At 46.1% G+C, this 72,089-nt stretch overlaps 1 protein-coding gene across 1 annotated transcript; it reads left to right on the forward strand.

The window, feature by feature from the left end:
* Positions 1-765: 765 nt before the first annotated feature.
* Positions 766-60,154, forward strand: LOC115799872 (phenylalanine--tRNA ligase, mitochondrial-like). Its single transcript, XM_030757173.1, has 4 exons — positions 766-1,081; positions 4,278-4,438; positions 10,974-11,131; positions 58,087-60,154. Exons 1-4 carry the CDS (start codon positions 766-768, stop codon positions 58,223-58,225), a joined length of 774 nt encoding a protein of 257 aa, XP_030613033.1. The 3' UTR covers positions 58,226-60,154.
* Positions 60,155-72,089: the final 11,935 nt, after the last annotated feature.

The following is a 72,089-nucleotide window of genomic DNA, read 5'->3' on the forward strand; positions in this document are numbered from 1 at the left end:
CAGGCCGAAAACGCCAGAAATCCTTGGATTTACCCATAATCCTTTATTCCACCGAGCATTTGCGCCCTTTGCTTTGACCCGCCTCGAAGCAGCTGAAGACTTTTGTTCTGAAAGGAGAAATGGGCCGTTTGAAAAGCACAGTGATGGACAGGAAGCAGCGCGCTGACAGTGTGCAGAGAGATGAGGTGTCTGTGCTGCTGGAGCCTTTTTACTGCAGGGATCTGACCAATCATATGGCTGCTGTGCAGTTAATTGTATTAAAGGACCATCCAAGGAGGCGGAGCTCCAGTTTGGGTGAGTCAGAGTCTAGGATTGTGTTTGGATGAGCACTGCACCCGCTGTGGTCCACCTCTGACGCTCAGACACCAAATGAGGGAATATTTTTGGAGGAACGACGTTCATTTCTCCAGCAGAGCTTCACAGACTCGGAGCAGCAATGCTCAAGAGCACTAAGGCTGATCTGGCTGGCAGAGTGCGGTCCTGCAGCACTCAGTTTCCACCCCCCGCCTACTACTTTACAATTCATGGAAACTTCATTTCACTTACAATTATTGCTTACAGCAATCATGGAAGCCAGACGATGAAGGAAAAGCAATTATTTCTCTGAATTTGTTTCTGCTCTCTTTTTCCTCCTCTAAAGCCCCGACACTCACGCCCACCACGACGGAGCAGGCTCAGCTCCAGCTGCCTTTGATTAGCAAGAACAGTAAAGCCCACGCAGTTTAAAGAGGCTCACGACAAACTGTAAGGTTCAGAGAGTGCACGATGTCTCAGAGGTCGACTCGTCGTGCGAATATTACCAACCAAAGCGATGATGGCTGTAACCGCTGCCGTAACACCGAGTCGCTCAATCGGGCACTGATTTCAGCATCCACGCCCGCCCCCGCAGCGCCACGACCGCCCGACACACCAGGAGCCGACGGGGTCAGGCAGCTGTACTCTACACACTGCTCAGTTTACACCCAGGTCACACCTGCTGGAGTGCTGCAGAGCAACAAACAGCAACTTCAGTCCATCCGGCTGCCCTCAAGGAATCACATAGAGGCAGGAGAGAGCTTTCCATCAATACCTGAGGAGGAGAGTGTGTGTGTCTGTGTGTGTGTGTGTGTGTGTGTGTGTGGGTGTGTGTGTGTGTGGGGGGGGGGGGGGGGTCTCATCAGGTTGTAAAGATTTATTGACAACATTAAGTTGAAGTCCTGAATAATAGAGAGGAGTCGACTGAAGTAACACACACACACACACACACACACACACATGCCTTCCTGTTAAGGTGAGGACTGGATCAGATGTCCCCACAGAGCAGGACTGTGGTCTTTATAAAGGGAAAGTGGACCGGAGTGTTTTCACTCAGGAGGATCCCAGCTGAGCTCGGCCACTGAGGATGAAAACGGGGCAGGAAGGCTGCAGCCACGCAGGCCTAGGACCTCCTCACAAACAGGTCGCTGGGATAAAACGCATTTTCCCCGACAGGCTGGCGAGCGGAGGTTGGAGAGAGTGTCTGGTTGGAAAGAAGGTGCTGCACCAGAAGCGTCACAGAAGCCTGTGGTGCTTTGGTCTCTAGCAGACTGCAGGGGTCACCCATAATGCCGACCTTTCTGCACACACTCTCCAACCACTTTTCAATCGTACTAAACTTGAAAACGTTCCTCTTCAGAATAAAAGCTGTGCCGCTTTTACTCTGAAGGTGAACGGTCTCTGTTTTCAGTGGTGCTCCTCACAGTTTAACTGGTGCCGCACTCTGTCTGTGAATGATTTCACCTGGCAACAGCCGGCAACCTCCAGCAACCTCCAGCAACCAGGGGTCATCGCCTGGTCTGCGGTCCTGTGACTGAGGCCTTATTTCCTAAAACAAAGCCAAATAAGTTCCAGCATCACGTTCTTTGATTTGAAGGCACAAAGTTAAAGTCAGTGAGACGTGTTATTGATCAAATGTTCCAGTTTTAGAGCCTCAGGATGGTTTTGGCTGCTCAAACGCCTTCTAAACATCCGCTCAGTGCTGAGCTCTGTTCTTTGGGTAAATTGATCCCGATGTGCACAGACCTTCATTTGTTTCTCACACTCACAGGTAGTGAAACCTGCACCACCCCGATCACATACCTGCTGCGCCGTGTTTGATTGAATGCAGAATGCTAACCCCTGCAGGGCTTTAAGTGGGATAGTGGAAGTGACTTATCACCAGTGTATGACCCAGAGGTGGTGTAGATGGGGTCAGTGTGCCCTCAGTGTGGATGGATGCTGCTGACCGCTGCACCAGCTGCTTCTCTGTGCTGTTAAAGTGGTGTGAAGCTGTTTATCACCTTTAGCCTGGAAAAAGAGTTTGTTGCTCTATAAAAAAGCCCTCCGTAAAGCTAGGACATCTTACTACTCATCATTAATTGAAGAAAATAAGAACAACCCCAGGTTTGTTTTCAGCACTGTAGCCAGGCTGACAAAGAGTCAGAGCTCTGTAGAGCTGAGTATTCCTTTCACGTTAACTAGTAGTGACTTCATGGATTTCTTTACAAATAAAATTTTAGACATTAGAGAAAAAATTATTCATAACCATCTCAAAGATTATTCTTCATGTTCGGCTGCTTTCAGCACTGCTGGTAATTGTTTAGACTCTTTTGCTCCAGTTGATCTTTCAGAGTTAACTTCAATAGTTACTTCCTCCAAACCAGCAACATGTTTATTAGATCCCATTCCTACTAGACTGTTCAAAGAAGTCTTTCCAATTATTGATGCTTCAATCTTAAAAATGATCAATCAGTCTTTATTAGTTGGCTGTGTACCACAGACCTTCAAGGTGGCTGTAATTAAACCTCTGCTTAAAAAGCCATCAGTGACCCAGCTGTCTTAGCTAATTATAGGCCAATCTCCAACCTTCCTTTTCTCTCAAAGATTCTTGAAAGAGTAGTTGTAAAACAGCTAACTGATCATCTGCAGAGGAACGGTTTATTTGAAGAGTTTCAGTCAGGTTTCAGAATTCATCACAGTACAGAAACAGCATTAGTGAAGGTTACCAATGATCTTCTTAGAGCCTCTGACAGTGGACTCATCTCTGTTCTTGTCCTGTTGGACCTCAGTGCAACTTTGATACTGTTGACCATAACATTTTATTACAGAGATTAGAGCTTGCTATAGGTATTAAAGGTACTGCACTGCAGTGGTTTGAGTCATATTTATCTAATAGACTCCAGTTTGTTCATGTAAATGGGGAGTCTTCTTCACACACTAAGGTTAATTATGGAGTTCCACAGGGTTCTGTGCTAGGACCAATTTTATTTACATTATACATGCTTCCCTTAGGCAGTATTATTAGAAAGCACTGCATCAATTTTCATTGTTATGCAGATGATACTCAGCTTTACCTATCAATGAAGCCAGATGACACACATCAATTAGTTAAACTGCAGGAATGTCTTAAAGATATTAAGGCCTGGATGACCTCTAATTTCCTGCTTCTAAATTCAGATCAAACTGAAATTCTTGTTCTCGGCCCCACAAATCTTAGAAACATGGTGTCTAACCATATATTTACTCTGGATGGCATTACTTTGGCCTCCAGTAACACTGTGAGAAATCTTGGAGTCATTTTTGACCAGGATATGTCCTTCAATGCATATATTAAACAAATATGTAGGACCGCTTTTTTGCATTTGCGCAATATTTCTAAAATTAGAAACATCCTTTCTCAGAGTGATGCTGAAAAGCTAATTCATGCATTTATTACTTCTAGGCTGGATTATTGTAATTCATTATTATCAGGCTGTCCTAAAAGCTCCCTGAAAAGCCTTCAGCTGATCCAAAATGCTGCAGCTAGAGTACTGACAGGGACTAGAAAGAGAGAGCAGATTTCTCCCATATTGGCTTCTCTTCATTGGCTCCCTGTTAAATCTAGAATAGAATTTAAAATCCTTCTCCTCACATACAAGGTCTTGAATAATCAGGCACCATCTTATCTCAAAGACCTCATAGTACCATATCACCCCAACAGAGCACTTCACTCTCAGACTGCTGGCTTACTTGTGGTTCCTCGGATACTTAAGAGTAGAATGGGAGGCAGAGCCTTCAGCTTTCAGGCCCCTCTTCTGTGGAACCAGCTCCCAGCTTGGATTCAGGAGACAGACACCCTCTCTATTTTAAGATTAGGCTTAAAACTTTCCTTTATGATAAAGCTTATAGTTAGGGCTGGATCATTGGAGGCATTTGGTTTGTAGCTGCGTGAACACAGCCCTGCCTGCCTGAAGGGATTCGTCAGCTTGTGTGTTGATAGTTGGTTTTCTGTGTCTTTACAGCAGGGGCGGAGGACAAGCTGGGCTGGGCGTTCGGACTGGGCCTGGAGCGGCTGGCCATGGTCCTCTACGGCATCCCGGACATCCGGCTGTTCTGGAGTCGGGACGAACGCTTCCTCAAACAGTTCAGAGTGCAGGACGTCCACCAAGCCATCTGCTTCCAGGTACACGCTGACATCACACCTGAGAGGAAGAGGGTCACACCTCAGTGCAGCATCAGCTTTCAGCAGGCTGCCACACACTTTAAACTCCAAACGCACAAAACACACAAAACACCACCTCATCACAGATGCCCACTGTGAAGTTATGATTATGGTGTCCTTTCCTTTCCTTTCCTTTCCTTTCCTTTCCTCCTCCCCTCCCTTTCCTTTCCTTTCCTTTCCTTTCCTTTCCTTTCCTTTCCTTTCCTTTCCTTTCCTCCTCTCTTCCTGTTTACTCCTCTGTGCCGTCCTCTTGTTTCTCTGCTTCACTGAGTATTCAGTTAGCTCTCTCTCTGTCTCTCTCTCTCTCTTCAGATAAATCCACCTCCATCCACCAGCTCCCCGTGTGTGTGTGTGTGTGTGTGTGTGTGTGTGTGTGTGTGTGTGTGTGTGTGTGTGTGTGTGTGTGTGTGTGTGTGTGTGTGTGTGTGTGTGTGTGTGTGCTCACTCAGTTAGTTTACCTTCAAATGCAATAAGAAGTCCGAGTCTCTAATTATAAAAACAATCTTCTACATCATGACTTCATTCACATACACACTAATTAATTTCATGTTACACACCCACAGAATAAAAAGCTGCAAACAGATGTTTCACGTCTGATTTGTGGGCAGTGATAATTGACACGGAGTCGCACAGTTTTTTACTGTCGATCGTCCAATCACAAAGCAGCAGCAGCCCGCCCACCTATTACCACACAGCCCCCCCCACACACACACTTCACTTTTACACTCTCCCCTCCAGAGTGTTATCCTTGCTCTGTGTGTGTGTGTGTGTGTGTGTGTGTGTGTGTGCGTGAGTGTTCTGACCTCATGTATAAAACATTTTGACAGTGGGGGCTCACATCAGCCGGCACCAGTCACTTCCACTGACTCCACCAACATCACACACACACTGTTCACACACACACACACACACACAGACACACCCACACACACACACACACACACACAGACACACACACACACGGTTCACACAGCGGTTACTCTGTCCCCTCTAAAGGTGCTTTTTGTCAACTCTCGTCTTCACTAACGAAGAACATTTCAAGTGACTGTTGGAGGGCAAAGAGGAGAAGGGGGGGGCAGAAAAAGGATGGAGAGGAAACAAGGAATGAGGAACAAATGAGGCGAGAAACACAGGTAGGCCAGAGGAAAGAACCAGCTGAATACGTTCTATTAAATTAAGCTTATGAGAGAAAATAAGAGGAGGGAATAAAAAGTAAGGTGAAAGAAGGAGAGGGGTGACATTAGTGAGGACAAATGAGAGCCAAAACACAGTTTTAATGGGAAAAAGACACTGAAGTTTAGAAAGGGAGAAAAAAAGAAATGCTTCAAATAAATGAAGTGAAAAAGGAAACAGAGGGAAGACGGATGAACTGTGTCAGGAAAATAGGCAACAAAGGAAATTTAAATTACAAAAGAGGTTTGAGAGCGTAAAGTGAGGAGGGATTTCTGAGAGGAAGAACAAAAATGTTGGAAGATATCTAAAGTCAGAAAGAAAGAAGGGAGGAGGAAAGAGGGAGCAAGGAGAGGAGGATGCTGGAAGGGCAGACATGAAGCATTCACAACCCACTCTGCACACATCCACTCAGAAACATTCATTTCTTCCTTTCCAGCCAACCAATCACATACCTTCTAACTAACCAGCTAACCTCATCATCCAACAACCACCTGCCTAACAAACCAGCCACTCCACCAGCAAACTAAACACCCAGCTGATAAGAACCAGAGTATAGTCACCTTCCTACCAGCTAACAGATCACCTTTCTTTCTGCTAACCCAACCAAACCCAACCAAAGGCCAGCTGACCTCTTTATTGGACACACAGTATGGAGCAGAGTTTCCTTGAAGCTGGGACACAGACTTTGGTTGTCCTCTGTGTCCTTTCCTTTGTAACCTCACCTGAAGAGCCTTTTTGTTTGGTCTGAACACACTGAAGGTGAGAGGGGACGAGGAAAGGAAACCAGTGAGAAAATGACTAGCAAATAGACATTATAACCAACCTGCAGTGGCCTTCAATGGCAGTTAAACTGGATGTAACAATGAACACGTCATAATCAATGCAGAGTGGGAGGGGGGAGGAGCGACCCTGCTGTCCTCCTCACAGCCCTCTAAGTTTTATTGATGCACTCAGTTTCTCCAGAGGGGCCAGGGGAGCACGGCTCATCTCCTGCCCAGGGTCAGTTCACCTCTCCTGGGCCAAGACTCTCCACCTCTCCCCCAAGCCCTCACTGGCCCCCACATCCACAGGTAATCAACTGTGACCGCCCAGGGCCTAACAGGAAATAGGCTGCTTGGGTGTTGGTGTGTGCATGTTTGTATACACACACACACACACACAAAATGCTTCAGGGAGCTGTGCAGTGCTGCTAAACTATTATAGTGTAAACAGACTCCTCACCTCCCTCAGAAATATGTGGATACTTCCATCTTCTCACCTTCCACCTGCTCTGCCAAAGCCGTTCACTGAAGCTAAAATGATTTTAAAAATATCAAATCAGACTCAGTTCTTCTGCCTGAAGCTATTTTACTTCTGTCCTTTGGTTCAATTAAAATTATAAACCAGCTGAATAAGTGGAAGTGGAAGTGGAAGTGGATGGATGGATGGATGGATGGATGGATGGATGGATGGATGGATGGATGGATGGATGGATGGATGGATGGATGGATGGATGGATGGAGTCATGGATGGATAGATGGATGGATAGATGGATGATGGGTGGATGGATGGATGGAGTCATGGATGGATAGATGGATGATGGGTGGATGGAGTCATGGGTGGATCGATGGATGGGTGGATGGATGGATGAATGGATGGATGGAGTGATGGATGGATGGATGGATGGATGGGTGAATGGAAAATAAAAAGTCTTACATTACTTGCCGACTTACCTCAGTGACCACCCATCGTGGTTACATTGTCATGTTTATTAGCTATTTTCCAACCTGCATATCTACCATTCTGCCTATCTGACCAACAGCCCACCTACACAACCCTATCCAACCAAACAAGTAACTGCCCTCCTAGTCACCGAACAAATCAACCTACCAGCCATCTATTCTGCCTAACCAGTTGACCTACATAGCCAATCACCACCTACCTTAATACCTGACAAACTAATCACCAGCTGACCTTTCTCTCCTATCAATACTCTACAAATCCAGCAAACCAACCAACATTCAACAAGCTACCAACTAACCAATAACCCTTTTCTTCCTGACCACCCAACCCTTCACCTACAGTACCTACCTACCTTTCTACCTAACTACCTACCTACCTAACCAAACGAGTGCCCACCTATGCAACCAACCATTCACCTACCTACACAAACAATAAATCAGCTCCCTCTCATCTATACAACAAATCAGTTAATTACTTCTAACCTACATTCCTTCACAACCATCTATCTAGCAAACCAGCCAACCTATCTTAATCCACAACCGAAAAACTAATCACTAATTGACGTTTCTGTCCAACCAGTGACATACATAGCCAGCCAAGTAACCAATCACTACCTACCTTCCCCCTATCCATACAGTTATCTACAAAGTAAAGTACCGTATTTTCCGGAGTATAAGTCGCACTTTTTTTCAAAGTTTGGCTGGGGGTGCGACCTATACTCCGGAGCGACGTATATGTGACATTTATAACACATGAACCAAAATACTCCAGCCACTTGACATCTCCGTGAACTGCAGCTTTAAGGCAGTCTTGCGTAACCTGTGGGCGCAGTGGATGATGGATGGAGAGCACAGCTTAACGGCAACTGGGAGAATGCGCCACCCAACTTTCCTGGAAGTCATTGGATGGATCAAGAAAACATGGGCTTCAGTGACAACCAAACCATCCTGTTGGGATTCAGAAAGGCTGGAATAATTGGAACTGCAGCTGACGACGAGTCTGACTAACGCGACACAGAAGAGGAAGCGGCGCTTCGTCTACGGAGTGTACGGAATTGTTTAGAAGTGACACCGAGGATGAAGAATTCAATGGATTGATGGTTTGGTTAACTTGTTAGTATGTTCTTTATGCTATGGTTATCTGAATAACTTAATGTTACGTTAACATACCGAACACGTGTTCGTTGTGCGTCATGTAGCTGAATGTGCTACGTTAGCATAACGTAGGCGTAACTGTGTTCGTCCTGTTCTTTAATCCATTATTATTTTAAATTGCTGTTCAAGATGGAATTTCTGCTCTGGGTCTCGGATTCTATCAACCCCCCCCCCAAAAAGTGCGACTTATAGTCCAGTGCGACCTATATATGTTTTTTTCTTCTTTATTATGCATTTTTTGGCTGGTGCGACCTATACTCCGGAGCGACGTATAGTCCGAAAAATACGGTAATCTTTGACAGCCCATCAAACAAATTAACCAGCCGGCCAATCAGACTCCACTTCTTCACCTTTACCTTCAAACGTACCCGACCGTCAAGCCAGCTACAGAAAAAAAAAAAAAACATAAGTCCCTCTTTTGTTCAGACTTCGGTTTCAAAGATAAAAATGTAATAGTACCATGCAGATCGACAAATCTCAATAAGTAGCATTAAAACGGAGATCAAATTAAGGAAAGAGCAGTCAGGAGCAAGAATAACAGCAGCCTGCTTCTCCCTTTGTGTAAGTAAGTTATTCTGAGCATAATAAACAAGTGACAGATGATAGGAATCTCTCCTTCAGTCTGTCGCTGCATAAAACATCACATTTATTCTGTCGTCCTGATAAAGTTTTAATGTGTTATTGTCTTTGTGTTTTACTCTCTGCTGCACTTTCTGCTCTGTCTTCCTACAGTCTGCCTGTTTTTCTGTCACATTTCTTCTTCTCTTATTCTTTAGGCTTTTTTTGCCTCCCTTCTCCTTGAATCTGCACTTTCAGCTCATTTTTATTCACCTCATCTCTGTCTCTGCAGTTGATGTGCTGATTGCCTCTCAGTCCTCACATCTTTGTGTTTATGCTTGGTTTCCTTTGAAATTCTAATGAGTCTTGAGTCTAAATATCCCATAAACATACATGTACACAAAACTAATCAAATGTAGTACACAAAGAAAAAAATCAACATCTTTGAGGACCTTTAATAACTCAGTGTCTGAAATTAAAGTGTTATTCAGGGCCCCAGCAGCAGTCACAAATAACCTCAGCACATACACTGCTCAAAAAATGTAAGGAACACTTTGAAAACATCAGATCTCAGTGGGGGAAATATGCTGGATATCTGTACTGGTATGGACGGGTGAAAGGTGCCACGTCTTTGATGTAAATAAAAATAATCAACCTACAGAGGCTGAATTCAAACACCCCAAAAAATCAGAGTGATAATGATGCAGCAGCTGGAGCATTTAGCTGAAGTTTCACTGCAGTAACTCTAAATGGTCCTCAGTAGTTTGTGAGCCCCCACATGCTTGTATACAGGCTGACAGCATCAGGGCTCCTAATGAGACGATGGATGGAGTCCTGGAGGATCTCCTCCCAGATCATCACTGAGCTCCTGGACAGGCTGAGGGGCAGCAGTATACATTCATTAGAAAACGAAAGCCACAGCAAAGCAGCAGGAAACCAACACAGCTTTTATTCCACATTAGGGATGATTGAACTAAACTAAACCTCACAGCTAATACCAATATATACAGGGCGTACTGTGCAACTGTTTAGTGGACATTTCTCTGTTTGTTTGCACATTAATTATTATTCCATTATTTATATAAAATATAGTAATGCAAGACAATCAGTGACCTACCTCCTACCTATTCATCCACCCTCCTACCTACTTACACACCCAGCCTGCCTCTCTACCAACATGCTGACCAACTTACCTACCAATCTACCCATGCTAATAACCAACCACCTGCCTGCCTGCCTGCCGATGTAGACCAAAAACAATTAAGTACCCACCCACCTAAACACTCATCAAACCATCTGTCATGGTCCTGGGCTTTGGCCCAGTGGTTTTCCCAGCTGTTTCCACTTGTCCTCATTGCCCCTTGTGTGTGTATTGTCTGTATTTCTTGTCCTTTTTTGGTCTCCCTGTGCTGTATGTTTCACTGCTTCTTATTTTCCCTGGTTAGTTTATCTCTGGCACCCGTACAGCCAGATCAGCTACAGTTTGTTATTTCCTGTGTCTTTCCAAAATAAAGCTACGTTTAAGCTTCCATCTTGTCCTGCGAAGTGCACACAGCATCCTCTGACAGAATCTATGTACCTACCTACCTTACATGACTAACCAATTAACTACCCACCTCTGCAACCAACCAATTCTGTACCTACCACCATGGCTAATCAATTATGTACCTACACAACCAGCCTATTACCTGTCTGCCTACCTTTCTACATGACTAACCAATCACGTGCCTGCCTCCTTCTGTTGTCTCTTTTTTCAGGGGCTAATGATTGTCAAATTGAACCTTAATAAAGAAGTTACCATCAATAACTATATAATAATATAATAATGATAAAAGTTTACAGTTGAGACCCTTTTTAGATGAATTGTTAATCACTGGTTGTTTGTTCAGCCCCTCAGTAAGTACCCCCCACTCCACAACGACATCTCCTTCTGGCTGCCGGACAGCAGAGAGGGCTTCACCGAGAACGACTTCTACGAGCTGGTGCGCTCCATCGGAGGAGACCTGGTGGAGAAAGTGTCTCTGCTGGACGATTTCACTCACCCAAAGTAAGAAAACACCCTCAGAAACTGAGTCTGTCTCATTTATTTGTCACTGAGTCACAGTCACTTCATCTGTCTGCAACTGACAGGAGGAACCACCATCATGAACCGATGGATGTCCTTAATCCTGAATACACACACACACACACACACACACACACACTTTAGTTTGATCGGTAGAGCTGGTTGTGACGATCCACCCTCCTAATGCAGTTGGGTAAACAGATGTAGACACGTCAGTGTTGTGTATATAAGTGCTGATTGTGCAGCATGCAGCAGCAAGCTTGGCTTGCACAGAAGTTATTGCACAGGCACCTTAAAGTAAATACTGCTGAGGGTCGGGAACTGCTGGCTCTGAGGGAAGTCGGTACATTTTTCCACAGGTCATTGTGATGTGATTGGCTAAATTCCCTCCTTCCAATCAGAGTGCTGCTGGGATTCCCTGTGCTTCAGTAAACACCGGCCTGGAGTGATTAACAAGCCTTTGGCTGTTGGGGCCATTCAGGAGCCTGACCTCCAGTCTCATGCCTGTTGTTTTGGTTCATTTCTGATATGATGACCTTTGGGGGAGGGGGTCGGCTGGTTTCATCAGGTTTTTTTATTCACTGTAATTACGGCTGGATTTTCAGTTAACTGTACTAATCTGATGTCTATTTTTGATGTGCAGTGTTAGCATTAAAGCACCTCACTGTGAGCTTTGGGCTCCCCTCAGGTTTCTCTGTAGCTGCTCTAACCTGGACGGTCCTCATACTATGATACAGTGTTTCCAATCAGAGAACAGGTGCTTTTGGACACTTTCATAGTTTTCAACCTTTGGATGAAGTGTGCCTTTTTGTGCTCTGCAGGAACTAAGAACTGTCTTTTTTAGCTCCTGGTTCAGGGGAGGCACAGTCCAGCATGAGGAATATTGGATATTATAGAAGCCCTCTGACACCAGCTGGAACACAACACTGAGAAATCCACTGACAGGAGCGTCCAGGCTCTGCTGAGCCAGTGTGGAAAGAAATTCAACACAACTTTGACTCAAAGCTAAATCTACAACTCTTCTCAGCCACACACAGTGAAACAGTGTACGGAGAACATGGTGATCAGAAACACAGGGAAGTAAAAGACACGTAACAGAGCTGAGTTCATGTGTTTAACTGGGAGCTACCCACAGCCACAGAATCAGCAGTGACCCTAACGAGCTCCAGCTGGGATTCAAACCCAGGACCTTCCTGCTGTGAGGCCACAGTGCTAACCACTGCTGTGCTGCCTGCCGCAGACTGTTACATAAACCTGAAGAAGGAAAAGCTAAAACCTGCATTCTGTTTACTGGACAGCAGGGGGCGGCTGTTTTGGCTCCAGATATAATGTCTGTATTGGTGTCCCTGATGATGAGTTTATGTCTCAGCTGCTAGTTCGTTAATACGGAGGTCATTCTGTAAATGTCGGTCCTCTCAGAGCCAAAGTAGCGCCGAGGGCTTTACTGACGGGCGGCCGGCCTCTGAGCGCGCCTGTTTCTCAGCCATCGCAGCCTCAGGATTCACTGACCGGTGCACCACTGCACGGTGACTGTATTGCAGCAGGGCGGCGCCTGCACTGCTCAGGACTCGACTGCACCTGCTGCACCTGCTGCACCTGCTGCACCTCACAGACCGAAGGTCACTAAACATAGGCTCCGAAAAAATGGCTGCAGGAAAGCATCAAAATCAGAGAGCAGAGAGGGGTTAAAGGTCATTTTCTCTGTGGTGCTGCTAAAGGTTGATGGAAGAGTTTTAATTAAACACACACACACACACACCTACCTGTTAGTACAGTAAAGAGTGCCCGTTTGCTCTTAATGACGATGATATTTAACACACTCTATTGCTGACTCACACACACACACACACACACACACACACACACACACACACAGAGCTGTCCTTGGCGTACACCTTTGAGTCTGCAGTGCCTGCTGTTGACATCTCATTTTTTAGGATGTAGGGGTGTGTGTGTGTGTGTGTGTGTGTGTGTGTGTGTGTGTGTGTGTGTGTGTGTGTGTGTGTGTGTGTGTGTGTAAAGGGCAGCAGTAGGAGGTTGGTACCTCATGGCTGAGAACTCCTTTTCCACTTCACTGTAACACAGACACAGACACACACTTGCCTGACCTTGCATTAGTGTGTGTGCAGCGAGGCCCCTGCAGTGCGTAAAAGTGTCCTGCACTATTCATCTTTCAGCTTTTTAATGTCTTTTAAATACCGACCTTTTCCCCCACAGAGCGCACACACACTCACACGCACACACACACACACACGCACTCTTCACACTAATATCCAGTGACTTGTGGTTGTGCTGCTCGTGTGCAGAGGTGAGCGGCTCGCAGCTAAAGCCAGAGCAGCGTTTAGAGTGAGCTCTCAGAGTGAGTTCAGCTAAATGGCTGCAGACAGTGGATTAACTTACAGCTGCAGTGAACTCTCACAGACACATTCGAGCATTTGGTGCCAGAACGTGCAGAAAGAGCTGACCTTTGCAGACAGATGAAGCCATTAAATTAGCTGCAGGTCCATGTTTGTTTAACCTCCACGGCCACCGTGCAGCAGAGACGTTTTCATTTCAGAAAAACTCGCCTCTCTTTTCCTGTTTTCACACATGAAAAAATGTATTTTTCCACACAGACGTCCTCGTATGATCCATTATCAGCAATCCCCTCGCTCTTATTTAACCTGCTAGCTGCATCCACCTCCACCTTTGTGTTTCGCTCTCTGCTGGCCTCCTCACATCATCTCACTCAGCCACTCAGACTGAGGCAGGCCGTCCTTCTGCCGTCCCCGTTCTCCATGTCAGCAGAACTATGGCCGTCTGGTTGTGTGTTGCATCCAGAGAGGGGCACATGCAGTGTACTCACAGCAGTGGGTAGGTTCCCAAAAAGCTGATGCTCTGATCCTCTGGAGATGATTGGCTGACACTGAAAAACACCTGAGACTCCCCAGCCTGTAAAATCTGGAGTGTACATTTAATAGCAGGAGGCCGAATCAGTGGGTCAGCTTATAGTCATTTATTGAAGCTTTTTAATGACCCCTCTGACATGGTTCATTTACAGAATTAAAGAAAGGAAGGTTTTTGTTGGGGTGCACCGTGTGCTCAGCTTCACCATCACCCGTCAAAATGTTCCCGTGATGTGAAACCAAAGGTAGCTGATCACAGCAGCAGAGACTGTGGATGTGACACTTTCAGGAGTCTAAAGACACAGATTCAGTTTGCATGGAAGACTCCAGCTTGTCTGCAAACACTTGCCAAATACTTGTATGTAAGTATTGCAGAAAAGGTGGAGTCTTTCCTGTAGCAGCTGGAGGTCTCCAGGGGTCACGACCCATCTCTGCGCCTGTGTGATCAAGGCCTTCGTCTTCTGATGCAGGTTTTGTGCTGAAAGCGTCTCAAACGGGCTGTAAGATGAAGCCTAACACAGTCACTGTGATACAGTCTGCATTCCCAGATCATCAGACTGTTTCACCTGTTACTGCTGCTGCTCTCTAACACCCTGCTGCTAAGAGTCACGTTACCCACAGGTCTTCCCATTGGTTGGTTTCTACATATAAATCTGTGTTTGGAGGTTCTCCTTGAAAAATTATAACCTGTAAGGCCTTTAATATTCTCAAATGTTTTTCCAGAATCTGAACTGAACTGTGAAAAAAAAACTTATCTATGCTTCCTCCTTTTCCTGGAGCTGAAGCCGTCCGTTCTGTGGGGCGTTTGAGTGTGACTGGAACGGCCCTGCTGGTCAGTGTGAGTCGGTATTGCATCGTTGTTCACTCGGGTCTCTGAGATGTTCTGGTGACTCTACAATAGTCACATCTCTGTTGCCGTGTCGGCACGGTCGCTCTGGAACAGCAGATTTATTCTGAAATAAACACCTGCAGCTCTTCCTGTGCAGCTCAGCGTGGTCTGTGGGAACGGGGGGGGCCCTTCTTCTTTGTCCTAAACGTTGTGGCTGAGAGGATCCACAGATCACACTTAAATAACACAGGAAGTCTGAGGCTGTCCTCCAGAACAGGGCTTTTATTTTGATGCTGGCGTGGTGGGGACAGAGGGATGAAGTGTGCAGAGTCAGAGTGAAGCTGGGAGTGAGAGGTAAGAAGAGCTTTTGGGGGGGGTGCAATGCAGGTATTTTCTGCAGCACTAGTCTCTGAACTGATAACTGCAATTAGCTGTGTGAACTTTCTGTCATCATCATTAAGCTGCGAGGCCGGCGATGAGGACCGTTTAAAGATGGAGGAGAGCGGGGGGGCATCAGCAGAGAAAATGACAGCATGGGGGGGTGCAATGCAGGTATTTAAGGAGCAAATTCGAAAACTGAGGGCAAAAGTATGTGGACGCTTCCATGTTTTTAAAACATCAAACTCAAACCATCCAGGGTTTGAACCAGGATCCTTCAGGTATCCTGATGATTCCTGCTCTCTGTGTACACTTAGTCACAATAACCGGAGCAGGTAAGCTATTGGTAATTAATCATTGGGTTAGGGTTTAACATCAGCACTATCTCAGCAGGTGAGGGGCCGCTGTTAATATTTCATTCTGGATTTGATGCTGTTATTAAACAGGTCCATCAGTCTCATCAGCATCAGAGACACTCTGATGCATGTGTGTGATGACGTCCACGCAGTGAGGGGAAGCTTTAAAAGCTGGTGTGTTCACCTTCACCTGATCAGAGGCGAAGGAGGAACGAGGAGGCGAGCAAGCGGCTGAAGTCGAGTTACAGAAACATATTTCCATCAAGTCTGACATGTGTCGCCCTCCTTTTCTTCTCTGCATATTTGAATGAAGGCCAGCTTGAACCAAACAGCCTCACAGGCTCCGCCTCCCAGCTAATGGCTTTCTGTGACGTTATTGCCACTCACACTCAAACAGGTGCTGTCTTCACTTTGGATGACGACAGCACCTGTTTGAGACTTAAGGTGTGGTTTTAGGGCTGAAGCTAGAACTAGATTTAGGTTAGACTGAGGGTCAAAACACTTAAGAATACATTAATGTCAGTGGAGGAGAGCCTGCAGAGGTGGAGAGGGGCACAGGTGGAGGTATGCTCTGAAGAGAAGAATTAAAGGCAGTAGAAGCAAAACAGATTCCATGTGTGTGAATGAGAGTGAGACAGGTGGAGCTGCAAGGAGCAGAGGGAGTGAAGGTGGAAGAGTTTAAGTACCTGGGGTCACCCATCCAAAGAGAGGTGAAGGAGAGAGTGCAACAGGGTGGAGACGAGTGTCAGGGTGATCTGTGACAGAAGGAGAGTGGCCAGAGTGAAGGGGAAGGTGTAAAGATGGCAGTGAGAGCTGCTGTGATGGATGAGACATGGCTGTGACACAGAGACGGGAGGCCGAGCTGGAGATGCTCAGATTTTCACGGGGAGTGAGCAGGATGGACAGAACATCAGAGGGACAGCTCAGAGTCAGAGCGGCTGAGGTGGTTTGGGAGGTGAAGATACTGGAGCTCCAGGCAGGAGGAGACGAGGAAGACCTCAGAGGAGGTTCATGGATGAAGGACATGCAGAGGGTTTTAGTGTCAGAGGAGGCTGTTGGGAGAGAGGGAGATGGAGGCAGATGATCTGCTGTGGCGCCCCCTAAAGGCAGCAGCTGACTGTCCTCACAGAGACGTGTGTGCAGGAGAACCCCTTCTCCTCAGACATTGCACTGTTCTTACCCACACCCCCAATAACACCCCCACCTCACCTGAAGGTGGTTGGATGAAGACCCACAGTTCAGACATGCAAACGTGTCTCATTATTATAGTGCCTTTAAGAAGTGACCCTCTGAGATACCTGAGCTGTCTCTGTGCACTCACCTGTACAGCTGCATTAATGATGCAGGTGATCAAACCCCTGCAGTGTGTTTGAATGGATGGAGCAGAGAATGAGTGCACGGAGGGTGAAGGCTAAATTTGGATGCAAAGCTGGGAAAAGTCGGATGGGTTTCCTCGTTCAGTGATTTATGGAGCGTTTATTCTTTTCCCAGAGTAAAGTCTCTGAAAGACAAACTGAACATTTATTCTGTGTTAACGTCTTCACACACACACACCCCCACACCCCCCCAATCTCTCTGCTGTGATAGATCGCTGCTTTGCCTCTGCTGTCATTAGTCAGCATATTAAATTTTGCTAACAGCTCGAACTGGATCCAGAAAAAGTGATGAGGAAGCCGAGGCTGTTTGTTTCCGTCAGAAACACAAACCGGCCGTCAGAGACTCGCTCTACGCCGACCCGCCCGCATCACCTCAGACCAATCAGCTTTTAATAAGCGCCCCACCAATCGATGCTCGTCTGTCGCAGTGATTTACAATAAAGGTTTGTGACGGCGAGCTGAGAGGGTTTGACTCTCTCCCAGGAGGGGCTTTACCTTTACTCGATTATATTTACAAGAGGAGCAGACATTGATCAGCAGCAACACTGCAGCATGAACCCACCTGAGCACACACCTGCAGCAGCATATGAATCAATGTTAGTTATACATCAGAATAAACAGAATAAACCTTTTCCCAGTCTGAATATGATGACAGGAAATTCTTCATTAATCAAGGACACAAACAGCTCAGAGTGAGAAGTGTGAAGCAGTTTTATCCACAGAGAGAACCACCTGCTAACAGCTTCCCGACGAGCCTCTGCAGAACACACACACATGGGATTAAGGCGGAAACACTTCACATACTCACATCACTCACATCCTCACCATCCTCACCATCACTCACCATCCTCACCATCCTCACCATCAATCACAATCCTCACCATCACTCACCATCCTCTCTATCCTATCCATCCTCTCCATCCTCACCATCAATCACCATCCTCTCTATCCTATCCATCCTCTCCATCCTCACCATCCTCTCCATTCTGTCCATCCTCTCCATCCTCACCATCATCTCCATCCTCTCCAACCTCTCCATCAATCACCATCCTCTCCATTCTATCCATTCTCACCATCCTCACCATCATCTCCATCCTCTCCAACCTCTCCATCAATCACCATCCTCTCCATTCTATCCATCCTCACCGTCCTCACCATCAATCACAATCCTCACCATCACTCACCATCCTCTCTATTCTATCCATCCTCTCCATCCTCTCCATCAATCACCATCCTCTCCATTCTATCCATCCTCACCATCCTCACCATCAATCACAATCCTCACCATCACTCACCATCCTCTCTATTCTATCCATCCTCTCCATCCTCACCATCAATCACCGTCCTCACCATTCTATCCATCCTCTCCATCCTCACCATCAATCACCATCCTCTCCATCCTCACCATCCTCTCCATCAATCACCATCCTCTCCATTCTATCCATCCTCTCCATCCTCACCATCAATCACCATCCTCACCATCCTCTCCATCAATCATGACCATCAATCACCATCCTCTCCATCCTCACCATCCTCTCCATCAATCATGACCATCAATCACCATCCTCACCATCCTCACCATCCTCTCCATCCTCACCATCAATCACCATCCTCTCCATCAATCACCATCAATCACCATCCTCACCATCCTCTCCATCCTCACCATCAATCACCATCCTCTCCATCAATCACCATCAATCACCATCCTCTCCATCCTCACCATCAATCACCATCCTCTCCGTCAATCACCATCAATCACCATCCTCTCCATCCTCACCATCAATCACCATCCTCTCCATCCTCACCATCAATCACCATCCTCTCCGTCAATCACCATCAATCACCATCCTCACCATCCTCACCATCAATCACCATCACTCTCCGTCAATCACCATCAATCACCATCCTCTCCATCCTCACCATCAATCACCATCACTCTCCATCCTCACCATCAATCACCATCACTCTCCATCCTCACCATCAATCACCATCACTCACCATCCTCACCATCACTAACCTCTGCAGGTGAAATAGTACAAGAAACTCACCAACAGCCATTCACAACACAGTTTATTTAAGGTTGGATTATAACTAGCATCACACTTATTGTTCTAACACTGGATATGAACACGCATCCATTTATTATGAAACCACTCAAATTTAAAATGCTCTTTACAAATAATAATAATAATAATAATAAATACATATAATAATCATGCCAGCATATTATGGTATGCTTGATAAATTCAGAAACTTAAACCAGAGGCCACACAATCATTTCTCCAGTAAAGGTCATTTAATCCTCTTGCACTAAAATTGAGGAGCAGGTACATCAGTACAAATTCAGTCTGTCCTCTGCTCTGAGCCATTCTTACATGCACTTGAGCACATGAACAGGAAACAGGAAGACACATAAACAGGAAGTAACAGAAACACTGATGTCTTTCAGTGTTCCTCTTGGTGCAGTTTCTAAAGGTCTCTGAGTCAGATGGAAAGTTGATTTTGCACCTTACTATAGCTATAATTAAACACGACATTAGTCTGACCTCTCACTTCTATCAACCTTCAGGTACTACCGTATAGATATGAAACTCAGACAGGTCAAAGGAAGGTCACAGACATGAATCTTCACACTTCTGTCCTATGTTTCATTATTACAAAGAAACACAGTCTGTACAAAGGTTATAAGGTTATAGAAAAACTCCCCCACCTAGGCATTCTTTAACACAGTCAAGTTAAATGCGCAATACATATACATGTAACATAAGCATAAATATTATACAAAAATGGTTATGCTCTTACAGAACTCATTTTTCCAACAGTGTATCATATACTTTATAAAATGTGACGTATATTTCTGTAATTTGCTTTTAATCTACATACTTGATACAAATGTAGATTCACTTTTGCTTTTTCATCCAATTTTCCTTTTATTTATATATTTATTTATTTTTCCATTCAGTTGTATTTATATAGCATCATTTCACAACTACAGTGATTAGAAGGTGTTATACGGTAAAGAGCAAATAATATTAAAGAGAAAACAGCACCCATCAGAGAACTGAGTGTGAGCAGGTGAAGCTAACCTGGTCAAAGACTCCTCACAGTGTTCCTGGAGGCTGAGGTGATCCCATCCAGAGTAAGACGCCGTGTCTCTAAGGTTTGTGGGGCTGAGCACAAGAACTTCAGTTACGGTTAAGATTCAAGAAGACTTTATTGTCATTATATGTAAACATATAATGAAATTTACGTTCCAGAACACCATCCAAGAGAAATACAAACAACAGAAACAAACAGGGGGGGCAGGTGTCTGAGGTCGTGCAGCCGTTTTACCGGCGCTACCTTTAGCAGGACAACAGAAAGAGATACACTGGGATAGGTAGGTTCAAGAAAATCATCTGGTACTGTGTTCATTATGAACACCTTACGAGGTTCCAAAAAACACCTCAGCAAAGCAGCAGCACATTTAAAGCCTGGAGAGCACTAGGGTGGGTAGGGGAGGGGCTGCCAGCGGAGACGAGCAGGATACTGTGATGGCCAATCAGCTTCCAGACCAGCAGTTCATGATGATGTTCATGATAAGATGGTACAGTCAGCCTTGGTTGCCAGGATACCAGTTCATACAGGTCACAACACGGGGCGGGGGGGCGGGGGTGAAGAGCATCTGTTTACAAACATCTCTAAGAGGCGATTTAGACAGACAGCATCCAAGGCCGTCTGGGAGCCAAACTCCAAATACTGCAATTGTTTTGGTTCAGGCCGTCATAACTCTTTGCTGACAGACTTACAGCTTCCTGGTTACCTCTCAGAAGTCCAATAATCCAAATTTGGTTCTACTCTGCCACGCAAAACAGAGACTCCAACACTCCTCCTGATGTAATCCACTTCTATTCAGCTCTACTGAGTCTGATTGAGTTCGTACTGTTTCTGCATCCCTCATAGGCAGCCTTACTAGGGCCTGAACAGCTGCCCGGAAACCAGGTATCCCCAGGTCCAATTTGGGAAAAACCCTGGTATCAATATATATGCCACGTCCACACAGTGCAGCCAGGAGCGTTATCTTCCATCCCCACAGGAATCCATAACAGAACCAGCCGGGTGTGTAGTCGGACCGGAGGAAAGAGGGTTCCCCTGCTTCCAATCTCCTCGTGATGAGCATTTGGCCATCAATAGTGTTGAGAGACCAGCTGACCAGATCCATAATTTAATTTCCAGTTCGGGGATGTGTGAAGAGATGCTCTAAGCAGCGAAGAAGCAAAAAGCAGGGGTAGATAGGGAAGGCTGGGGAGAAGAGAAAAAAAGGGACCTTCTCCTGTCCGGCTCTCCTAGAGTAACTTCCTGTGTCCTGGAATCTCCTCCATGCTCTGAGACTGTCCTGGGAGACACAGCAAAGCTTCTGGCACAGTTGGACTACCTGTGCAGCCTCTGTAGGGTCCAGGTATGACCTCATGCTACCAGCAGTGACTCTGACCCCAGCCAAATGCAGAACTAGTGAAAAAATAGTCAGAAAGGATGAGGAGAGAAAAATGTGAGTGTCCTCCAGCTGTAAATCATTCCTGTTTGGTGGGGGGGTGGGGGGGTCTCATTGTTGCCCCTTTAGTGCACCTGTTGGTAATTTGATGAACACTAAAGCAGCTGAAACTGATGAACCCCCCCTCTGATACTTACTGACCTCATCAGTATCAGAGGTTTACTGACTGATGTTGAACTGATTAAAAAAAGACTCATTTATTTTAGTTATTTAACATTTATTCACCCAAACTTTCTCTTCTTCTTTTGTTCTCTTTAGTTTTTGAATTCCTGCTTTACCTAAATAAACTCATCTGGGAACATTAACAAGTAAATAAATAAGTGCATAATAACACATATATTCATTTTAAAATTAATATTATTCATAAATAAAATTGAGAATGAAATAAGTAAATAAATTGTGAAAACAAAGTAACTATAAATTTTAAAACAAGTGTGTGTGTATGTTACATTTCATAAATGAACTTACATGTAACAAGTTATTGAGTTGTCGGGCAGTTTTTGTCCCCCGTACCTGCAGGCTCCTGCTGGTTTAAGTTACACTCAGAGACTGAATCAGACTGCAGTCATGTGATGAAGTTACACATAAATATCACCAATGTTTTACCATCATTTTCCTTTTAGGGGTTAGACTCTCTGCTCAGTGCTTTTTAAACTGGTCCAGTTGTTTCGAGTGCTTTAATGTCTGCAGCAGTGTTGATGTGTCATCTCCAAACAAACCATAATGTGCATTATGGCTGCAAATTGATCTAAAACACAGTAAAGCTGCCGGAAACTGCAGCCTCTGATATATTTGTGCTCCAGAGTACTTCCAGAGTTAATCAGATGAGGGAGGAGAGAGCAGAGAGCCTCTCTGCCCCATAAACAGCTCGTGTAGTAGCAAATCAAAGCTGATGGTTCGCTATGATCCCCACAAATCTGCATTTATCGGCCGGTAACGCTGTCAGCCGCAACCGGGCCGGGACTAATTTGATAAGCCGACAGAGCTGTCAGTCAGGGTGACAGTGCCCTCCCCCTCCACGCTCTCTCTCTGTCTCGCACCCCTGAGAGGAAGAGGAGGTGGGTGAGGCGAAGGCTGACAGGAGACTGTGAGAGCTGCAGGTACAGGAGCTTAGAAGGATGTTAAGCTCTCTGATTGAGTTTCAGCAGTAGTAGGAGTAGTAGTACTGTGGAGTATAGCGTGGTAAATATATCAGTATATATATCAGTTATGGTAGAAGTGATGCTTGCATGCTGGGGTCATGGGCACTGCTCTGGCCGTCCATTTTCTTACACCTCTCAAAAGTCAGATTGTGGTGGCAGCAAGCTAAGTGGGGTATTCCAAACATCCCCCCAAGAACACTTCCTACTTCCTCTTGGGGGGTCCAAAGCCAAAGCCAGAGGATGTTGGGCTGGGCTGAAAAAACCTCCAACAGGAAGCACTAAGGAGGCATCCTGATCAGATGCCCAAACATTTTAACTGTCTCCTTGTGATGGAGCAAAGATGCAGCAGCTCCTCTCTGAGCTCCGAGCCCTGCAGAGGAAATTTATTTCAGCTGTTTGTATCTGCAGCCTGGTTCTTTTGATCATTACTCAGAGACTGTGGCCACAGGTGAGGGTGGGAACGTAGATCGACCAGTAAGTTTTTCCTTCCAGCTCTGCTCTCTCTTAACCACAATCCACCTCTCATGCCTCAGGCTCCACCTTTCCATCACTCATGAACAAGAGCCTGAGATATCTGATTGCTCTCGCTTTGGCGACAGCCCCTGCCCCCCAACCCTGAGGGTGTCCCCTGTAGTCCAGGTATTTGTTACTTGTGGTCACTGATCACAACAAACCGTCTTAAAGAGCTGTGAAACCAGCAGCCACCAAGCCTGTGAGGCCCTCGCAAATCAGAAAAGGCAGTGAAGGTTTTGGTTTGATACAAACGAGCAGGAAGACTGAAACACAAATAATGTTCCCACGTGGGGCTGAAAGACCACATGAGTTTAACATGAAGGGGGTCGATGTCATCAGTCCAACTGCTGATTATCGACACTCCCCCATGTTACACACACACTTGCTGTGTGGTGAGAGGAGACATAAGGCTGAGCTCCAGTTTGGGGGAGTGAAACTGGATGCTGAGCTCTGATTAGCGGGTATCTGAGTCTGTGTGATGGAGCCAAGCTCTCTGTGGATGCAGAATGATAGCCAGGCTCGCTCGTTTACATTAATAACCAAATATGGCTTCAGATGTGGAGTCCAGGGCCAATGGGAGACATCCAGAGCCAGATCCAGGGTGCAGACATGAGTTACGTCCATTTAAAAAGGCTGAAGAGACTCGGTCATAGAGTCGCAATGAAATCAGCACCAGAAATTTAGAAAAGTGTGAAGGAACTTCCTTCTTTTGCAGTGTGGATAGAAACGTGGGAGATGAATTATTCCTTCATTGGAAATGAAACAAAGGAAGTTACTCAGTGCTCTGCGCCTGACTCCGCCTCTGCTCCTGACTCCGCCTCTGCTCCTGACTCCGCCTCTGCTCCTGACTTCGCCTCTGCGCCTGACTCCGCCTCTGCTCCTGACTCCGCCTCTGCGCCTGACTCCGCCTCTGCTCCTGACTCCGCCTCTGCTCCTGACACCGCCTCTGCTCCTGACTCCGCCTCTGCGCCTGACACCGCCTCTGCTCCTGACTCCGCCTCTGCGCCTGACACCGCCTCTGCGCCTGACTCCGCCTCTGCTCCTAACCAGTTATTATGTCTTCATTGATTTGTACCAGTTTTATTTTGAAAAGCCATCACTGAGGTCCAGACCTCACTGACCTCACAGGTCACATCCATGGAGGTCTTCGGTTCAGCTCAGCAGGGGGGCTGTGGCTCAGGAGGTGGAGCAGGTTGGTGGTTCGATCGCCGCCCGGCTCTTCCAACCTGTGTGCTGAGGCAGAACCCCGATGCTTCCATCAGAGTGTGAATGTGTGAGAATCTTAGAAAGCTCTTAGTGCTTGTATGAATGTGTGATGTGTATACAAGTAGAGCAGCAACGCACTAAAGAAGAAGCAGCCCGTTTACCACCGCTGTGGTAACCACTGCTGTTACTATTATCCACCAGGTGAGGGTCACATCTGCACCTTTATGGAATCTCCCCAGAATAAACTAAACCTAATTTGATGAGAAACATGTTCTGCTTTCTCAGACTGTACCTGTGCTAAAGTGGAGCCTGACCCAGGGCTACCCTGACCCAGGGCTACCCTGACCCAGGGCTACCCTGAAGCAGACAAACTGGTGAATGCTGACAGGTTGACACAAACGAGCACACCTACAGTGGTACTTTAATTGTGTTTAGCTGGTTTGTTTCGGTTAAATTGTCCAGTAGAAAATTGTGAAGCATCCTGTGACCCTGTTTAAAGGCACAAACCTGCTTTGTCACAGCTTTACTCTGTAAAGTTCAGGAAAGTTTACAGGCAGCTTTGAGAGGTGGGTGAAGGTTGATGGAGCGTTCAAAGCCAGCTGGTAAAAAGAGCTGGTTTGGACTGTAAACCTGTCTGAAATGGACGAGACTGTGACACTGCCGCCTGAAACAAAGCTCCAGTTTGAGTGCGCAGCGGCCTTTACTTTCCTCTGCCTCCACCTGTCATCCTGTCACTGCTTCCTCTCCCTCTCTGCCGGCTCAGCAGGAGACAGAGAGGCAGCCGCCCACCACAGCTCAATGAATGATTTAACAGAGAGAGAGAGAGAGACGAGGCCTCCCCCCCAAAAAGATGAAGGAGGAAAGAGTGGCGACTCAGAGGGAGGGAGAGAGGGAGGAAGCGGATGACAGAGAGGAAGATGGGATTGGTAGAGCGAGTGTCATTACCTGTGAGAGAATAACAGGGAGAGAGAGTTGCCATTTTCCGGTGTGCAGGTTGCAGCGTGTTATTCAGCTGAATAATGCATGATTGTTTTCTGTTCCCACAACCAATCAGCCTGACAGAGAGACGCAGAGATGCAGCTGCCATCTCAGTCCATTTTTCATCGTCCGACCTCAGCAGGATGCATTAAGTGGTCAGCTGGGACACTCCCAGGCTGATCCGGCCTTTCTCTGTCCGTGGAACTAGACCTGGCTGCTGGAAAGTACGGACATACAAGCATCAGCTGTGACTGGAACAGTTTCCAGGTTCCAGTTTTTACTTATCTTTGAAGCAGATTCTTATCTGCAAGTCCTCCAAACTGAGTTAAATAAGTGTTAGCTGTTAGTGTCGTGCAGACGGGTGCTCAGTTTGTTTGTGTGGTGAAAATGTTGCTTTCTAAATAAAACTGTAGGTTGTGACAAACTAATGCATCACAAGTGTGTTTGTGATGTGGAGGTGATTCAGCTTTGCAGGAAGAACAATCCTAAAAATGAAGCTGTGCTAAAGCTGCAGCTCCTCTGATGTCCCCACAGACCCCCCCAACATCCAGCTTTACAGAAGTAACTCCAGGGAGGGCTGGACGTTACTGCAGTATAACTCACCTGTTTAAATTGGATCACGTGGGGCATGGCCCCTTTGATTGACAGGCAGCTGACCTGGACCTGGTGCTGAACCGTTATCTGACCAATAAAATGGCTGCTGTGCTTCACTGGATAACAGAGCGTCTGTGGTCATGGGGGGGGTCAGTGTTCTCTTCTGCTGCAGAATAATGTTAGTTAAACTGATTAAACGCCATCTTCAATCTGTGTTGTTTTGCCTCCTGACCTTCATCAGATGTGTTTGTGTAAACTGATCAGTTTGTCGGCTGGGATCATATCAGGTCTGAACTGGGAGAGGAAAAATGAAAGGAGCCGCTGAACCCTGATTAAAAACGCTGACGGTTCTGTGACGGCCCGGCTCTGTTGATCTGTGGTTCTGGGTTCAGCCACGGTTCCTCCTGGTCTCGGTCCCTGTGCGGCTCACTGTTTGTCACCTCTGTAGTATTTCCGTTGTATTTGTCCTGTTGCAGGTGTGCAGGAGTCCCGTCTCCATCTGTGACGTTCTGGTTCAGTTATTTCCTGTTTTATTGAATTTCACACAGAGCTGACAGTTTGGAGAAGTCCAAGACTGTGACTCTGGATTTAAATTAGAGGAGAGGTGATATAAAAAGATCAGGTAATACCAGGAAAGGTAAATGCTCTCCCATTGGGCCTCTTCGGCCAGCAAACACGCCCAGACTTTGTAGCCATTTGTGTCCAGTTTTCAGGAAGGCTGCAGTGTTGCTGTTGTTTATTTTGTGAGACAGAAACGTGGCGCGCCTGCGGGCACTGCAAGCATTAAATTAAATTCAAGCAAAGAAGCTCCAACAAAGGAAATTAGGCCCAGAAAACACAACTCAAGGTTTCTCTCTCAAAGCGGGAGAAGTAATCCGTCATAAATCAGGGGCGCTGCTGTTTTCCTGTGTAATCGATGTGCAGAGCTTCATTTACTCCGTGAAGCCGAAGCACAACCAGCTCTTTGTCTCAGAGCTCGTTTCTCAGCGAAGCCCTGCGATTAAAAGCAGCAGCAACAATAACTTTGGATTCCCTGCTGTCAGCAGTGGTAATGAACTCTGTGTAGAGCACACACACAGCGTGCAGCGAGAATCGGCGTGTCTCCGCAGTGCTCGAGCCTCCCTGTTTTCTAAATGGGATCTAGGTTTCACTTTATCTCGCTTTTCTCTAAATGCCAACATCATCCCGTTCACCTTTTCAAAATGTCGCCTCCTCCTCTCCTCACCCCTTCTTTTCTTTATGTTTCCTCTCCTTCCTCCTCCTCCTCCTCTCTGGGTTACCTTGCAGTGTTAGCATATTCACTTGCTGCAGCACTCACTCCAGGAGTGTCCCAATATCGTTTGTGTGCACTGAATGTAGTTAGTTTTGGAGTGTGTGTGTGTGTGTGTGTGTGTGTGTGTGTGTGTGTGTGTGCGTGTGTGGTGCGTGTGTGGGTGTGCGTGTGTGTGTGTGCGTGCGCGTGTGCGTGTGTGTGTGTGTGTGTGTGTGTGTGTGTGTGTGTGTGTGTGTGTGCGTGGTGTGTGTGTGCGTGTGTGTGTGTGTGTGTGTGTGTGCGTGTGTGTGTGTGTGTGTGTGCGTGTGTGTGTGCGTGTGTGTGTGTGTGTGCGTGTGTGTGTGTGCGTGCGCGTGTGCGTGTGTGTGTGTGTGTGTGTGTGTGTGTGTGTGTGTGTGTGTGTGTGTGCGTGTGTGTGTGTGTGCGTGTGTGTGTGTGCAGCAGTAATGTTTTATGGGCATTAGAGAGCTGGTGTATCAACAACAACACACCAGATTTATGTCAGCCAGCTCACCGGCTGCCACAGCCCCAAGGGCCTCTGGGTAATCTGGGTGTAATTGAGCATAGAGGTTACGATGGCAAACACACACAGTTTCACACTCACTGAGATAATAAACACATCAAATTCCTCCGCGTGTTGGTGAACACAGACAGATGGAAACAAGCAGAGGTCTTCATATCTGGCATCAATGCAGCACATTTAAAAATAACCAGGAGCTGTCCGGCTCCCGGTTCCCTGTTTCGGTTTTTGGAGTCCGGTCTGGCCTCGCTCCGGCCCGTCTTTGTTACATTGTAAAGGACCACAGACACATAAATCCCAGTTTAGTTTATCTGTTGTGTCTCGTGCTGGTTGATCTCAGTGTCAGGGTTCGTGTGTTTGCGTCTGGCTTTGTGTTGAATGTTATTTCAGTGTTTGAAGCTCTGAGCTTCAGATGTGTTACAGCGTTCAGCTCTCGGGTGTCTGTTTAGTTCAGTTTGGATCTCAGCTTTTATTTATCTTCAGTCTTGTTCCTGATCTTGTTTCTTGTCTCTTTCGGTTCCTCTCTGTCCTCCAGTGTTTCCTGGTCTCTGTGTTTAGTTTGTTTTCTTGGATTTTTTCTTGTTTTATTTTGGTAGTCGAGTTTCCTCTTGTGTCCAGTTTCATTATCTTCACCTTTCCTGTTGGTCCTCAGTGTTCCTTCTTTTTGGCCCTTTGTTGTGCGTTCCCTCGTGTGCTTCCCAGTTCGGTTCTCCGGCTCCTTCTGCTTCCTTCTGGATGTTGCTGTTTTTCCTCGTTGTGGGCTTAGCTTTTTCTTTGTATGTTTTCTGTTTGCCGCTGAAGGCTCGCTTTGACTTCATCCTTTTCTTTATCAGGTCTGAAGTTCTCAGCTGAAGGCTTCATGACGGGACCAATGCTACAGTCACATGAGTGCAAACAGTGGTTGGCGATCACTGAACAAATTTGTTGCAACTGCGCTCGATGACCTCGCAGTCTCGTTGCCTTTGAAATGTTTGCATCGAAGACGGGGGCCGGCTCTGCGACCGCTAACAGCCAGTCGCGGTTTTCAACGTGAGTTTGGTGAATCAGGCTGAAGCAATAATAAGACAGAAGCAGTCTGAGACTGAATGGGGTCGAGCTGGCATCTACATGCGTTCTGTGATATTAACTGTGAATAACTACTTATATTCAGGGTCCAACCTCACAGATTTAAAACCGATTCAGAAATTCCTCTGCAAATATTAACAAAGTTGCTGCAGGCCAGCAATTTAACCTCAAATGACACAGAGGCAACCTCACATTTATGTAGGAAATAGCTGAGTCAAGTCTACTATTGCAAATAGATGAGCTCTGCTCATTGACAGTTTCTGCATTTATAAATCAGACGGCGGTTATTTGCAGACTTTCAGCAATCTCAGAGCGACTGCATGCAGGACCGTGATTGTTTGGAGACAGGTTGCTTCCCACAAGGCAACCTGCGATTGAAAACAGTTGTCACAACTTGTTGCAATAGATGCTGAAAGCAAAAAAAGTCAGTGCAACATGAAGGTTGCTGTCCTGTCCTGTGTTTAGTGTCACAGATGATGTAATGATGGCAGCGTCCGTGTTTTGGTTGGCCCACTTTAACCTGCAGCAGTTTCTTTAGCAGCTTCGGCTGCCATGAAGCAAATAAACAACGTGCTCATCGAGCCTCCTGATGTCAGAGACAAGATGAAGCAAAGAGGCCAAAGAGAAGAAAATGATCCTGGAGATCCTGAAGGGACAGAAGTGGAACATCCTCGGAGTGTTTCCTGTCTGCTATTTGATACATGTAAAAATATGGATTAGTTCCTGTGACGTACAGAAGTGAGAATGATCCAGAGTCCAGATCCTGCTGCCGACACCTGAAGTGTTCCTGACGTGTAAAAGGTGTGTTTGGTGTTTGTAAACCGGCCGATCTCTTCCCTCGTCTTCCTCGCCTCGTTCCTGGTTTATTTTTACGCTCTGACGTGGCGCTCCGAGCCGAGGCTGCTGCAGCTGACACACATATGGCCAAAACGAGAACACACGCTGGTGAGGCGGTCGTGCCTGCATCCTCTGCCAGCTTCAGCGCACACACACACACACACACACACACACACACACACACACCTTCTGTCCTGCCCTGGTGAATCATACAGTCAGCAGCTTTGCTTCGGTCACTCGAGGTGAGCGTTACATCGCTGCAGTTTCTCTGACAGGAAGGAGCATTTCACTGAAATGTTTCAGCCTTGGAAAATCTTTAGTGTCACCCCAGACCCTAAAGAATAATAAGTAGGACATTAGTTAATCAAAGAAGGCCTCGGGTCACTAAAATTGTCAATCAGTCGATTGGTTGATTGACTACAGCTGGAGTTTCTGGCCTGTTAGTATTTTTAAATATTCGTGACCTCATTATTTTAACTGAAATCAGAACAACAGGCTGCGGGCTAACATCGATCACTGACCCATATTCATGTGATTGGGAATCATCTGAGCTGCTGAGTTAGCGCAGAAGCTGCTAAAGAGCCTCACGTCTGAAGCAACAGATCCCAGTTAAAGAGAGAGCAGGCTTCAGCTGCAGCTCGGCTGAAGCTGCTGTTAGACCTGCAGAGATTACAGAGCAAACATAATGAAATGTCCCATCTTTGTTTCTCTGTGCTCGTGTTCAGGCTTTTCCTTTGAGCTCTGTTTGTTCAGCTGAACTTCGTAGATGCTGTCAGGGCTTCTTAATCTAGTTTTTCTAGCCTTTGCTGAAGCATTAAATGCCAATGTTGGTGAAACATCCTCACACAGACAACTTACCCTCCGTCGTGTTAGAGTGAAGAAATGATGGAAGAATCTGTGGTTACCCAGTAGTTGTGCTGTTTACAAGTAGGTGTGGCAATTGGCTTGTTGCTCACAGGTTAAGCATGCAACATCCTCAGCCTCTGGGCAACCATTTTCAATCACAATGCAATTGCACAGGTAACCTAGTGGGAGGCAACCTGTCTCCAAACAGCTGCAGTGCATCTCAGTCTGATTAAAACCACCAAGACAGACTGGCAAAGGTTTGCAAATAGCTGCCGTCTAATTGATAGAAGCAGAGAGATCGCCAGCACGCTGCAATCATCACTCTGTGCTGATCGCATCTGTGGTGTCTCTGCAGCAGGGACTTGATTCAGCCGCTCGCCCGCTGGTAGATGTATTCCTTTATAGAAGCAAGGTTGCTGAGCTCCTGTCTGGTTGCAGTTAGATTGCGCTCCTGCAGCAACTACATCACTCTTTAAAGTAATACTGCAGGGTCATCAGGGAGCGCCTTGAGACGACCACTGTTTTGAGTTGCAGTGGTCGCCACGCTGACTTCTTTGACCTGCTGTCGTTTGGTTTGCATAAAGCTAAATGTAAACTTTATGCAAGTCTAGTAAAAGTTGGACCGGCAGGTTCGTGCGAGTCCAAAACAGTGGAATTGTGGGGAGTGTTTTTCAGGGTAGCCTCTAATGGCTCTTTCCTGGAAGGCTGATAATGTGGCAGTTTTCCTCACCAGCTCCTGTCCAAACAAACAGCTGACCCTGACACCACAGCCTGAAATACCCGGGCGAGAGCACTGGATTCAGCAGGAACTGTGACCTGGGAGGAGATACGCAATCGTTAACTAGACTCCGAAATGAAGACGCTCCCTCAGCAAAGCTCTGGTCCTTCAGCCTTTTCTCTTCTTCATGACCTTTCAGGGCAGCAGTTACGAGTTTCCCACTTTACTATGAGGATGCAACATCTTGACATGTGACCTTTGACCAGAAGCTTATTGAGCAGTTGTAGGTCAGAGTGGACGAGCTAATTAAAGCTGATAAATGTGAGAAGTGAGACGTGCGGAGCTGTGAGTGTGGAGCAGGACACATGTACAGGCATATAAACAGCATTTGCTTTGCAGGCTGAGGCGGCGACTCTGCCAGCTTTCAGCAGGATCGTTCAGAGAGGCTGTATTCCTGTTCCTCCGAGGCCCCGTTCACACGGGAAGGTGAAAAACGTGAACTAAAGTTTGCATTTTGGTCATTCGTCTACACGACAACGGCGTTCCAGAGCGGGACGTTTTTGAAACGCTCCAGTCTCCGTCTTAGCAGGGAAAACTGTGCTTTGCTGTAACGGGAGGTACGGACACGCACACGTGTTGATGTTGTTGCATTACAAAAAGCGTTACAAAACAGGCACACCACTAACTTGTGGTCTGGCATGGAAACTACAGCTGTAACGTCTCCTGCAGCTTCGTGTGAACGGCGGTCGTCTTTAAAACGTCACCGCCTGCGTGCTGCTGGAAAACTGAAACCGACCCAGTTTCCAGCAGATCGTTCAGGTGTAAATGAGACGTAACTGTGCAGCATTCAAAGGTGTGGGCGCACCTGCTCATCCAGTGATGCTTTTGATGTGTGTCACTTCCTGCTGCCTCACTGCATCAAAGCCAGTTCAGTGGTTTCATAGAAGGCTGAGGCAGCAGTTCAGTTTCCTCTCTCCTGAAAAATGAGGGAATTTTCCCAAATGAAATGCTGACAGACACAATGAAGCCCCGCGGCTGTTTGAGAGCCTCTCCGACACCCTCGCTTCCCTCCATCCAGCTCTGACACCAACGCAGAGGTCGACTGTTGCTGCGAACGGAGAGAGATCGATGAGGTCGTCTCGCTAATCGAAGCACGTGTGTGTGTGCGTGCATGTGTGCAGGTATTTCTCCTTCTTCAAATCATTTCACTTCCTCCTGCTCGAATGAGATGAACACATTTCAGAGGAGGAGGAAGGAAACAGCAGCAAGGAGAAAAATCATCGTCCGTCTGAAGCTCACCTGACCTTAGTCACAGGTGTGTGTGTGTGTGTGTGTGTGTGTGTGTGTGTGTGTGTGTGTGTGTGTGTGTGTGTGTGTGTGTGTGTGTGTGTGATGTAGTTTGATCCAGGTAGGATGTGATTTGTGTCTGGGAGGAGAAAGGGAAGCCTGCTCGAGTCCACAGAGGTTAAAGTGTGTGAGACCTTTTCTACAGTAAAGCCTGGATTGAATTATAAACTCTGTATAAAATTATGGACGTATCCTCTGGGCCTGAAACAGGTCATGCAGATGCATTCTTTCTAATGGCCAGCAGGGGTCATCTCCACTGGTTCAAAATAGAAGTTTAATTGTAGTGAAGTGTATGAGGAAGTGAGCCCGCTTCACTTCCTGATCAGTTTATGGTCTCAGGCGTCATTTCCCTCTCTGAATCAAACATGATTGTTTAGTAAACTGTTATGACCCAATCACAGGGCAGAAGGACGAGCGGGTCAGTCATCACTCAGAAGGTTGGTGGTTCGATCCCCGGCTCCTCCAGCCTGCATGCCGAAGTATCTTTGGGCAACATACTGACCTTCGAGTTTCCCCACATGGATCCGTCTTGGTGTGAATGTTTCTTTCAAAGTAAAAGCATAAAAGTATCAGTTCACTGATTCACAGACCAGCAGGTCCAAACAGCTGTAAGTGTTGCTGCACCACCTGAAGGCTGAGCGGGATCACATGACGGTAATCCAGGCTGGAGAGACAAAGAAGGGAAGACCACGTGTAATTGCAAAATAAAACAGGAAGTGATGTGGCAGGGTTGATATGAATGCTGGATGAATGGTGGGTCAGATTTTGTCGTCCTTGGCTAAAGCTGACAAACACGTCCCAAAGCTGCAGACTGAGGTCAGAGACGAGGTCAAAGCTCACAGTAAATAAAAGACCCCGGAGACTGTGTGTGCGTCTGCATGTGGACTCATCCTCTCAGCAAAAACTGACAGTGACAGAGTCCTCAGCTGCCTCTGCTGACCTCTGAGTGCAGATCATTTCAGTCAAAGGTCAAACGCACAGAGGGGACAGAGGTCAGGAGGCAGAGGACAATAAAAGAACGCCTACCTGAGCACGTTAACCTGAGTCAGCACTGCGGCTACCAGACAGCTCAGAGAGGATACGGCTCTGTGCACGGGAGAGCAGCACAGGAACTCACAGGAAACATCCTGATTCATGCAGACTCACACTTCCTGAGAGGTCATCGTCTCAGACGTCCCTGCGGTCGGCTTTGATTTAAAACCTCGCTGCAGGACCTCGTTTGTCCCAACAATGATCCAGTTATAAATTACAGCACTTCTAACAGTTCATTACACGAGGCACACAGTCACACTCTGCAGCGCTGAGGCACCAAAGGCTGCAGTTCCTCTAACGTCCAGCAGAGGCGCCACAGTGGCCCCCATAGGATCCCATGTTAAAGCTTTCCAGCAGAAACAAACATGTTTACAGGCTGATGCAGAAGCCTGACTCAGCACCGTCCTGCAGCTTCTACCTCACATTCATGGAGGAAGTTCTGCTTCAGCTTCTGGACTTCTTCATTTAAGTAGTTAATGTGAATTCTGTGGCCGCAGAAAATAACTGCAGTTGCTGCCAGTTTATTGCACGTCACTGATGGCGGACTGACTCCCTTCATGCAGCAGAGTCCAGGCAGTGCCCTGGTGCCTGTCTTTGAAGCAACCATTGCAACGTAACGTGTCCACCTCACACACCTAAGACACCTGTTCAAGGCCAGGAGGGGCCACAGACCCAGGCTCAGGGGGAACGAGCCCTTATAAAAGGGAGGGTTGCATCAGGAAGAGCAGCCAGCGTAAAAATCAAACATGGATCCAGTCGCTGTGGCGACCCCGAGGGAAATAAGAGAGCAGCTGATCCTGAGGACAGGATCTGGAGTCCAGAGCAGGAGGACATCATCACAGAGGAACATCTGTAAGCCAAAGCAGAGCCTCAGAAATAACACACACACACACACAGACACACTGTGACTGTCAGCGATTGTAAATATTGTTTGGGATGAATCACTCACCGAAGGGAATTCTACAAGAAAAGTGTTTGTTTCTGTGTGTGTGTGTGTGTGTGTGTGTGTGTGTGTGTGTGTTTGTGTGTGTGTGTGTGTGTGTGTGTGTGTGTGTGTGTGTGTGTGTGTGAGACAGTGTGGGTAATTGAAAGGAGAGAGCCATTTTGCATGCTAACAGTCGCCTCAGCACGGATGCAGAGAGACAGAAAAATAAATCCTTTTATTTCCTGCTCACTTTCTTTCCTCCTGCACCTGGAGGCTCGGGTGGAGGCTCGGGTGGAGGCTCGGGTGGAGGCTCGGGGGGAGGCTCGGGTGGAGGCTCGGGTGGAGGCTCGGGTGGAGCCTGATGGAGAGCGACACTGAGACGCCGAGTGTCGGCTCAGCTCTGGACTCTATCAGACCTGCTGTCCCCCACACTGGTAACCCACATCCCCCCAGAGAGGAGCAGCAGAGATAATGTGACCTGCAGCCTTTCTGCTGCTCGCCCGGTTTCACAGCCACAGACTGAAGCTCGTGGAACTCTGGGCTCATAAAGTGACTGTTTTAATTTGGTAAACACTGCAGCAGAAACTCCTTTGCTCTCACATTTCATACTAATTGAGAAGCTTTTATATTTCAGAGACAAAAAGGTTGCTGTTCCTGCAGGCAGTGAACCCGGCAGACTAAAGCTGAGCTCTGTGTGTCGTCAGATCCAAAAATAAGCTTTTCAAAGCTGCTGCATATTCCTAACCTTTGCAGGGCTTCTGTTCGATGCAGACGCAGGAAAGATGCTACTCCACGGATTCAGGCCCTCTAACAGTCTCTCTGTTCTCTGGAAAACTCTGCCGATAAGCAGACTCACGCCATCATCCATCCATCTGAGTTGGCTGAGACCAACTCCACGACTTCCTGTCGCCTTATAAAGTCTGCGAGTCATTTAAATGAGAGAAAACCTGTAAGAAGCACAATGAGAGCAGACCTGTGGCTCTGCTGCCTGTTTACAGGCTCAGATCATTAAACTGGATCTGAGGCCTCGGGCCGGCCGACTCGTCTGCAAACACTCCCAAACCGCTCACTGACCTGAGACGGGAACAGCACAACACTAACCAGGATTGGAGACCTTTACTCTTCAAAATAAAAGTAAATGATAAATGGACTAGCTCTTATATAGCGCTTTTCTACTCAGTATGAGCACTCAAAGCGCTATTACAACATGTTTACATTCACCCATGCACTCCCATTCATACAAGCACTTCCATGTTTGCTAAGCTAAGTGCTTTTTAATTAACTATCATTCACACACATTCATACTCCGACGGGATGGTCGGAGAGCAACTTGGGGTTAAGTATCTTGCCCAAGGATACATTGGCATGTAGCCTGGAGTAGCCAGGAATCGAACCGCTGACCTTCTGATCAGTAGGTGACCTGCTCTACCTACTGAGCTACAGCCACCCCCACTGAGCTACAGCCACCCCAAAGCTGTGCTAAGACTGTAAGTGCACCCTGAAAAACTCAGCAGGAATCCACCAATCAGAGCGCAGACCGGTGTGCAGGGGAAGATTCAAACCAGGTAACTTTTTACATGAAAGTGGGCGCTGTGGTGAGGGCGTACAGGTGAGAGTGGCAGAGTCACACCTGTGTGGATTCTCACTGCAGGGCAAAGATGAGCTGTAGGTGTGACCCTGACCCTTTAACAGTGCTGTGGGCGTGGAGGGTCCCGGGAGAGCAGCTGCAAGGTGAATCGATTGTTTTGGGATGTTTCATGTCCTGGCTGCTGATTGGATGCTAACAAATGTTGCGGAAATATTGGATGTGATTGGTCCGTGGCTCAGACTGACTCATCGCAAATCAATGATGCTTTCCTGTTTCCTGTTTGCTCTTTCATTTGATGAGATGCTGGTTTGAATCCAGGAGGATTTGTTTCTGCTCTGCTACTCTCTCTCTCACACACACACACACACACACACACACACACACACACACACACACACACACACTTACTTCTGAGGACATCACATTGACTTAGACCGCGGCCGCCCAGACACTGTGAGCACTTCCTGAATCGAGGCAGGTCCACCTGTGGAGACAGAAGCACAGAGAGCTCATGTTACTCCAGAGATTGTGAAAATGTATTATAAATGATCCCACTGGCAGCAAGCAGAGACACACACACACACACAGGTCAGTTTTCAGCTGTGAGGACCCTCAGTGACACAACGATGTCCCTAAACCTGAATCGGGGAGTGTGAAGCTCCACCCCAAACTGCAGGAGTGTCCTCATAACAACGGTTTCCCGTGGAATCGTGGAAGCCGTGCGGGAACTCGCGCCTGCACTTTAGCGGTTGTGGGAAAGCGTTGCTGCTGTTTCCATTTTCCTGCTCTCTCCATCTTAATGTGATTAATAGGCGCACACGCTCATTCACGCTCACTCAGGTAGCTTCCTGTTTGTCTTTAACTCATATCGACCCACAGCGCACACACACACATCTCCAATAAGTGGAGCGGCTTCATGTGAAAGTGAGGGGGAGAGGAACATATGAATGAGATGGGGGGGGGCTTGTTTACTTCCTGCCACAGAATAAAAAATATCTTCACGCTGGAGCGTCGAGTGGGTTCCTTTTATTTCCTCGTGCAGATGATAAACACGTCTCTGAGTCTCTGCACCCCCCCCCCCACACACACACACACACATATGCAGAATACCTTTAGTCCTTTTAGCTCAGGCCCCTCCGGACCCTCAGTGAGCTAACCCAAACAGATATAAGCTGCATGAGGCAGTGTGGGACTGTTGTGCTTTAGCCATGTGAAGCTGTCCTTTGTGTGTGATGCAGCAGGTTCAGGCTGTCACTGTCCTATCACAAACCTAACTGAGAGGCCAGTGTGTCCAGGTGGGCCTACATTTACCTGGGTGATCAGCCTGTGACCTGTGCTAATGATATCATGGCTTCGTGTTCATGTGATGGTGGCATGGGTTAGATCCTTAATCAGTGATAACCATGGTACAGATCTCAGGTTTGCCTTTCACTCAGCTGGCTCTACATCACAGTCACTGCTCTCTGTGGACCAACATAAACGCCGGGTCTGCAGCTAAATCCGTCCCTTTGGCTTTGGCACGCAAACCAGGAAGTCTCATCTTTGGCAGGACCCCGAGGATCTGTGTGGCAGTAACTCAGAGATGATAGACTACATCCCGACCTTGGAAAGTTCCTGAGATGGACACACCCTGAAAAACTTCGAGAAGAAAAATGATGCAGAAGTTTATTTTGGAGCCATCTGAGGGTCCTGAATTATGCACCTCCGTAAACTACAGCGAGCAGCATCGGCTAAATCTTTGTCTGCATTATCTTATATTCATATTAATAAATGCTCTATGATATTTAAATGTTCTCTGTCCATGTGTTGATACCGCAGCTTGTGCAGCATTGTTGTCAGGTCCAAGTGAGTCTTCTCACCTTCACGGGGCCATGAAAGGACCACGTGAACATCGACGTGTCTCGACGGAGGCCGAACGCGGCCGGCTCTGGAATCACAGCTCGTTTCCATGCAGCTTTACTGGTTACGAGCTGTTTGTTGAAGCCAAGCACAGGAAACCCAAACGAGCTGTCAGCTGCTGCTGGTTTCGGTGGCGTGCCACCTTCACATTAAATATTTATCAGTGAGTGTGAGACAGAAACAAAGGCAGCAGAGTTTATGTGTACTCTCTCCTGACCACTGCAATGTGAAGTGACAGATGCTGTGTTTAATGGCAGCTCTATGGCAGAATCAGTGATGGGCTTTTACACTGTACAGTGTGTGTGTGTGTGTGTGTGTGTGTGTGTGTGTGTGTGTGTGTGTGTGTGTGTGTGTGTGTGTGTGTGTTGCCTACAGCTGCATGTGTTGTTGTTAAATTTTCATTGCTGCCTCCGGACAGAATCTAGTTTGCAGAAAGTCACTTTTTAGCAGTGAAGGAAAGAGTTTGTTCTGTGAGCGCTGTAATATGAGAGCAGTGTCTGCAGCAGAGCCACGTTTCTGTTCAGCCTCAGAGATACGGATACGAGAAGAAGCATTTATAAGGCTCAGCGCTGTGGTACTGGCACCCAGCCGTATGCTTTTATTCTGTGGAGGTCCTCGTACACTTACCTCCTCTGTCTTCACTCTGTGGTCCAGATGGACCTCTCTCAGTCTGATACATCACTCCTGGTTCTTGGAGAACTAGGACCACCAACAGCCTGGAGGTGTTCTGGCTCATTGTCCTGCTGAAAATCGGTGATGGTACCACTAAACTCAAACTAGATGCTGCGTCCCTGCAGGATGTTCAGTATCCTTGCAGGTGAAGTCCTGCCTGGAAATCGTCTCCACAGCTCTGCCTCGATGATTCACACATGCAGATCCATTGCTTCACAATACTGTGGCTTCAACCAAAACTCTCACATCTGGACTCATCAGGTCAGTCCAGAGTTTCTCTGGTCTAATATCCAGTCCCTCCAGTTCTTCTGGTTCTTGGTTTCTTGGTAGTACGTCCATCATGGATGCTTGATTCGGTCCATTAGCTGGTGCAGCTGAGAAACACTAATGTGGGCTTTAAACTGTAAGCCCCTGTAACAGAGGCAGCTCTTGGTCTTCATGCACGAGGGTCAGTTTGAACCCTTTTTAAGAACCTTGAATTTTCTGGCCTGACTGACCTTCACGTCTCAGAGTAACGGTCGACTGTTTCTCTTTGCTTCGGCCTGAGAAACGAGTCGGTGACGATCTGGCAACCACTGGTTGCTAGGGAAAATGTGGTTGCTGAAGGTTGCTAGCATGAACTCGGTCACACGGAGGTATGTGGAGCTACAGGACCGCTTTGGTCAGTATCAGGTTACCACGGTCAGGAGCTGATCTGGAAGATGCAAACAGTTGCCAAAGCTTTGAAAGAATGCTGTCCTTCAAAGTAAAAGTTCAATCTTTTAAAATGTGTTAAGGCGCAACTTTTACCTTTTTCAAGTTTCACTGTAGCTCAGAGAGCAAATGGCATCTTCCATGCAAACTACAGGCAACGGAGGCAATCTACCAGCATCCAAAGCAATCAGGTTTGTGGTGCAACACACTGTTTGCTCCTGATTTCAACTGGCAACCACCAGCAACCAGTCAGGGATACACATTTGTGGTTGTTAGGGGGTTAACTGGTCTGTAAGCCTGTGATACTGAGGCCTCGGTTAAGTGCTTCTTGCCACAGAACAGGTGAGTTGCTGAAGAGCACTGGTACACTGGTTTCTCATCTTACAATTTCAGGTTCAGTTCTAGTTAAAAGCTGCAGAATATACAGGTAGGCTCGAATCCGTGGGTTCACAGTTTGACATGAAACAAACAGCATCTTCTCCATAAAACTTTACTCATCTTTTACCTCGATCGAGCACAGGAATGAGCAGACCATGAGAAACGTGAGCATTCCTGGGAGATGACTGTCCATCTTTAAGATGGAGGTGAAAGTCATTTTAGCTCGACCTCGGTCTCAGAGTCGTTACCGCAGCAGCGATGAAGACGAGGAGCCCTCCGTCTTCCAGGGGTTTGGATTTTACATCATAGTTTAGTTTTTGTTAGTTTTCAGAGCGGTTTTGCTCGTTTTTATTAGTTTTTTGTGGTTGTGTGTTAATTACCTTGTGGTCTGCTGGTGTTTTATATGCGGTGCAGGCTGGGACTTTTTTTGGTCCTCCTCTTTGTGCTCAGTTTTTTGGCTGCAAACATATTTGTCCCTGTTTGTCCACTTTCTTCATTCCTTCACCTCCATCCCGACAGTCTCAGCAGTTTCCCTCCAGGAATTTGCTGACAGTTGTGAGTCCTTATATTGATGCTTTGATTATTAGTCCTGATTGTTATTCTCTCACTGATAAATTCAAACACTGCAGCAAAAAGTAGCCAGAAACGCACAAGGACTGAACAGGTTAATCACAACATTGTGGGCTGTGTGGACCCGACCTGTAGTTCGATTTCTCCGGAGGTGCACGTCAGGTGACGTCGTAGGATCAGAGCGGTTTGTTTAGCCGTTGTGCGCTTCTCAGGTGGACTTTGATGTTGGTGGTTTTCCTGACTGAGAAGTGTTCACACATGTTTTCATCACACACTCACTTCTATCTGTGCTGTCGTACTCAGAGAAACTCCTTTATGTCATTTTCTCGGCAGAACGCTGCCGTTAATTTTTGGACCAGCGCGGTGAGCACACACACAGCTGCCCGATGGAGCTCAGTCCACAAGGGTTTTAAATGAAACAATAAAACGAAGGTCACTTTAGTTTTGTGAACTCACAATACAGTATTAATTAGTTGTTGTTTTTTTCTTTTAATTATAGTTTTTATTTATTTCAGTTAATGAAAATGTTTTTTTCAGTTTCAGTTTTTGTTATTTCCTTTGGTTTCGTTAACTATAATAACTGTTTGTTACAAAGTTTAGACCGGCAGGAACCAGCTTGGTGGTATCATGGTGTGGCCAAACTCCCATGCAATTGGTCAGTGGGTTACCTTGGATACTTCACCACTACTGTAAGGACTGTAAAAGCTGTGCCAGTAAACCAGAAAGCACTCATTGTCATTTCTGTTTCGTATTAGGTTCGGGTCCGCATGAGACATCCTTTCGGTCCGGATCCGGACCAAGGGCCGCCTGTTGGTGACCTCTGCTATAAAGCAACCTCAGCAGTTCCAGAAGTTCTTACCTGTGCAATTTATCTTCACATTACAAATGAAACATAACAAAATGATCACACATTGAACCAAAGTGGTCACACAGTTTGGGGGTGCAACAAAACCACAACACTGCAACACAAACCGTGAAAATGATATTCTGGGAGAAAGGAAAACGTTCCTCAGCGCTCCGATAGCACCAGAAGCTGCTCGTCGTGCACATTATGGGAACCTGCTGCTTCTGGATTTATTGAACTGGTCAAATTTAAATTTGATGTGGTTAAAAACTCGTCTTTTTTACTTCTGCTCTGAGTCCCACAGACAAACAAACAGGATAAAATCACATTTTGGGGGGTTTTCTTCAGACATTTTAATGTGATAATCCCACAATTCAAGGAGACATAAAAGGCCCATTGATGCACTCACGCTATTACAGTAACTTTAGATTGTCCCTTTTTGCGGTTTCCTGTTAATCTAATAATCCAGTGGAGAGGACCCTGTCCCCTTCGGTCCTGTACCGCCTGAGCAGAGATGCAGCTGAGTCAGTTTAACACTGGGAGGGCGGCTGAAATCACTGACGCCTCTGACAAAACCTCTCAAAATTTTATTCTCCTGCTAAAGGTCAAGTGGAACACTTAACGAGCAATTAGCGGAGGGGAAATGCCAGCGAGGCCGTCGGCTAAACAGCCGTCTGAATTATTCAGTACGATAACAGAAAGGAAGTGGCGCCTGTATGCTCTGAGCAGCCAATCGCACGAATGTCAAGTGGATTTGTATCTTTGAGAGCTGGGAATCGTGGGTAACGCCGGCCCCCCTGGTGGTTTGCGTTTCCAGTTAGGTGGTGGTGGTTGGTAAAGGTTTATACTGAGAGGATCCGGTCTCTGGATTCCTGCTGAATGCTTTAAGTTGAAGCAGTTTGTAAAATAAAACACACAAATCTTTCATTTTATTATTCACTTTGAAGCACACAGAGCCGTGTGATCTTTGTTCTTCTCAAAAACATGATGAAAATTAGTAACAGCACAGTCTGAAGGCTTTGTTTTGTTGGTGAAATGCACCGTCAGAGACGTGCTTTTTTCTTTCGTACAAAGGCGTCTCGTACCTTTGACTGTATACCCGGGAATCAGATATTTTCTAGCCGCAGTACTTTGTTGTACGAATGACTCATGTGGGCCACCGGTTTGGAGGCTGATTGGCCTCCGATGGGAGGAATAAGTGTATTTTTTTTTTCTGCCTCACATCTGCTTCCCTGTGATTCATACTCGTCTCTTTCTGATGAGCTGATTGATGGATCGAGAAAACCTGCTAAGAGACTGCAGGAGGAGGGGGCTGTGTGTGAGTCATCACGTCTCCCCGGTGCTCCAACAGATGGACAGTAGGCGACGCACACACACTGTATATATACAGTATAAAGGCACAGACGCACACTCAGACCAGCAAAAAGGCGCACGAGCCGTTTGGTCGGTATTAAGATGATGCTTCAGGAGGAGGGAACACCGCAGGGCTCAGTTCAGTCGTAATGAAATGCTGCTCGTGCACTTTTGATAGTTTTAGTCTCCAAAAGTTTTTCAGTTCAAAACCCAAAGAAAGAAGGAGTCAGCCGCTCAGTGTCAGACAGAGCCGAGCAAGAGGACCGAAAGAAAAGCGTGACCGTCCTCATGGACCAATCAGGTTGCAGACTCCTGAATAATTAATGAGCTCAGGTTGGCTCCTCGCGTATTGAAACATCAATAAGGTGATCAGGCTCCAGCCGTGTGTGTGTTCTCTTGAAATTCTGTGTGTATTTGTGTCTATTATTACCTGCTCTGATAGGCAGGCTTCCCTGCTACAGTGACAGAGCCCTTAATAATTCACACTCCTCCTCCTCTTCCTCGTCCCTCTGTCTCTGCCTCTCTCTGGAGACTGAAGTGCAGGATGCCCAGAGGGTAGAGAGAACCAAGAGGAAGGACCCATCCCTCCTTTTCTATCCCTCACAGTACTCCGTGTCTTTACCCCACAGTGGAAAGCACTGAGTTTACATACGCATTGCTTCATAACTTCTCATGTAAACACCACAGCACTCATGGAGTTAAATTAGTTCATTTATCAGTGTTCACTGATTAAAGGGCGCTGAACTCCATCAGAAAAGAACAAACAAAATCTGTTTAAAAAGGTCAAATCTACTATAATCAGAGTCACAAATGAAGGTTCTTCTTTTCCTCAAATGTACCAAATTTCAGACTGTAACATGTGACCTGACAGCCTGCTGAGACAGCATTCCATGTGAAAATTTATCCTTCAGTTTTCCAAGATCGCTGCTGTGAGCATTGGTGATTCAAAACATCCATCCGTCCGCCCGCCCATCCATTCATCCATCCATCCATCCGCCTGCCCATCCATCCGTCCATTTTCTACCACTTATCTGAAACTGGGTCATGGTGTCAGCAGGCTGAGCAGATATTCCCGGCCTTTTTTTCCCCAACTTTTTCCAGTTCCACTGGGAAAAAGATATATATAAATTTAGCTTCCGGTAAATTCTGCTTTATTTAATCAGGTGTCTCAGGACACCTCCAGGGTTGTAGGTGTCCTGATCAGATCCCTGAACCACCTTGGAACAAAACTAGACTAATGGGAGCTGCAGTGCCTCAGGGGGGGAGCTCACACTGAGAGTTTGGGGGTCATGCCTTCAGTCATAGAGCTCAACCCTATAGGTCCTCCACCCACAGGGACAGGCACTGAGGTTGGGTTCAATGCAAAGTGGGTGGCAGGAAAATATGCAGACCTGAGGTGCTGGGACCCCTCATGTCACCAGTCCTCGAGACATGGATATCAGCATTTGTTTACATGACCTGCATCTGTGGAGAAACAGGTATAGACCTGAGGTTTCATAAATCTGCTTGCTTGGCTGGATTTTAGTTTGATATGAAGGCAAAATCATGATCATTTAAGACGTGACTGCTGATGTTTTCAGATCGCTGGGACATCAGCCGTTACTTTAGCTGGAGGAAACGTGTGGATGTGGCATCGTGACTTCTTTGTTGCAGATTTTAGTTCGATTTGTCCTTTAATCTGTTTGATGCTCTGACTGTGTTTGGTGATGATGCTCTCTTAATATCATGGGAATAGTGGCGGTATTTGAAGATGTCGGCTGGTCGTGTGAAAAAGAAATAAATCCAAACAAAATCAAACAAATCCAGCAGGCGGATATGTAAACGACTGCTGCTTCTGATGCTGGCCTTTTAGTGTGCCGAGTGGAAGCAGAGCTCAGCTCTCCTTCAGTTGTTTATTTGGCCTTTTTTTTGAGGAGAAGAGGCACAGCGGCCTGGAGAGAGCTGCCTCTGATCTATTAATACATATGCATAAATTAGTCAGAGCCGCTCTGTAGCAGTTAGCCGGCTGTGCAGGAGCTCTGGCTGTAGTCCGGAAAATCCACCAGGATTCTGTCCACAATCTGGTGCTGTCGCAGGGAGGCGGTGGCTCGCCCCATCTCTACCAGTCCTCTACAGCAAGGTCAGAGGTCACGGTCGGGGTTGAAGCCAGGCTGTCGTGTTATGGCTGGAAGATGTTTTACACCCCTTTGTTTCTCTTATTGAACTTTGACACGTTCCAGAGTTTATTTTACTGCAGCTCTGAATCAAGAAGCAAACAGGTTCATCCACGCTAATGTGGGAGTCTGTGGAGGTTGGCTCACTTTTGGGGACTTCAGTGTTCAGGCTGCTGCTCGGCCACTGCTGAAATACTATCAGCTTCATGCACAGCGGTCCTCATTCCATCCCCTGGCTTCCATCTTTGTTTATCAGCTGATCATTGTCTGGATGACAGCATTGATTTCAGGCTCTGCCCTGAATTAAACAGTTTGAAATGTGTTCTACAGTCAGCATGTTCTCAGTTCTACATTAAAACATGATATTTGCTGTATAGAAAGAGCCTGTTTGATAGATTTAGGATACAGCTGTTTGTTTAATCACCTCCATCCAGGACTCTCTGTGATTGGTCGGGTTTGTCTCTTAGCTGGATCAATCTGAATGTCGTGGATGGAAACGTTGGGCTTGGATGTGGAAGTGATGAACTTTTCGCATTAATCTGGATCTTGATTCAGGAGGAAGGGTGCTTTATTTCCTTTGTCAGACAGGGAAACTGGATAGTTTGGGTCTCATATTAGTAGACATTGGTAGATATCACCTCACTTGTGGCTCCAAGAACTCAGCCTGGAAGGAATTTTAACATTAGGGAAGTATGCGGTCTGCAGAGCTGCTCCAGAAATCATTAGTTGATAATAGTTGATAATTTCCCTGATAGAATCTTCCTAAAAGGATTAATAAAGTTTTATCTAATCTAATCTGACCTCTAGTGAGGGTGAATTGGCTGAATTTGGATTAATTTTTGTAAACCGGGGAGCTGCAGGTTCCTGGAGAAAGCTTGAATGAGCGTTATGTGTACGCTGCATCCAGAGCTTCCTGTTTATTCTGTGAGGGGCTCAAACTGTAAACCATGAAAGCTTTTCATTAAATCTGCACATGCTGACAGTATCAGCAGCGATGTCCCTTTAAACATCCGGCTTTGTCTTCCATGACGTCTGAGATGTGAACATCTTGGCAGCTTGACGCTGAAGACTCTTGTGAGTATTTTCTGCAGCACATGCAGTTGACGGCTGAGCTGATTACCATTCGTATCAACAGTTATTTAGACCGTCTCATGAATATTGTGTCATTAGCGGCGTTACGTTTCATTCTCGGCATGTTTGTATTTTCCGACGCAGTTCAAAGCTCCACTTCGTTCCTGCCCTCCGGTTTTCCTCCCGTCCTCCATCTGACTGTCCGTCCCAATTAGGAAGGATCTAAATGGTGAGATTAACGAGAGTGGAGAGCCTCCAGTTCAAACTCACACGCATCACAGCCACTTAACAGAATACTAATTGATTTCAGCTGTTTTCTGGCCCAGTGGGTGGACGGATGGAGGAGGAGAGCGGGATGGGAGGTGTTTGAAGGAAGACTCGGGCTCGTCTCTGATAAAGACCGGATGCAGGAGGACGAGGGTGGACCTTAATCCACTTACTGAAAACAGGAAATGACTGATGGATGAGGGAAAGAAAGCAGAGAGTGTTCATAGGCCTGATGAAATCCTGTACCAGCTGCTCTAAATCAGATCCCCTGGAAGTGTTTGAATGTCTCAAATCCAGCTTTAATTTGTCACATTTTGTTTAATCAGACAAATGAGCCGAATCCCGAGCAAACAGCAGCCTGTTCCTTCACCGTGTCCTCGCTGCTTCTTCCACAGCTGCTCCGCATCCTTTCCTCATTTGTGTGAGTTTAAAAACATTTTTTATTTGCCATAATCTCCTTCTGTGACCGTAATCAGCTGATGTTTCTACTCTGATGCATATTTACAGTTACATCTAAAAATACTTCAAACACACTTCTAACAATGGAACTGAAGGAGCGGAGAGCAGAAAATGGCAGCAAAGGATGTTTTTGCCTTTCTTTCAGTAACATATCACGAGTTCACCTTATAAGCCGATGAATCCGATGAAACTACTTTCTAAATCAAATCTGAGGCTTTTGCCAGGAAGAAAACTCTTTAAATGTCAGAAGAACAGAGAGCCTTTTCCCATTGTGGGAAATCTGTTATGTTTAAAAACTGCGACACACGGCGGCATAAAGGTCGATATTCAGACCGATTTCCTCAGTAACAGCCCTGGCTCCTATGAATGATGCTCATATATTAATGAAGTGTTTAAACTGTAGCAGCATAATCACTGAATCATGCTTGGGGATTTTTTTAGTGGCACTTCCAAATTCAATTCAATTCAGTTCAATTCAATTCAATTCTATTCTATTCTATTCTATTTATATAGCGCCAAATCACAACAAACAGTTGCCTCAAGGCGCTTTGTATTATGGGTAAAGACCCTACAATAATACAGAGAAAACCCAACAGTCAAAACGACCCCCTATGAGCAGCACTTGGTGACAGTGGAAAGGAAAAACTCCCTTTTAACAGGAAGAAACCTCCAGCAGAACCAGGCTCAGGGAGGGGGGGTCATCTGCTGAGGGGGGGCTGAAGGGAGAGAAAAGACATGCTGTGGAAGAGAGCCAGAGATTAATAATAACTAATGATTAAATGCAGAGTGGAGTATAAACAAAGAAAATGAGGTTAATGAAAAGAAACAGTGCATTATGGGAACCCCCCCCCCCCCCCCAGCAGCCTAGGCCTATAGCAGCATAACTAAGGGAGGGTTCAGGGTCACCTGATCCATCACTAACTATAAGCATTATCATAAAGGAAAGTTTTAAGCCTAATCTTAAAAATAGAGAGGGTGTCTGTCTCCTGAATCCAAGCTGGAGCTGGTTCCACAGAAGAGGGGCCTGAAAGCTGAAGGCTCTGCCTCCCATTCTACTCTTAAGTATCCTAGGAACCACAAGTAAGCCAGCAGTCTGAGAGCGAAGTGCTCTGTTGGGGTGATATGGTACTATGAGGTCTTTGAGATAAGATGGTGCCTGATTATTCAGACCTTGTAGGTGAGGAGAAGAATTTTAAATTCTATTCTAGATTTAACAGGGAGCCAATGAAGAGAAGCCAATATGGGAGAAATCTGCTCTCTCTTTCTAGTCCCTGTCAGTACTCTAGCTGCAGCATTTTGGATCAGCTGAAGGCTTTTCAGGGAGCTTTTAGGACAGCCTGATAATAATGAATTACAATAGTCCAGCCTAGAAGTAATAAATGCATGAAGGAGCTTTTCAGCATCACTCTGAGAAAGGATGTTTCTAATTTTAGAAATATTGCGCAAATGCAAAAAAGCGGTCCTACATATTTGTTTAATATGTGCATTGAAGGACATATCCTGGTCAAAAATGACTCCAAGATTTCTCACAGTGTTACTGGAGGCCAAAGTAATGCCATCCAGAGTAAGTATCTGGTTAGACACCATGTTTCTAAGATTTGTGGGGCCGAGTACAAGAACTTCAGTTTTATCTGAATTTAGAAGCAGGAAATTAGAGGTCATCCAGGCCTTAATGTCTTTAAGACATTCCTGCAGTTTAACTAATTGATGTGTGTCATCTGGCTTCATTGATAGGTAAAGCTGAGTATCATCTGCATAACAATGAAAATTGATGCAGTGCTTTCTAATAATACTGCCTAAGGGAAGCATGTATAATGTAAATAAAACTGGTCCTAGCACAGAACCCTGTGGAACTCCATAATTAACCTTAGTGTGTGAAGAAGACTCCCCATTTACATGAACAAATTGGAGTCTATGAGATAAATATGATTCAAACCACTGCAGTGCAGTACCTTTAATACCTATAGCAAGCTCTAATCTCTGTAATAAAATGTTATGGTCAACAGTATCAAAGCTGCACTGAGGTCCAACAGGACAAGAACAGAGATGAGTCCACTGTCAGAGGCTGTAAGAAGATCATTGGTAACCTTCACTAATGCTGTTTCTGTACTGTGATGAATTCTGAAACCTGACTGAAACTCTTCAAATAAACCGTTCCTCTGCAGATGATCAGTTAGCTGTTTTACAACTACTCTTTCAAGAATCTTTGAGAGAAAAGGAAGGTTGGAGATTGGCCTATAATTAGCTAAGACAGCTGGGTCAGTGATGGCTTTTTAAGTAGAGGTTTAATTACAGCCACCTTGAAGGTCTGTGGTACATAGCCAACTAATAAAGACTGATTGATCATTTTTAAGATTGAAGCATCAATAATTGGAAAGACTTCTTTGAACAGTCTAGTAGGAATGGGATCTAACAAACATGTTGCTGGTTTGGAGGAAGTAACTATTGAAGTTAACTCTGAAAGATCAACTGGAGCCAAAGAGTCTAAACAAATACCAGCAGTGCTGAAAGCAGCCGAACATGAAGAATAATCTTTGAGATGGTTATGAATAATTTTTTCTCGAATGTCTAAAATTTTATTTGTAAAGAAATCCGTGAAGTCACTACTAGTTAACGTGAAAGGAATACTCGGCTCTACAGAGCTCTGACTCTTTGTCAGCCTGGCTACAGTGCTGAAAACAAACCTGGGGTTGTTCTTATTTTCTTCAATTAATGATGAATAGTAAGATGTCCTAGCTTTACGGAGGGCTTTTTTATAGAGCAACAAACTCTTTTTCCAGGCTTAATGAGCATCTTCTAATTTAGTGAGACGCCATTCCCTCTCCAGCTTTCGGGTTATCTGCTTTAAGCTGTGCGTTTGTGAATTATACCACGGAGTCAGGCACTTCTGATTTGAAGCTTTCCTTTTCAGAGGAGCCACAGTATCCAACGTTATACGCAGTGAGGATGTAAAACTATTGATGAGATAATCGACCTCACTGGGAGCAGAGTTTAGGTAGCTGCTCTGCACTGTGTTGGCACTGAAGAGCATAACAATGAAGGAATTAGATCCTTAAACTTAGTTACAGCACTTTCAGAAAGACTTCTACTGTAATAAAACTTATTCCCCACTGCTGTGTAATCCATTAAAGTAAATGTTACTAAGAAATGATCAGACAGGAGGGGGCTTTCAGGGAATACTGTTAAGTCTTCAGTTTCTATGCCATATGTTAGGACAAGATCCAGAGTATGATTAAAGTGGTGGGTGGGCTCCTTTACATTTTGAGAGAAGCCAATTGAATCTAACAATAGATTAAATGCAGTGTTGAGGCTGTCATTCTCAGCATCTACATGGATGTTAAAATCACCCACTATAATGATTTTATCTGAACTGAGCACTAAATCAGATAAAAAGTCTGAGAAATCAGACAGAAACTCTGAGTAAGGACCAGGTGGACGATAGATAATAACAAATAAAACAGGTTTTTGATTTTCCCAATTCGGATGGACAAAGACTAAGAGTCAGGCTTTCAAAAGAATGAAAACTTTGTCTGGGTCTGTGATTAATTAATAAGCTGGAATTGAAGATTGCAGCTAATCCTCCTCCTCGACCTGTGCTTCGAGCATTCTGACAGTTACTGTGACTCGGGGGTGTTGATTCATTTAAACTAACATATTCATCCTGCTGTAACCAGGTTTCTGTAAGGCACAATAAATCAATATGTTGATCAATTATTAAATCATTTACTAATAGGGACTTGGAAGAGAGAGACCTAATGTTTAACAATCCACATTTAATTGTTTTATTCTTTGGTGCAGTTGATGAAGCTGTATTATTTATTGTTTTTGAATTTTTATGCTTAAATAGCTTTTTGCTGATTTTAGCTTTGGTTTTTGGTGGTCTGGGAGCAGCACCGACTCTATGGGGATGGGGTTTTGGGGGGATGGCAGGAGGAGAGAAGCTGCAGAGAGGCGTGTAAGACTGCAACTCTGCTTCCTGGTCTCAACCCTGGGTAGTCAGTTTTTAGGAGGGTTAATAAATTTGGCCAGATTTCTAGAAATGAGAGCTGCTCCATCCAAAGTGGGATGGATGCCGTCTCTCCTAACAAGACCAGGTTTTCCCCAGAAACTTTGCCAATTATGTATGAAGGAAGCAAGGAAGTTCCAAAACTGCAGTTCATCTGATGGCCACTACAGGCCGACTGCAAAACTGAGTCAAAATATCAAACTTTAAAGCAGAAATAAAGTTCATTCCACCTAATTTCCTGCTCCGTGACACCTGTACAGGGTGTATCTATCCTACTCTTTGTGATTTATGAGCCAAGTCCTTCTGCCTTTATCGAAGTGATTACGGTGCTCATAGGTATCCTCAGGTAACCTTAATGAGCCTAAACACCCCGTCTTTGATTTGGTCCCCGACCTCCACAGTTGACCCTGTGCCTATGCCCTCAGCAGGTATTTCAGCAGATGGTGTCTGCGTGGTCCATACCTGTTGTTGTGTAGTATCCTAATTATTATGGTTTTCCCCATTTCAGTGAGGCTTTTTTCCAAATCAGAGCGTGACCGTGCTGTTTCAGGCGTGTTCACATGTGATGGGCAAAATGAGTTGATTCAAACGAGCCACCATATGAACCATGAGACAGTTTGATATCGCTGCAGACGCTTTTACGTTCCTCACTGCTGGTGTCATTTCTGTCCTGTCCTACAAATCATCGCGCAGTTTGACCAGGTTACGTTTTCTGCGCGTAAAATCTGATGAATGAGAAATACGTCGATCCTGGCAGCTCTGTTAGAGAGCCATGGTGCCCTCCATCCACCCCGACCTCCACCTTCAGTGAAGCTGTGAACACGATCCAGCCAGCAATTACACTGCACCGTAACATTAGAGGGGAAGGAGCTGCGGGTTCCTCAGAGACAGGGTTGCAGAAGGTGAACCGTCACCGTGAGAAGTCTCAGTGATCGCTCATCCAGAATGAGTGTAATTAGCAGTGTGAGGCTCAGACATCCATCAAACACTCTGATGTGCAGCCGTCTTCCCTTCTCAGGTCTGCTTGTATTTACACACATTAACTTTATTTAAAAAATGGGATTTGTTTGATGATGACGGGGGGGGGGGGACGGGGGTGGTGTTCCTCTTCACATTAGGAACAAAAACTGGTGAAGATGAAGCCAAGCTCTGCATCAAAGCGAGGGATGATGAGGGTTAAAGGAAGGGGGGTCTGGGAGAGGAATCATCCTTTCTCCCTTTACTCATTTCCTTAATTCCTCCCCCCCTCCTCCTCTCCTCCCTCCTTAGGGGTTTTACAGTGTCAGATCTCCTGGTTTTCCCGTGTCTGTGTGAAGGCAGCACGGTGCTTTCAAGGGCGTTGGCAGCTGCTTTGGTTTCCTCCCTCCATCTATCGATCCCTCTCTCTCTGTTTATCTCTGTCTCGCTCGCCCTCCTCCTGCTTCTCTCCATCTGAATGAAACCCAGCTCTCCTCTTTCAAGCATGTCCATCCTCATCCATTTATCCCCCCCCCCCCCCCCCCCCCCCGTCACTTCCGGTGCCTCTTGCCCACCCCCCGGTGAAACGTTACACTCCTCTCTGAAGTTCAGCCCCTCTCCTTCATCTCTGTGTCTCCAACCCACCATCTGCTGAAGTCTGACATCAAATCGATCATGTTTTTCCTCTTTTTTTATGTTTTGGCTGCGATGCCGTCGGCCTTGTTTGCTGTCCTCCGCTGACCTCACCCCAGCTTCTCGCTTTCCTTCTTCTCTTTGCTGCTTGCATTAATAAACAGTTCCAACACAAGTTCACGGCGCCACAGTGAAAATGGGGGGGGGGGGGGGCTTCATTGAGGACCTTGTCTTTACAGAACACAGACTTTTGAGTGAAATCACTCATTTCTGTTCAAAGACAAAGTAAAGGAGAAGTATGGCCAGATTTCAGTGAAGTCCAACAGTCAATCAGTCTGCCCTATTACCATGCAAACCTGGAGATATTTAAGTTTTCTATCAATAAAGCAAAGTTCAGAGGATTCTGTCAGCTCAGGGGCATGTTTGAGGAAATCAGCCAGCAGCTATAGGGCCTCAAATTTCCAGCAGACGATAACGGTTGGAAACACGGCACCACAAGCATCAAATCATGCTTGACTGAAGGGTTCTGAAATGACACTTTATGAAAACCAAGCAAAAGACCCCCGGGCCTAAAAATGAAGCCCCAAAGCCAACTGCAGTTCCTCTAATGTCCAGCAGAGGCTCCAGCGGTGAGTTAGTCCCCATAGACTGCCGTGTTAAAACTTTCCAGCAGGAATAAACATTTTTACAGCCTGATACAGAAACTGCTTTGGTCTTTAGAGCTAATTTCACCCTTCATAATAACTGCATGGGGAGTGACTGTTTATATAATTCATTCATTTAAACCTCACTAAGCCTTGAAAGTTAGAGGCTGTGGTCACTTTAACCTGACACAGGTGGTTGTAGCTGCTAGCCATCTGTCTGGCCTCACCTTGGAGCCCCTGACATGGGCCTCTGGTCTGCTCTCAAACCCTCTCGTTTGCATCATTGTGGAGAGAAGATGATTCATACTGCAGCAGGATGATAAGCTTTTAAACACCTCAAAGCTTTGATTTGAAGACTAGAGTAGACCAAGGAGTCCTGACTTTGTTTCAAAGTAATCCCAGCTGGGCTGAGCATTTGTGGAGACACCTGAAGATTAATCAATCAAAGAACCTCTTTGAAACATCTCAGGTCCTGCTGGGATACACAGGACACACACAGCTCTGTGCTGCTGTCTTTAAAGCAAGAACTGTCAGTCCTGAGATACATCGAAACACTCCATTTTACACAGCTTTCCTACTCTTGGACCTATTATGATATCATAGAGAGAAGATACCCTTAAATGGACACATCCTTATCCTTAAATAAGACACAAACCCCACCCACTTGCAGTTCAAACCTTAAATTTATGAGGGGCAGCCAATCAGGAGTTGTCTTAAAGGGAGAGGAGCTCAAACAGTGTTTCAGAAGGAGGATGAATTGAGAGGCTCCACCAAGGCCCAGTATAAAATAAAGAAGGATTATTATGAACTGTGAGTCATGCACAGCTGCTCTGGGAGAGTCCAAGAATAAGAACCTGGAGCTGGAAATGAGCAGAACCCCCCAGCATGAACTGGAGGTCATTGTCTGCCTAATGAAAAGAACTACATCGTCTGCAAAAAGCTGCTCCTCAGATTTCTCTTTAGTTATTAAGCATTACAAAACTGCACCAAACAAATGAGTGTGTTCCCAGGCTCTGTTGTGGGGGTGCTGTGTGCATTTTGTGTAGTGGGACTTCGTGTGTGGAGCTGAAATGCAGAACACCTAGCCAGAACTGTTTACACCGTGGCTCTTTAAAACATCTGAGCTCCTGCTGGGATAGTTCGGGATGTTGGGTTTGAGTAAACTTGTAGAGTTCGTGCGACTCGAGTGTTCTGTGCTGTTCTAGCATTTAAGTTCTTGAATTCTTGGTTTTTAATCTTGAGTTTGTTTGTTGTGTTCTTAGTTCCCTGGCTCTCTCCCTGCGGGGTACTCGTACCCTCTTTCATGTTTAGTCCCGTCTCTGCTGTTAATTGCCTTTTGTTTATTTGCTGTTTTAATTTGAACGTTAGGTTTCTTTCATGTCTCATTTCATCTCCTCCTCTGTGATGGTCCACCATGATCGCCCAGCCCCCGGCTATGATTCGTCGTGGGGGACTCTGCCTTTGGGTCCACTCTGATAGGCTGCTCCTCATAAATGGAAGGTTTGCACAGGTTTGGGTGGGGCTGCTGTGTGCAGGGCTCAGATAGGGATTACCCATCTCTGTGACACATCTGAGAGTAGAAAGAAAAGTTTGGCCCACTGGGATTACTTTCACCCCAGCTGACCTCATTATTTGTTTAACGTGTGCATCCACCATTGGACCTGTATGTGCATATGATAGAACATATAGTAGGTTCCCTTTAACGAGACTCCCGGAGTTCAGAGAAGAGCATCGCTGTCTTCATTCCTCATTATCGCTTAGATTTCTTTGACCTTATTTATTTAAAGCGTTCTTCTCCAAACACCAACCAGAGGAAGCTCGTGTAGAGTTACAGAGAACATGTTTGTGAAGAGCGCATTCAGCCGTGTGTTCACGGAGAATCGTACATCGTGAAATGTGTCACTAACAAAGCTCATTAGCATGCAGAGAGGAGGATGAAAGGATGAAAGTGTGGTGCTGTGAACATGTGTGTCCTCATGTGAAAGTAGAGGTGATTTTCAGCAATTAAAATTCTATCAATAGCTTGTTGCACCAATTAAAACACAACTGAAACAGCTCAGCTTGACGACTTATTTTCTTTTTCGATCTTCCACATCACACATCTAACTATAACCAGAGCTGTGTGTGCATCTATGAATATGGCAGGGGCGGGCTTCACACAGGGGCTTCCAGGATAGCGGATTTTCCTTTTTTCATCTCATCTCATTTACAACGAGCCAAAGGACTCAGCAGCTCATCCTGTCATGGCTGCTTTGACCCCCTGCAGGTCAGACACAGTTAAATATTTCTGTTGTAGGGCTGTGCTTTTAAAGGTTTGCTTTTAGGGACAGGTCCTGGATTTAGTTAGTGTAAGCACTCCTCAACATAATGTAAAAGTGCCCTGTTGGGGTGTTGTTGTTGTTGTTGTGTTGTTCAGCTTTTCCTTATTTCCTGTTGTGTGTCCTGTTAGGATGCTGGGTACTAATACCAAACATGACCAAAGTTTCAGGCACAGGTTATCCCAGTGAGCCAAAACACTCTGTTTCACACAGTTTTTTCTACTTTTTGTCTGTATTATGTCATAGATATCCTTAAATGGCCACATCAGATGCAGACGCCCCACCCCCTTGCAATTCAAACTTTCAGTTTATGATGGGCGCCCAATCAGGGGATAGGTGACTTAAAAGAGGAGGGGATCAAACAGTTTGTTTCAGAAGGACAATAAACTGAGGGGCTGAGGATGAGGATGAGGATAAGGTAAAGAAGGATGATTTTGAGGTGTGAGTCATGCAAAGCTGCTGTAGTTGAGTCCAAGAATACAAATATGTTGCAGGACAAAGCAGTATGGGTCCCCTTAAACTCTCCCAGCATGCACTGCAAATGAACAGAACTACATCATCTGCAAAATGCTGCACCTCAACTTTCTGTCCCTGAGCTTATTTGTGAAGTATGGAGCTAAATTGGGGCCATAAAGTTTGTTCGAAAAAAAAAATTTTGAAACTGAAAAATTATTTTGAACCTGAAAAAAAAATTTAAACAGGGAAAAAAAAGTTTTGTTTTTTTTTTAGTTTCACATCTTTTTTTTCAGTTGCAAAACTTTTTTTTCCTGTTTAAATTTTTTATGGCCCCAATTTAGCTCCATAATGAAGCATTACAAAACTGCACCAAACAAATGTGCTCCCAGGCCCTGCTGTGGGGGTGCTGTGTGCATTTTGTGTAGCAGGAGTTCCTGTGTGGAGCTGAAATGCAGAACAGTCAGTGCTCACACCGGCCTGCTGCTGCCTCTTCCTGTGTGTCCACAAACCGAAGTTCAGTCTGTGAAAAACGTGCACGAACCTGCAGGAACTTCACGTCTGTCTGAGCCTGATGTTTGCTGGATGAGTTGAAGTGATGCAGACTGTAAACATGTCACTGCTGGCTGCAGATTTTCTATATTCTCTCATAAATCTGTTTGTTCATGTATGACAGCTACATGTTTTCACGTATAATGTAACATGTAGACTCGTGTGTGTGTGTGTGTGTGTGTGTGTGCCCAGGTGTCACTGTATTGATCCCCCCCCCCCCCCCCCCCAACTCTGTGACTGGATAATAGAGACATCAATTATTCAGCAGCGACACAGTCTATCACATGAAATAGCATTCACTCTGAGAGTGTGTGTGTGTGTGTGTGTGTGTGTGTGTGTGTGTGTGTGTGTGTGTGTGTGTGTGTGTGTGTGTGTGTGTGTGTATACACAAATATAACATGTAATTGTGTTTGTGTCTCTTCTCTCTGACATTTCCTCCAAATGTATTGAAGATCAATAATTCACGAGCTGCCGGGCAACAGAGGACGAGCGACAGAAAGACAGAATGAAGAGAGAGAGAGAGAGAGTGAGTGTGTGTGTGTGTGTATGTATGTGTGTGTGTGTGTGTGTGTCTTGTGGATTTAATGTCATGTGACTCACAGGTGACCCTGGCCTGGTTCACATGCAGGCTTCCCTTCACCTGTTTGGACACTAAACTAAAAGGACCCCTGCTGTGAGCATCACCCCCTCAGGGTGAAAAACCTCAGACCTAGCTCACGCTCGCCGCTGTCCGCCCAGGCCCAAAGTGACGTCACAGCTGCTGACACTTTGGTGCTGTTTTGGTCGCCACCTTCCAGCCACGTTTTCAGGAGCTCAGAGGCTCTCAGGTCACACAGAGGGAGGTGCTGCTGCAGCTTGATGAAACTTCCTGGAAACGCTCACTTTCTACTTCTTCTGCACCTCCATCAGCAATGAGTGGAGACTCAGAAGGCCGCAGTGAGTCCGGCACACCTCAGGCAGGATGGGGTGGCTGGGTGTAAGTTGGACAGGCTGACTGTTGTTGTGGGGCACAGCTGTGCAGACTGGGAGGAGCTGCCGAGCTTCGGTTACACTGACAGTGTGAAATGACACAAACTTTTTGGTTGACCCATATTTCAGGAAAGAGAGACCATCTCTTTACCGCTGTGTCTAGGTGCTGTGGTGAAGACGGAGGCTTGCGTGGAGCTCTGAGTGAGCACGGTGAGGCGGAGATGGGAGTGAGGCTGGCTACACACCTGAGAGTGTGAAAGGCCGAATAATAGAAGAGCAGTGAGGCTTAAAACACACAGAATGGAGGCTGATTGGCTCAGAGAGGGAAGATGATTGGACTAGAATGATGATGTCAGCATGGAGTCTGACAGCCTGGGAAAGAGGAAGTGATGTAAAGAATAGACTAGCAGCTGAACAGCAACATCACGAATTTGTTCAGCATCATCCACCGGATCCAGAGACAGCAGAGGAGCAGATATCACAGGAAACAGCAGCATGTCCAGATATGACAAACATCTAAACGTGGGGGTGGGCGGAGCAATGGATGGAGGACGTTTTGGAAAATTATCATAGAAAAGATGGATGAGGATGATGTGAGAGCTGAAACATTGTAACGGGCCACTGCAGCCACGACTCTTTGCTGGGTTCTGTTTTGATGCCCGGTGGGTGATGTCATGGTGACTACATCTATCTTTTATATACAGTCTGTGTTTAATTTAGCTGATTAATGATACAGAAACCGATCTGCTCTCTGATGCTGCCGTCCTCACTCAGAGGAGCGAGAAGAAAAAGATCTTTAACATCTTTAAAAACTTTGGCATATTTGGCAGTGTTTGGGAGGAGTCCCTGCAACCAGGACCTCCAGCTTTACAGCAGGAAGCTGCAGAAAGGTGGGAAAACATCTTGGAAAGAATCTCACAGCTGTTAGCCGAGCCGAAATGGCTACTTATGGGATCAGGATCATCCCCGAATGGTGTTAAAGCATCATCAGATAAACTCTCTGCTACCTGGAACCTGACCCTGTGTGTGTGTGTGTGTGTGTGTGTGTGTGTGTGTGTGTGTGTGTGTGTGTGTGTGTGTGTGTGTGTGTGTGTGTGTCTCTTTCAGGAGCGGTAGGCGGAGTCAGTGTTACCGCATCATCTACCGTCACATGGAGCGAACTCTGACCCAGCAGGAGGTCCGACTCGTCCACCAGCAAATTGAACATGCCGCTGAGAGCGAGCTGGGTGTGCAGGGCCGATACTGAGACACACACACCCACACACACCCACACATATCTATATGGATTCACACACACATCATCTCAGAGCTGTTAAGCAGCTTCATCACATCCGCAGCTGTGAGATTTCGCCGTAGGGGGAAACACGTTGACTTCAATAAAGACGTCACCATCTTTGATGCTGCTGCTGACACACACACACACACACACACACACACACAGCCATCCTCGGCCTTTGTTGGCTCCTCTCAAGGCTGAAACATTCACTTGCGTCACTTTTAATTTTCCAAAACCTGGGTGAGCGCGTGCAGACGGCGGTCGCACACCGGCAGCAGTTTGTGATGCTTAAAGAGCCGAAGCCGGACCTCAGCAGCTGCTCAGCCTACAAAGACACATCAGAACATCTTTATTATCCGTGCCTCGGCTAATCGATCCATCGGAGTCGCTGCTGAACCGAGCCCAGTGCTGAATGTGTTTGGAGGTTTGTTCCCTCGTTAATGAGAGCACAGTGGGACGGACCAGAAACACCTCGGAGCACGAAGACGCTCTGACCGCAGAGACGCTGTCTGTGAGCTGAACTGCAGCACATAAAAATGAGTCACTTTCACTGATTTCCCTCCATCATTATTGGGAGGATGATACTCTGCCTGCAGGTTCAGCTTTCACCTTCTTAGTTTTAAATTTGCTAGAACATGATGTGCTGGTCTGAAACTAAATCAGGAGAGTGACACAGAGGAAACGTTTTTCCATCTGTCAGAAACTCCAGGATGGCTTCCCTGTGGAAGTCACAGCACACTGCACCACGGTGACAGGACCTAACACTGTGGTCACTGTGGTGGCAGGCCACGGTCGGTCACCACAGCCAGGGGTCACCTCGAGAGTTCTCCGTGAAGTGTCAAAGGTGTGTTTCCACCACAGGTTACCTGAACTTCTAGCAACTCAAAGCTTCATCAGTTTCAGCGTCTCCATGGTGACGATGTTTGTTTCACTCCCATCGTTTCAGTGATGACTGTAACCCTGGTAACCCACTAACAGGTTACCGGGGTTACAGTTGGGGTTGAGTTAATCTCCAACTGCTTTGTGTACTTTGTGTGTGTCCTAAACGCACACGTGAGGCTTCATTTGAAAGGTCCATCTTCTAGATGGCGAGGCCTGGGCTTCAGTCTGCGGCCTGTGACGCGTCGCCCTCATGGGGTCAAATAATCAGTCAGGCGGGTCAGAGGCTTCCTGAAATCCACGCTGCTGTTTGAGGGGCTGACGTCATTATTTTAACCTCTCAGGGCGAAGTCGACCCTGCCTCCACCACAGCCCTGCCTCCACCACAGCCCTGCCTCCACCACAGCCCTGCCTCCACCACAGCCCTGCCTCCACCCACAGCCCTGCCTCCACCACAGGCAGCCAGAATAGGTGTTGTAACTTTGCTTCTTATTAAATTATTAAAGTCTTGGCAGTCATAGGGTTAGGATCAAGATCGTCACCTATGAGGGAGTTTAAAAATGTTCTGGACATCATTTTCCACTTTTCCTTCCTTCGCCCTGTGGAGGCAGTTTTCAGGGGGGAGATGTTGCTCTGCTGGGAGCTCAGAGGAACGGAGGGCCGAGTAGAACCTCAGAGCAGTTTTGTGGTGCTGCAGTCGGTACGAAGCCAGATCAGACTGAAATGTTCAGTGTCTCCAACTCGCTCACATTCATGTGATCCGGTAACAAGCACGCTCCCATGGAATTGGTTTAGTTAGAATATGGAACATGAATTCCTCCTCAGTAATCAGGAAAGTCGTCACCTCCGGGTGCATCCAGCAAACACTGTGACCAAGCTGAAGTTTCTGTAAGAGGGGAGGGACTCATCAGTGATGAGTCTGAAACAGCTGAGGGAATAAAACTGATTTCATTTTTACAAACTGGAGTTTTTTTTTCTTACCTGTATGAACGAGAGCTTCACCTGAAGCTGTGTTTGTGTCCCTGGATAAAAAAATTTAAACTCTTTTTGTGTTGGAGTGATTTATTGTTGAGTGTGTGGATCGCAGAGAGCTACTGAAAGCTGCTTTCACATCTACATATGCCACAAACAAACACTGCGATTATGACTTTATGCTTTATGATTATCAGCACCTGCACTGAAAAAACACAAACCTGTCAGAAACTTGCTTTAAACTAAAAACTCTGATTTATTAAGAATAAACTGAATTTATGTTTTTATAACCACATTATAACCAATGAATCAACCTTCAGCCACTAAAGCAGCTGGATGAGGAGCAGTGTCAGGTGGGCTCAGAGTGTCACAGTGGATGATGGGAAAAATCCCAGTTAGCAGTTGGAATGGTGAAGCCGGAGCGAGGAGGACTCACTCCAGTAGGATGATGATCCCAAACACACCTCAGAGTTTGGACGACCAAGCGTCCCTCCGAGGTCACCTGACCTGAACATTTATGAGGATGCTGTCTGAAAAGATGCTTCATATGAGACATCCACCCGAGAATCACGGGCTCGGCTTAATGAGGTCAGAGTGGAAGTCCGGGCGCTGACATTCATTAATTTTACACCAAAAACTGATCAATGGACACACGAGGCCCGAGTCTTCCTCGTCTTCCTCCTCACGTCCCACAGAAACATCACACACACACCCGCCGCCATCCAAATGCCACTCTGTCATTTCCTCGGTGCCAGCGCCGAGGCATTAAATGGCTTTGCCTGTCACTCCACTTAGCAATGCAATGAATTCTGGGAGCTTTGGGAGCTGCACACACACACACACAGTCACACTTCTGTCTCTGTGAGGACCTTGCTGCAGCCCTGTCTCCTAAATATTACAATCACATGTTCCCAGTTAGCTGAGGAGGCAAAGTCATGCTGGATGCAGCAGTGCAGGAATGCTGTTGGCTAAAAAGTGTGAAAATTGTTACTATTAAAACATAAAGTATCCAGAAAAAGCATCAAGCAGGAGCCGTCCAAAGAATTGGCTCCTTTTATTTTACCTGAAGTCCCAGAGAGGAGAAAACCTGCCGCAGAGACCGGCTGAGGCAGCAGCTGCACAGGCTAACCTAACAGGAGGCCTGCTTCATGCTCAGTGTGACGGCTCGTGGCACAGCTGTGATTGGTCACTGCCAGCACATCAGTACGGCTTTAAACTACAATCCCAGTGATTCCTTTGTGAACCGGGAGGGTCGTAAAGGCGGGTGAAGCCGGAGCTCCTGGATGTTATCCTGGGAGCAGCAGGGTTAGCAGTTACCCAGCTGGAGAGCTTGATGTTTCTCCTGGAAGACTTTAAGTCATCATTGTGGCAACCGAGAAGCTTGGTGCAGATGGAGGGCTGCCTTTGAATATGGCGGGAAAATGAGACCTGACAGAGAGGGACGAACACAGTCAGCAGTCTGAGAGGTGGATGCTCCCACTGTGAGGTGGATGCTCCTCGTCATGGTGGGAGGTGGATGCTCCTCGTCATGGTGGGGGGTGGATGCTCCTCGTCATGGTGGGAGGTGGATGCTCCTGATGATGGTGGGGGGTGGATGCTCCTGATGTGAGGTGAATGGGTCTCCTTAGAATGACTCAGCTGAAGTTTCCTGGTATCGTTGTGATGTCACAAGCATAAACCTGGTCCTAAAGCTGAGTCTGCACCCTCAGACAGTCCTGTGGAGGTCTGCCCCAGAGAGAGGGCCTCATCTGAACCTCTGATTGGTCCTCACATAGACACACACACCGATTTGAATGGGGCTCATTAGAAAACACACTCCTACACCCTCATTCACATACAGCATACCAACCAGGCAGCACTCTGTCAGAGTGCTGAGACGATACGCTGGCTTAGGCTGCTGCAATCATACACTGGCACACACACATGCACGCACACACACATATGTAGAGGCAAATGCCACTGTGCCAATCATGCCGTGGAGAGCTGTCTGCTCGGCTCGTCACTCCGGTGGAGTTAAAGCTGAGCGGTGACAGTTTGAGGCCAGCCTTACAGTTTGGACTCAGGAAAACTCACACTGGAATTTTTCTGTTTCAGCAGCATCAGTGACTCAGGTGGAAGCATGAATTACACTCCTGCTTTCAGATTTTTATCCCAGTCAAACCTGCTGTTTGTTTAACGTCCTGATTGGTCGACTAATTACTCCGTCTGATCCAATTACCTCTGACAGACTCGTCAGCTTTTTGAATCCACCAATACGATTCGGGACATTTCAAGGAGATTTAATGAGACTCAGTTCAGCTGCAGACAGCCAGTTTTTCAGGGAGATTTTAGGGATGATGATTTAATGAACCGTAAGCTTCAAAGATCCATTCAGGGATTGTTGATTTAAGGAAGCATTTTTCCAGATAATTCACTCAGTTTTAGCTTGTGATTTAGGGAGACTGAAGAATATGCCGGTATGTTTATCAGGTGCAAAAAGAAAAGCTTCAAATATTTACAGATGATTCAAGGAGATTTAAGGACATTTCAGGGAGTTTAAAACATGATTCAAGCAGTTCCAGGACATTTATTTCAAATGAGGTTCAAAAAAATAATTGTGGCAGCCAAACAGAAAGCTTCTTTAGATGCTTTAAAAACATCTGAGAATATTTTGTGCGTCTGGAGGAACTCGTAGAGTTTGGTGTGTGATTTTTCCGATGTTTCTGGAGGTCTGAGCAGAGATCTGCTGGAGCAGCTCGGTGTCATTCCATTCATCCTTGGATCTGATCTGAGACGATGTTGCTGCAAATGTGGTGTTTCCAGCATGTTTCAATCATTTAAGAAGGTTTTGTGTCATGAAATTCGTGAAACTTTCAGAGGTTTGAGGATTATTTGGGATTTTAAGGATGTTTCATGCAGTCCAGGCAGTCTGAAGGCTGCCAAAGGAGCCTTCACACCTCTTTGGGAGTTTCAGAAACCTGGATGTGCTGTCAGCAAGCGATGCTCCGCAGAGTGACTGATGGGTGTGTGTGTGTGTGTGTGTGTGTGTGTGTGAGATCAAATCCATTACAGTCTCCTACTTAAATGCGATTTGCAGTCATCTTAGTGAAAACACTTTTTGGAGCTTCAGTGAGGAAACTCAACATTCCCAGTGACCTCCTGCTTTTCCTCGGAGCGCGCTCACTCACTCCTGTGTCCTCCACACGGGGCCGAGCGGTGGGTCGCGTGCTTTAACCTCACACAGTCGCAGTCACACACACACACCTGTCGTCTCCCTCAGGTGGAAGCCCTGCATCCCTGATTCCCTGGAGTGGCTTCAGGGAGATTCAAGGTTGTTTAAGGACAGAAGGAGTTTTAGAGAGAATCTGGGATGTTTCAGGACTTTTCAGGAGCTTCAGGAAGAAACTGATTTCAGAGAGTTTTATAGATGATTCAGGTGATTCCAGCATTATTTTAGTTTATTTATTTCAGGAGTTTCATCGATGTTTCAGGCATTTTAGTGAGAGTTAAGGATTTGTTCTGGATAACTAAATTGGTTGTGGCTGTAATTCAAGGAATGTTAGTGATGTTTCAGTGGATTCAAAAAGATTTCAGGACTGATTTTGGATGATTTAGGAGCTGTTGACACTGACGGTGCAATGTTTCCAGCAGATTTGGGGTTGAGTTTTTTTCTCAGATGATTTGAGATTTTATTTTCCAGGTGATTCAAGGATCCTTTTTATGTTTGAAGAAGATTTATTCATAAGCATGGGGATTTCAGAGAGTTAAAATAGATACAGGAAACTGTTCAGATGATTCAAGGATGCTGCAGCAGGTGCCTGCTATTTTCATTCCTTAGATGATTCAGCAGGAATGCTGAAAATTTCAAGGATACCTTGGTTGATTCCAGAATATAAGGTTTCAGGGAATTCAGGCAGATCTGAAGCCCAGAACAGACAAATAAAAACCAAACCAAAAACACACAGGCTCCAACGGACCCCGGACCGTGACACAAAGAGCTCAGGGTGATTTGTGGGTGTTTTTTAGAGAACTCAGGATAAATCAACAGTGAATCCGGTGATTTAAAGGGGACATATGCAAAATCCCCTTTTCATCCCTTAAATACATTTTTATTTGATTTTCCTTGGAAATGTGCCCACATCAGTGGTGAAAGTTCTCCTTGTTTCTCTGCTGGTACCTAATCGTATCTACAAAACTACAAAAATGGCCGAATGGGGTGGAGTGGAACGCTCTGCAACAGGGATCCTCAAATCCAGGCCTTGAGGGCCGGTGTCCTGCAGGTTTTAGATGTGTCCCTGATCCAGCACACCTGAATCAAATGGCTGAATTACCTCCTCAGTATGCAGTCAAGTTCTCCAGAGTCCTGCTAATGACTTCTATATTTGACTCAGGTGTGTTGAAGCAGAGACGCATCTAAAACCTGCAGGACACCAGCCCTCAAGGCCTGGATTTGAGGATCCCTGCTCTGCGACCTGGAGGGGGGCGGGGCGTGAAATGCCTCATTCCCATTTAAAGAGACGGCACCAAAATGAGCTGCTCTAAGACGCCTCAGAACAGGTGTAAATGAGGCAGCTGTGGAGCTCCAATAACGAGGAATTCAGACCAAAGCATTGCAGTTCTACTTTATATAGACCACAAGTGAATGATTCATATATGAAAAGGAAGGATTTAAAAGCATGATGTGTGCCCTTTAAGGCCTACTTCTGATGATTCGAGGAGGATTGAAGGTGCAGAAATTCAAGCTGATTTCCAGACTTCTTTCAGATCATTGGAGGCTTCAAAGACATTTCAGTTGAGTCAAAGAAATTTTAGGACTTTTTAAGTGATAAAGAATGAAACACGGTATTAACATTTCAGACAAGTCAGATCACCTGAGACCACCTGAGACAGGTATGGTTACTTCAGCGTAGCTGAATCCTCAGTACGATTTAACGAGAATTCCAACCATTCAAAGGGGACTTTTCCCATTTCCAGGTCTTTTTTTTGGCCATTGAAATGATGAAAGCATGTCTGTCTCAGATGATTCATGGAGATTGAAGCGTGGAGTCGGGCTGAAGCTGAGCCTGGGGCTGGTGAATGGTTCTATTGGCAGGTATGCAGACGTCCACTCAGAGCTTCGGCCTCACCGCCTGCTGGTGCAGGGGGACCACAGGCTGTAACATCGGTGCAACAGCCTCCTGTTGTTTCTGAATGAATCTGAGGCGAGGAATCAACTGCAGGTTTTAAACCAGCAGTTATTTAACAGCTACAGTATGGAGAGTATTTATGAGCAGAAAGTGCTGCAGGTAACGAGCTGAGCTGAGATTCTGGCTCATAAAAATCTGATTCACATACAGATACGTGTGTGAAACAGTCCAACACATGATCCTGAGAGATCTGCTCACTGCTCTGCTGCTCATGTAGGAAACAGAGACACTTGGTTGGTTATATCCACTTCAGCCTCTGCCACGCTCACTCCAAATGAATTTCTAATTCACTGCCATGTTTCTAGCCCGCTGACTTCCCCGTGCATGTTAGGATTTGTTCTGTTTGCTTTGCTTCATGTGGATTTTTCTGCCAGAGCGTCTGGTCCGCTGCTCTCTGAATAAACTAACAGAAGTCTGATTGTGCAGCTGAAAGTGTTATGAATGAATTATTCCAGCAGGGACGAGTCACATAGTGTTCTTAGTTACCGAAACAGCTGACTCGATCATTTCCATCCCAATGAAGGCACAACACACACAGTATGTGAGCAAAAACAGCACAACTGGAACTTTGTTTGACAACATCCAGGATTTCACTGTGTGATGCCTCATCGACAATCTGAAGTCATTAGACCAATTAGACCACCTGTGACCTGACAGGAGAAACGAGATTTACAGCACGGCTTAAAATGTTTTAATTTACATTCTTTATGTCCCAAAAAGGAAGATGAGTCTCAACTGGATGCTCAGCTCCAAGTCGCCACCGTGATGCTTTTAAAGTGCTGTGTGCCTTTTTTATTAATAGAATTAAGAGGAACTCGCAAACTGCAGTTCCTCTATCATCCAGCAGAGGCACAGCAGTGTCCATAGACTCCCATGTTAAAACTTTCCACGTTTACAGCCTGATACAGAAACTGCTTTGGTTGCTGTAGATAATTTCCCCTTCAAAACAGCTGTACAGGGGAGGATGTTTCTATGACGCACCTGTTTAAATAAAGTTTGCATTATTAGAGTTTGATTGACAGGTGGATGTAGCTGCTAGCTGTCTACTAAGCTTTACCTCAGGTAAATGAAGTCCCTGAACCTTTGGGGAGTCTTCTTCACACACTAAGGTTAATTATGGAGTTCCACAGGGTTCTGTGCTAGGACCAATTTTATTTACATTATACATGCTTCCCTTAGGCAGTATTATTAGAAAGCATTGTATACATTTTCATTGTTATGTAGATGATACTCAGCTTTAGAGAAATTCAGATCAAACTGAAGTTCTTGTACTCGGCCCCACAAATCTTAGAAACATGGTGTCAAACCAGATACTTACTCTGGATGGCATTACTTTGGCCTCCAGTAACACTGTGAGAAATCTTGGAGTCATTTTTGACCAGGATATGTCCTTCAATGCACATATTAAACAAATATGTAGGACCGCTTTTTTGCATTTGCGCAATATTTCTAAAATTAGAAACATCCTTTCTCAGAGTGATGCTGAAAAGCTCCTTCATGCATTTATTACTTCTAGGGTGGACTATTGTAATTCATTATTATCAGGCTGTCCTAAAAGCTCCCTGAAAAGCCTTCAGCTGATCCAAAATGCTGCAGCTAGAGTACTGACAGGGACTAGAAAGAGAGAGCAGATTTCTCCCATATTGGCTTCTCTTCATTGGCTCCCTGTTAAATCTAGAATAGAATTTAAAATCCTTCTCCTCACATACAAGGTCTTGAATAATCAGGCCCCATCTTATCTCAAAGACCTCATAGTCCCATATCACCCCAACAGAGCACTTCTCTCTCAGACTGCTGGCTTACTTGTGGTTCCTAGGATACTTAAGAGTAGAATGGGAGGCAGAGCCTTCAGCTTTCAGGCCCCTCTTCTGTGGAACCAGCTTCCAGCTTGGATTCAGGAGACAGACACCCTCTCTATTTTTAAGATTAGGCTTAAAACTTTCCTTTATGATAAAGCTTATAGTTAGGGCTGGATCAGGTGATCCTGAACCCTCCCTTAGTTATGCTGCTATAGGCCTAGTCTGCTGGGGGGGTTCCCATAATGCACTGTTTCTTTTCATTAACCTCATTTTCTTTGTTCATACTCCACTCTGCATTTAATCATTAGTTATTATTAATCTCTGGCTCTCTTCCACAGTGTGTCTCTCTCCAGTCAGAAGGGGTCATTTTCTTGGGTTTTCTGTATTACTGTAGGGTCTTTACCACCTTGAGCCGACTGTTATTTTGATTTGGTGCTATATAAATAAAACTGAATTTGATTGAACCGGATCTCTGGACTGTGTTTGTGCTGCTGTGCGTGTCATTGGTCCAAGAGGTCTGTGGATGCAGCTTGATGACAAAGCTAGCTCCTTGTCCAAATATGTTCATGTTTGGCTCCAACAACTAATGAGAGGATCAATATTTAAATGTGGAATCAAGTTCCTAATTATAACTTCATGATGGTAAAAATACAGTGCATTTAAATCAAGAGCAAGTTTTCTGCCTCACAGCTGCAGCCATGGTAGCACCTTTCAGGGTGATGCTTTGTCCTCGTTTGAGTATTTTTACCTATAATCCTCTTTGTGTCGTCTCTCTGTTCTCTGCTCTGGTCTTCTCCTTTTCTGCCATCTTAGCCATTCAGGTGTTAAGAAAGAGGCTTATGCTTACAACCATGACCCAACCTGTCCTAAACCAAACCAAGCAGGTATCAAAAACAGAGGATGTGAACCCCCAGATTTCTGTGTGGAAGTCCAGCAAACACCAACAGTTTTCTTCTTTTTTTGTCCATTTTCTATTTGTGATCCAGACCACAGCCGACATTTAACGAGGTGCTAATGGCCCACTGAGCCAATTAGGAGGTGAAGGAGAGCTCCTGCTAGCCGTAGCTCTGTTTGAAGACCATTTATAGGAGTGAGAACATCCAAAGCAGCTTGTTGTGGTCACACTGGTTTCCAGACCTTTCACCGAAGCGACCGGCGAGATATTCTTAAAACAGCTGTTTTTATCGTTAACCTTTGTAGTTGATTCGGTTTGTTTAGTTCTCTGCATGTTTCTTTCTTTTAAAAATAAAATCAGAACAGATTAATTAACATGAGCGCTCGGGTCCATCACAGAAGTGTGAAAGCTTTAGCCACACAGGCTCATTTTCTCCTGCAGCCGTTGCCAAGCTGATGGCAGTAAAAGAAAGCCAAAGATGCAGAAGCTTGTAAGCTGAGATAATAAGCATTTAAATGATCAAACAGAGACATGAAGAAGCATCAACGATCAGAAGACAAACGCACAACTACAAAACAGGCGACAGAGTGTTTGACTGTCCAGCATCTGATTATTCGTTGGGACAAAGAGGTGCTCCTCGGTCCTGTGAGATCTTTCAGCCCCCTGTAGAAACCCCTCCAACAGGTGGAAACATCTTTATGGATGTGATTGAAAATGTCTGCAAACTGATCTCGCAGTCTGAGAAACCGCATTTATATGGAAATGTGTCGTAACTCAAGCAGAAGTAACACAAAATGAACCTTTACTTGAGACTGACAGAATCCAAAGAGCCCTCAGTGTTAATGCACAAAAATAATCAGGAAACACAGACACCACTGGGAGGAAGAAGGGAAAACTGAAGCTGTTTATCAGAGCTGACACACTCAAGACAATCAGGGATAAAGAGGTAAAGGAAATAAAACTAAGGATAAAGTACAAGAGACAGAGGAAGAGCCTAAACCAAAAAAAATGAGACAGTTTAGGAACGTTTATGTTCGTGGACTGGAGAGAACCCATGGAGGCACGGGGAGAACATCCAAACTCCACACTGAAGGCCATTCAACACTGAGCACGCTCCAGAACACAACCTGGATCCTCTCCACTCACCTCCCAGTCAGTGCTTTGGCCTAAAAATAGAAGTAGAATATCCAGCGTGTCAGGCAGAGTCTTTCTGTTCATCGTCCATCCTCTGTGTCCAGCTGCTGGGACAGATGTTCATATTTAACAGAGTCAGGGCTTCCATCCATCTTTGAGGCCTCAGCAGTTAAACCGATCATACGTCTGAAATGTGAGCTGCGACTGTGTAATCATCTGTAACTGATGAGCTGTTACCTGTTAGATAAACTGGCCTTTGCAGCCTACAGGTGACTGACCTGTGTTACCTCCCCCTAAAGGAAAGTGAAAGGGTTCATGTTTAGCATGCTGGTCCTGGGCTCTGGGTTCCTTCCTTCCCTCTTATTGGCTCCTGATGTTCCCGCCTTTCATGTCATGTGAGTCTGATTCTTGTTTTCAGCAACAATATCATCAGTGTGTGAACATCAGGTAAGTTACAGAAGGTAGACATGTTTCAGGTGGGCCAATAATTAATATCCAGACTTAACTACAGAGGACCGAAAGGTGAACTGTGAGGTACACCTGCATGTCACTGCAGCGTGTTCTCATCCTTCCTTGTTAGATATCTTCTGCAGCCCTGCAGGAGATATCCAACCTGCCCAGGTGTACCCTACATCTCAGCCTGTATCAGCTGTGACACTCGCTTTTTACTTTAACTCGTGACCAAAAAATATCTAAACATCAAAGTCCAGGCACCGACAGAAGGTTTGCAGAAGTAATAAAGGCGTTTTATCTTCGAGGGCTAACGGCATAAACATATACCAGTGCATATCAGCAGGTGCCTTCTTCAGTTTGCAGAGATGCAGAGCGGTTATTCAGTCACCACACGTGTGCATGCATCCTTTTCTTTAGCCTGCAGGGGCAGTGGTCAGTCTCCAGCTTGGTGTCAGGATGGGGATTTTCCTTTGACTACTTAAAGCAGCACGGTTAGTTTAACATGCAGGCCTTCCCAGCAGTCACCCTGCTCACTGACAGATGAGGAGTTGGTCATAACCCAGCTTGAAGGCACAGACGTCACAGGACACCTCGAGCACAAATGAACCCCCTAACAGATTTAGACAGAACAGCATTAACTGACTCTCTGTGGAGGAGAGCCCCGTGGCTGTTAGGAAGATTACTTCAGATGTTATGGATGACAATGATCCACCCGTGGACTTGAACTTGCTCTCCATCTAAGAATTTCAAAGGCAGTCGGTGTCATATCTTTACAAATTCACACCAGACTGAAGTAAGAAAACTTGGTTTTGATGCTCTCAACAAAATACCACAAAGTGAACCTTCTCCAGAAATCCGTCTGAATCCTGGAGCTCAATGCACGCTCGGCGTAGAGGGAATTTCCGGCTTTGGTGAAGGTTTGCGGTCTCAAAACACCGTAAACTATCATGATGTTCTTTTGAGTCGGCCTCAGCCTCTGCTGCTGCTTATTCTTCATCACAGACACTTTGAGCTCATGTTCTCATTGTCTCACGTGGAGGCGACGAGGGGGAGAGAGGGTGGTGGCTGTGACAGATGGGTGTAGTCACTGGCCCTCCAACCCTCACACACACACACACACACACAGAAGCAGACGCTGGAGACGGTGAGTGGGTGTGTGGATGCATGCATTTAGTGGATTTGCAAAGATCAAGTCAAAACCTTATAACACACACACACACACACACACACACACACACACACAGTTGGGGCATCAGGTTCGCTTCATATTCATCGTGACTGAAACTGTGGACGATTCATCCACTTCAAACAGCATGAGACAGAGAGGAGGAGGAGGAGGAGGAGGAGGAGAGGAGAGGAGAGGGAGAGGAGAGGAGAGGAGAGGAGAGGAGAGGAGAGGAGAGGAGAGGAGAGGAGAGGAGAGGAGAGGAGAGGAGAGGAGGAGGAAAAGGAGAGAGGAGGAACAAGAGGTGGAGGCAAGGAGAGGAAGAGGAGAAGAGGAGGAAGGGAGGAGGAAGAGGAAGAAAGAAAGAGGAGAAGGAGGAGGAAACTAAAGTGAAGCCTGACTGACTCTGATGCTTTCTCTTTCATCCTCTCCTTTTTCTATTTTGGTGTCACATGTGTTTTTATTTAGGCTGCCTTCATCTGTCGTCCACACCAACTTTTATTTTTATTCTTCTGCATCGTTTGTTTGAGCAAATAAAAGGAATCAAAGCTGCTGCTGAATCTTGACCGGCCTGTAAAGGGTGGTGCATTTAAAGCCCCAAAGCTCCGCCTGTCAGCATCACCTCTGTCTGTGGGGGGACTCAATAAAACCATCAGCACTTTCCTCTCTTAGATCTTCACTTACGGGGAGATCTGTAACCTGAGGGTGGCTCTCAGGTCAGGGCGTGGCCAAAAAACCAGAGGGTTCAGCTTCTGCACGATGTCCAGGAGCAGGAAGCTGAGCGGCGAGCTGCAGTGTTGGTGAAGGCTGACCTGGAGAAAGCTTGGACTTCCAGCTCAGATCCCTCACACAGCGGTGCACAGACTTCCTGAAGGAAGACAAACCTCATCCCTGCACGCAGACACAGCTGACAGCTCGTGAGTTTGGGTGCAGAGCGTCCACCAGGCCGGGTTTGAGCCTGAGTTTGCAGCTCAGAACTCTCGTCTCACTTCTGCATTCTGGGATGTTTCAGTGCTGTTTTTGATTGACAGCTGAGATTCCTGCTTGTGTTTCCAGCTGGTTTTTTTATGATTGTGTTCCCTGTTCTGATCTCTGCTCTTTAATCTGGTTGGTGTTCAGTCTGGTTGCTGTGTGTTTGTGTGCTGCATCCTGTTTCTTAGTTTGTGTCTCTTGTGTCGTGTCTTCACTTTAACTTCTTGTGTGTGATTACTTCAGTTGCTTCCAGCTGTGTCTCCTTACCCTGCTGTGTTCACTTCCTGTCTCTTTCCTCACGTGCTTCCTGTTTAAGAGTCGGGATCGTGTCAAATCACTTTTCCTTCTGTGCTTCCTTTCCTTCATTATTGACTGCCTTTTGGCCTGTTTGGGGTTCTGT

This window comes from Archocentrus centrarchus, chromosome 20 (assembly GCF_007364275.1).
Source record: "Archocentrus centrarchus isolate MPI-CPG fArcCen1 chromosome 20, fArcCen1, whole genome shotgun sequence".
In the NCBI taxonomy this organism is placed as follows: domain Eukaryota; kingdom Metazoa; phylum Chordata; class Actinopteri; order Cichliformes; family Cichlidae; genus Archocentrus; species Archocentrus centrarchus.

Bases quoted from the DNA above. Each gene is read 5' to 3' on its own strand.
- LOC115799872 (XM_030757173.1), top strand. From the start codon at position 766: ATGTCTCAGAGGTCGACTCGTCGTGCGAATATTACCAACCAAAGCGAT. The intron at 1,082-4,277 runs GTGTGTGTGTCT...GTGTCTTTACAG, and splicing joins ATCAATACCTGAGGAGGAGA to CAGGGGCGGAGGACAAGCTG. The intron at 11,132-58,086 runs GTAAGAAAACAC...TGTCTCTTTCAG, and splicing joins GACGATTTCACTCACCCAAA to GAGCGGTAGGCGGAGTCAGT.